This window comes from Lissotriton helveticus, chromosome 4_1, assembly GCF_964261635.1.
Source record: "Lissotriton helveticus chromosome 4_1, aLisHel1.1, whole genome shotgun sequence".
Taxonomy (NCBI): domain Eukaryota; kingdom Metazoa; phylum Chordata; class Amphibia; order Caudata; family Salamandridae; genus Lissotriton; species Lissotriton helveticus.
Window position 1 is genome coordinate 471,053,004 of NC_136063.1, and position 72,089 is coordinate 471,125,092.

The following is a 72,089-nucleotide window of genomic DNA, read 5'->3' on the forward strand; positions in this document are numbered from 1 at the left end:
GCCCGGCTGGGCTTTTTTGAGGCTGTTACCCTCTTCCAAGTCCTGATGAAGACCCGCATTGACCTTCTTACAGTGCAGATCCAGGGTTGAAATGTCGACATTACAATATTTGGACCAGCTTTAGGCCTCTGCGATGAGACTCATTCATTTAGTCCGCAGAAGTACCTGAAATATCCTGTATCTTTAGCCAATTCTCTCCCCCCTTCCTCTCTCCTCAATCACTGTTGTATATATTACACCTTCACAATATCACTGAGCACTAAATGTCACCTTCTTCACATATCATGTGTCACTATGTGCCTTTAACAGCCTTACAAATATTGAAACAAGGGTATTTATAAATGATGCAATTTATAAAAGTTTCTGAAATAACCCATATGATTTGGATTTGGATTTCTTTTGATTAACTCGTTTAATTGTGAATAGTTCATTGAATAGTCAGAGAAATTTGAAGAAATAGTACGCAGCAGACAGAACCAATTGTGTATTTTTTCATTACTGCCCAGGTTCTGATGGATACCGGGTTACCCCATTGTAACTAAACTTCATTTTTCAAGTCTGCCTTGCGCTGCCTGCATTTTTCAAGTTTTAGCTCGAGCATTCCGCTCGAGTGCAATGCCTTGCCAAGCGTACCTGTTGCTATGGTTGCCTCCCTGCATTCACATTAAGCTCTTGGCTTACGTGCATCTTCATGGTTTTTGATTTTCTTCGCATTGGCTAGAACTGAGTTTCCAGTATTTCCTCTTACACCTCAGCCGATTTCCTCTCGCATCAGTCTTCTGGTTTCAACAAAGGATCTGACTGTGTGCAAGACTGTCGTCCGGCTATCCTCAAGTCTTTCAACAGCGCCTCTTTTGGTGTTCCAGTGTACAACACCAATTCAGCACTGACATTGAATCTTCTACTCGTGTTAACAGCAATTAACACGCTTCTTCTGGATGCCTATTCATTTGTGTTAACACCGATTAACACGCTTTACTTCAACATTAAATTAAAAATTGTATTATGGAATAATATTTATTTATACTCTCAAAATATATCAATTTTTCTTCACAACATTTTGTTTGTCTTCTCCAATTCATTTTTTTTACTTCATTCCCTCCTTTCTTACAGGGACCTGGAGAACCTGGAGAACCACCCATTAAGTGGCGCCTCTGGTACAGGTCTTTTGATGTTTATTTCGGAGCAATTAATGGTCTCAAGTATAAACCTGATAGAAAACGTAGCCTTTTGTATTATTATCTAGATGCTGAAGGACAAAATGTTTTTGACCGTTTGCCTGCCTATTTAGAAGTTGACAGATGCGATCTCGCCGAATTTCAGTTAGCTGTCAAAAAATTATCTATTTATTTTGAAGGAAATGTTAATATTCTTGTTCACAGGCATACGTTTTTTACACGTGTTCAAGGTCTATTGACACATATGTTACTGCTTTAAAAGTTCTTGCTGGTTATTGTGATTTTGAAAACTTCACGTCACAGCTAATCAGGAACCAAATAGTTTGTAGATGTTATTCCAAAAAGATCCAACATAAATTGTTGTCCTGCAAAAATCCATCCCTTGATGAAGCTATCGACATAGCCAAATCCTCAACCACTAGTGTTATAAAATCTTCAAACAAAGATGTGCAAACCTCTGATTCACTTTCCAAGAAATCCAAACCTCTCTCTAATACCAGCATCAGGGATGGGAGAGGTACTGTTTCTTCGCCCAAAATGTACATGCTACAGATGAGGCTCAACTTCTCATATTTCCAGCTTTAAGAACTGCCCTGCTGCAATGCAGGTATGCTGGAAGTGCAAGAAAATTGGTCACTTTGGCAATGTCTATAGAGTAGGTAAATGTACCCCTGCATGTTACGTGCAAGGCCATTCTGTACACAATGAACATGAGGTGGTTGAAAAGAAACTTGAGGAACTACTTTTAGCTGTTGACTCTGTGAACATCAATAATATTCAATTTGACAATAACATTAGCAATCACTTAGTTCAGATTAAAATTGATGATGTCAACATTCCCCTTCTAATAGATTCAGGAGCAAGAATTACTATAATTTATATTGATAAATGCAAATTACCATGGGCACACAAAGTTCAATCTCCTCCTGGTGTCATCACCACTGATTTTGAAGGTATTAAAATTGATTTTGCGGGGTACTTCACTGGCAACATTACCTTTGAACCAAAAACTATCTTTGGGAAAATGTATGTTGCCCACAAAGGCATCAATATTTTAGGATGGTGGCACTAAGTAGAATTTAGCATAATTATTAAATCAGGTCACAAGCATCCAGTTTCTTTAACCAACTCCATTTCTGATCATTCATTATGGAAAGAAAAATTCAAAGATGTTTTTACTCAAAAAGTCTAGGTAGATGCGTCACTTTGTAAACCCCTGCGCCATATTATACCTACGCCAGGTATAATGTATGCAGGGTGGGCATTCTGGCGCAAGTAAGCCTCGCAGAAGTGATTTCACTGCGCCACTTCTAGGACTCATATGCGTCAATATCTTACGCCTGCCTCACAGCAGGCGTAAGACTGAAATAGGTACATTTAACATGGACTTGCCCATCTGTAATGACCCATTGCTGGAGTTGCGTCACTTTCGTGACACACTCCAGCAATGCGTAATTTTTGCACCTACAGATATGTCAGAAATACTGATGTATCTGTAACTCCTTGCGACATGATGCGTCATACAGTAAATATGATGCATTCAGCATGTCGTATGGAGGGCGATGCGTCACTTTTCATAAATGAGGCCCTTGGAGTAAAATTTTTCTGTGCAACATATTGCCGAAGGCAAAAATATCAAAGCTGATTTTTTGTCCAAAATTCCAGCTCAAGTATTAATGATGAGGAAGACATTGAAGAGTGTATCATCGCCACTGTTGATGATACCGTCATTTGTGCCAATATGGAGGAGTGACACAAAGCTGTAGAAAATGACTCCACTCTTGTACAAGTTATGAATTTTGTCATAAAAGGTTGGCCCAAAGAAAGGTCCATTGATCCTAATCTTCAACCTTTCTGCAAAGTTGCCAATGAGCTTTTCATTGAAAATAGTTTATTGGTTAGAGAGGGAAAGTTTGTTCCTCCTTCCTGTTTTCGGTTATTAATTTTAGAAACAGCTCATTCTGGTCATCTAGGCATGACTGCCACCAAGCGCAGGATTCAAACTGATTTTTGGTGGCCAGTGTGAGGTTGAAGCACTTGTGAACAATTGTACTCAATGTTCCTACAGTGACACACATTTAACCACTTGTTCGTCCACTTCTAAACCTGTTTTGTGCCCCAGCAAGGTTTGGCAAACAGTAGCACTAGATTTTGTAGGACCATTTCACATTCTGCCCAATTGTATGAGATACTTTATTATTCTCATCGATGATCTCTCCAGATGGGTAGAAGATAGAGGTGTTTCTGAACCCAACACCAAGTTGGTCATTTGTTTTCTTCAAGATGGGTTCAGTAGGGAAGGAATTCCTGAAGAATTATTGACCGACAATGGTGTTCAGTTTACCTCTGCCACTGAAGTACTAAAATTATATACCATAGAGCTATACTTACCAATAGCCCATATACCTTATTTACCAAGAATAAGTCAGTCGTCAATGGAGAAGGTTCAATCGTTTATTTTGCAAAGTACCCTATATAAGGGAGCCTCTCTCTCGTCTTCACCCTCAAAGGTGCGCAGAGGAGACTGCTGGATTACATTCAAAGCAGTGCATATATACTTTCAGCATACCTCATGAAAACCCCGTAAATGGAAAAGTACCACTTCTCGTGAAGCCAACAGGAAAACCCATGTAAGGCACAATTGATTGATTTGAAACTCAGCTCAAACTATTTCGGGGGTAGGTCAGTAAAGGTGCCTCCCTTTCGTTCTCGGGCACGGGAGTACAGGCAAGAATGTGCTCATCCCACAAGAAAGGCAGATGCGACCTTGAGTTTCCTAAGTTAGAATCAATGGTCCGTTCATAGCCCAGGCCGACCTCTCAGGCTCTCTACACAGTAGCAGGTCACATGTTTTCCTAGCAAGAGCAAGAGGTACAGGGAAATGGAACCAACATGGAGTTTGTTCAGTCGAGGCCCGATTCTTAATGTATGCATGGTTCGAGTATATTCAAGAGAGGGGGTTTCCTAAGGCGGTATGCTAATATTTGGATACACTAGGCCAACATTATACAATATCGATTTATATTTCTTCACCACCATGCAGAATTTTTTAACCAAAGTAGGAATTATACACTTACGCACTCCACTATATTTTCCTCAAGCCAATGGAAAAGTTGAAAGATTCAACGTTTTAACTGCTTTTCAAAATTGTGGTTCAGAGGTTATCAAGCGTAGCATATTAGGGAGAGAATTCTATAGCCTGGACACCCCGAACATAAAAGATCTGCCACCCATCGGGCTTTCCTGACTCGTGGGGTACAAAGTCGGTTCTAAAAATTAGACCTCAGTAGGTGAGTCTGCTTGTACGCACCTAGCCGTTGTCTCAAGTAGCTGGGGCAGGTACTATGAATTGACCGTTGTGCTAGAGTTTAGGCCTTGGATTTAATTCTTTTAGCAAGTGGTAGCCAGTGTAGTTCTTATAATGCGGAGATATATGATGTCGAAAAGGGACCTTTCTGATGAATCTCGTAGCCATATTTTGAACCATTTGCAACTTTATGACAAGGTAGGCCGGAAGGGCAAGATACAGGCCATTTGCGTAGTCCTGCCGGGATGTCACTGTGGCATGGACTATGACCTGACGACAATTCACAGTTAGTAAATGTATACATTTCTGAAGGTTTTTCAACCTGCCAAAACATGCCCCTGTTACCAGCTGAATTTGGGCCGAGAAGGATAGGTCAGTGTCCCATTTAACTCCCAAATTTTGGGCAGATCCAACAGGAATAGGTGGAGGTCCCATCTCCAATGGCCACTAGAGGTTAGCATCTCGAAGTTGGTTAGTGCCAAAAAAACAGCACCTCTGTTTCATCAGCATTGAGCCTAAGTTTATTGTTGTTCATCCAGTTGGTGATGTCTTTTAGACATCCCTTGAGGCTCCTAAAAGAATCTTCTGACTGATCATGGAAAGGGAAAACCAATTGGGTGTCGTCGGCGTAGGAAATCGCCTTCACACCCCAGTTTGCCATCAGTGAGAATAAAGGAGCCAAATATATGTTGAACAGCAATGCGTTCAAGGCCAGCCCTGCGGCACTCCACACCATAAGTGTTTACGGCTGGACCCATAAGGTTGTAAGGCCACCCGCTGAGTGCGTATATGTAGGAAGGATTTCAGCCAGGCCAAAGCAGTCGCCTCTATGCCGACATCCAGAAGACGTTGAACCAGTGGTGAATGATCAACTGTATGAAACGCGGCAGAAAGATCCAGGAGCACCAGCACTGCTGATGCCCCTGAATCCAGGGCCATCCTAACAGAGTCCGCCACCTCTAGCAGCACCGTCTCAGTTATAAAACCAGCACGAAAGCCAGATTGGGTATGGTGCAGAAGCCTATGATTATCCATAAAGCTAGCCAGTTGATGCTTTTTTTAAGGGTAAGGAGAGTGGCGTGCTTCCAAGCATCAGAAAAAATACCTGAAGAGAAGGAGGTATTCCATAATTTGGATAGCACATGAACAAGAAGCTGTGCTAATTCATGCCACAATTAACTGGGGCAGGAATCCTCTGGAGAGCCAGATTTACAGTCCTGTATCGCAGCTAATGCCTCCGTCTGAGAGACAGGAGCAAATGCCTAGATGGAATGCCCCTGTGCCTCCCATTTCAGCACATCTGTCTTGATAGTTTCCACTGTAGGAGAGAAGGAATTATAAATCTGCCGAATTTTATGGTAAAAAAAATCCGAAATCCGATCACACAGCCCCTCAGAGGGCTGGGCATCAATCACTAGTTCTCGGGGATTAAGAAACGAATTAACCGTCTTAAAAATTACTTTAGCAGGTTGCTCCGCATCACCAATACACTTAGCTATAAAGTCCCTCCTCGCCTCCTTCACCAATTTATGCATTGCTTTCAGGGCATTCCTGTAAATCATTTTAGCCGCAATATCGTAATCCGCCCTCCACTGCCATGCCAAGCATTTACACCTGCTTTTCATGGACCTAAGTGACTCTGTAAACCAAGGAGCTGATGGTGATTTCCTCATAGGTTTAGTAACTGTTGCCTGGGCAATAGACTCTACTGCAGCAGCAATCCAGTTATTTAAGGTCAGGGCATCACTGTTGGGGTCCGAAATCAGTACCGGTTGGCTAGCCAGCAACTGCGGATCTAAAAACTCTGCTGTAAGCATCTTGCGGTTTCTTTTTAGGAAGTAGCGGGAGCTTTCTGGCTGGCTGTATTTTGCCAAACTAAAAGTAAATGGTACAAGATAGTGATCAGACCAAACCAGCTGGTTTGGCTCATCCATCTTAAATAGTGGAACATTAGAGAACACCAAGTCTAAGGTGTGCCATGCTTTTGAATGCATACAGAGTGCTATCAAATCTAGAGTGGATTGTAAGACTGCTATTAGAGATGTTGTCTGGGCATACAGAACTACTCCTCATTCTGTGTGTGGGTCAGTTCTTTTCGAATTGATGAGAAGAAGAAAGGTTGTTTCCACTCTCAATCCCTTTTGGAAGGTAGAAGCTTTGAAAGAAAAATGCACAGTACTAGAAGAAGCTTCTAAAACTAAATCTCTGAGTGATAAAGCAAGTCTTCACAGGTATGATAAGTCCAGAGTATCTGACACAAAAAGGGTGATCAAGTTTGCCATTGGGGATTATGTTTGCGTCAAAGAACCTTTATTATTGCAAAAAGGTAAATCTAAATTTAGAGAGCCTGCACGCATTGTTGCCATCAGAGGTCAGGCTATGAAATTGGACAATGACCAATGGTGGAATATTTCACGTCTGGCTAAGGTCAGAAACACTGAAAATTTCTCTAATGTGCATAGGAGAAGTCATGTCATGTCATGTCATGTCATGTCATGTCACAGGTTTTCATATAGCGCAACTTATCACCGCAAGGTCTCAAGGCGCTTGCAGCATAAAAAGCTGAAGGAAAAAAAGAGCGACAGTATCAAGAAAAGGGCTGATAACGGCTAAACAAGAGAGGAACAGTTACTTGGGAAAGAGCCAGGTTTTCAAGGCTTTACGAAATTGCTCATGTTCAACAATGGAAAGAAGGTGAGAAGGCAGTTTGTTTCAGAGACACTGAGTGAGATAAGAAAAAGCGCGCTGACCGTACCTAGAGGTAAGCACGCGAGTTTGGGTCAGTAGAGACTTATTACTAGACCTTAAAGACCTCTTAGGGGCATACCATTTGAGTTTTTTTCTGAAGATATTGAGGCCTCTTATTGTACAAAGAGTTGTGTGTTAAACACAAGATCTTGAAATTACTTCTTTGATGAATGGGGAGCCAGTGAAGCTTTTTCAAACAAGGGGATGACGCAGTTCTGGGGGGGCAGATCCAAAACCAATCTGGCCGCCGCGTTCTGCAGGGTTTGCAGCTTTACTAGTAAGTCCTCATTCAGGCCATAGTACATGGCATTACCATAGTCAAGATGGCTAATGATGAGGCCCTGGACCAGAGGCTTTCTGGCTTCAATAGGAAGCCATCTGAATATCTTCCTGAGACTGCGCATTATGCCGTAGCAGGTACCAGTCACCCTGGCGACATGATTTTTCATTGACAGGGTACTGTCTATAATAATTCCCAAGTTACGGACCGCCGACTTGGGAGCAGGGCATACTCCCAATTCTGTGGGCCACCAATCTTGTGTCCAACACCTTTCTGCCTTACCAAACTAAATAATTTCTGTTTTGCCCGCATTCAATTGGAGTTTATTGTTCCTCATCCAGCTGCTGATCTCGACCATACAGTTTTTAAAGCATGAGCGGGTGCTGCGGAGTCAACGCCGCACGTGATCAGCAGCTGGGTGTCATCGGCGTATGATACCGTTTCAAAACCATAGGAATTAATGATTTTGGCCAAGGGGGTCAGGTACAGTTTGAAGAGCAACGGGCTCAGGATTGACCCTTGAGGTACCCCCACAGTTACAGGACGGCTGCTGGAGACCAGAGTGTCAACTCGAACGGTGGTGAGGTGGCCAGTAAGATAGTCTTCAATCCACCCCAGGGCCCCTCCTCTGACACCTATCCCCCACAGACGATGTTTCAGAATACAGTGGGAGATGGTGTCCAATGCAGCGGAGAGGTCCAAGAGTATGAGAATGGCTGATTCGCCTCTATCCACCGCGAGTCTGATGTTATCTAGAATCTCAACAACAGCCGTCTCTGTACTGTGTGCGGCCCGGAAGCCAGATTAGGAAGGGTCAAGGACTCCGCGTGCATCTGTATAAGCCGTCAACCGGTTATTTACAAGATGTTCCAGCACTTTCCCAAAAAAAGGTAACAAAGATATAGGCCGATAGTGGGACGGCAGAATGGGGTCGTCCGATGGTTTCTTCAGAATTGACTTCACTTGGGCGTGCTTCCACTTGGAGGGAACAATAGCTTGCTCGAGTGAAGCATTAAATATGGCCGTTAGCGGGTCAGCTATTAAAGGCATAATTACAGTGCAATGGCGTGGGGGAAATGGGTCCATAGGGGATCCAGATTTTATTTTGCTTAAGCCTTCCAGGGTCTCCGTGACAGTAATCGGGGCAAATTCCATCAAGTAGGGGGGTTCGCAACAGTCCCCCAATGGTGGCGAGATCCTCAAACTACTTTCTGGAAGGGGCTGATCAGGGTCTGTATTAGGGAAGGCAGAATAGATAGATTTAACTTTGCTTTTAAAGAACTCAGACATTGTTTCAACCCATTTTTGACAGGGACTAAACAGAGACTGTTCAGCACGGGGAGACGTGAATTCCTACAATATTTTATATATTTCCTTACTGGAACTAGCAGAAGTGTTTATACGCTAAGTCAGATATACCTTTTTTGCCATTTTAATATTCTTTACATAGCTTGAATGTAGAGTTTTATACTTGGCTCTGTCCTCCTTCGTTTTTGTTTTGCGCCAGTTCCGCTCTGTTACTCTGCTGGCTTGTTTGTCTTTTTTTAGGTCAGTCGTGAACCAAGGAGAGGCCATTGATTTAGCTTTGATGGTGTTTTCTGGGATAACTCGGTCTAGAGTTTGTAAGATAGAAAACTCCAGATTGGTTACCCTTTGTTCCAAGGGAAGATCCGGGCTATTTACAGGTTTAAAGCGGGCCAAAAAAGCTTCCAATGTAAGTTAATGCCACGGATGAATCAGCACACTTTTACCGCTCATAGGTTTAATGGAGGTCTGACTAAGGAGACTGAACTTTAAAAGGTGATGGTCAGTACAAATCATAGGAAGAGGGTCTTCTGTGCTAAGTTTAGGGGAGCTCGTAAAAATTAAATCAAGGGTGTGGCCAGCACGATGGGTCGGGTCCATTACTCTTTGAGTTAGACCTAGACTTTCCATAGTTCTAATTAAAAGGCATGTATCCGGATCTGAAGAGAGCTCAGCATGATAGTTAAAATCACCAAGTAAAATAAAATTCTCAGTCGCTAGTGCATGAGTGACTATTATTTCTAGCAGTTGATTAGCAAAGCCTGATTTGAGGCCCAGAGGCCTGTAGACTAATGCTCCTCGCCAGTTATCCGAACAGGAGATTTGAATATTTACTATCATAACTTCAGCCGTAGGACTGGATAGGGATTCCAGCAACTTGATCTCAATGGGGGCTTTAGCTGCAATTGCTATGCCTCCACCCCTCCGCGTCTTCCTGTCCACCCTCGTTAAGAGGTATTCCGGGGGAAAAGCGGACGCTATATCGGATCACGCCTGATTATGGACCCAAGTTTCCGTAAAGAAGCAGATGTCAGGTTTCTCCGCTTCGAGCAGGCTCATACCCCAATGGCATGCTTGGGTATTGATCGTGCGTTCAGGTATAATGCAGTGATGTACTTGACTTTTACTGGGCTATTTATAACTGGTATGGTTGTCGTGCTTGATAACAGGGTCGACTTAGCTCTGCACTTAGTCGTGGCTGCAGGGGAGTATTCAGATGTCTCACTCTGGGGGGTCACAAAAGGAAATGCTCGCGGCTGAGTCCACTGGAAAAATAATCTTGGGTCTAAAGTTCTACCAGGGTCCAAAAGTTTTAATTCAGCGCTAGTATATGATAACATCATTCACACAGCTTACCCGCCAGTCCGTTACTGTAGACAGAAACAAAAAGAAAACGGGCAGGGGTCCGGGCAACAGGCGACGGTCGTGCGCGGACGGGCGCAGACGGGCTTGCCTTTGGCGCGCCGCTGTGCGCGTCTGTGCTGAAAGAGTCTTTAAATGGGGAGGGGGGCGTGTCCGTGATAAAACACTGGCCATGACTCTCCTGTTGTCAGGAGAAGTTCAAGAATTAGAAATGTACTTAGTGAATTTCGTGATTGAACTTGTGTTTATTTATCTTCATTTTTGTAAAAAGGGGGAGATATGTGGTGTTCATGCTTTTCTCTCTTGTGTTATGTATTTCTATGTTGTTTTTAATTACCTTTTTTTACAGGACACGTGGAATATTCATATTCTCTTGAGCCTGCACTATATGCATTCTTATTGTTGGAATGTATGAGGCAAGCATTGGAACTTCTTGGTGTCAGTTGCATTTGTCTCCTTTAGCCCTTTATACCTTCATGCTATATATTCCTTTACTTGATAATACATCTGTTATGGAAAATTACAAGACTCTGGAAGATCTCTTCAACATCTTGATGTAAAAGATTGGTTTCCTTGCTGAAACACCTTATGAAAATGTGAGTCTATGTAAAGATGTTTTTATTCACAAGGAGAGAGCAAGATAAAAGTGGTCCTAGTTGTTATCTCCCAAATACAATCACAAAGTGCTGCTAGAATTAACTAGCCAAAAAAGACAGTCGGGTGGGCAGGGTAATCAAAGATTTTGGAGTAGACGCCACACCCATTTAATAGTGGCATGTTTGATCATCGGCGCCTCTCCATACCCTGGTATAACTAGGCCGGATCAACCAAAAAACAAGCATTTGTAATGCAATAGGTCTTGCATTTTCGAGATTTTGAGCTATTGGCATTGAAAAATGACAATGCCTTTTATTTACATGTTGGCTTTGAAAACATAAATAAAAGGCATTGTGATTTACAATGCGAATAGCTTAAACTCTCGTAAATGCAAGACGTATTGCATTGCAAATTATTGTTTCATTACAGTCTACTGTGACATATTTTTTCCTGCAATAACATGTTACGGTTGACTTTCAAGTCATTACGGTGTTATCACAATGTCTACAGACAGAGCCATCAGGCAGTGGGAAAGGTAAGTCATTGAGCAGAATTCCAACTGCTACTACCAAGTTTCCAGCTCTTCTAAGCTGTTTTCAAGAAATTAACAGTCATTAGCAGAGTGGAGCTATTTATGGCATCATATTTATTTTTGCCTGGTAGAGTTAATCAAAAGAAAGTGGGTATATCTCTGCCCATTCCCATAAGTGAGTAATAGCTATTTTTGAAAGGGGCCTATGTTGAATTGTATCTAGTGTATTTTTCAACAAATTACTAGCTGTTTAATGGTGTCTTTAATGTTGAACATGTATTTTATGTATTTACAACCATGTATATTCATATGGAGGAACAACAGACCAAGGATTTAAGCTTTTTGGAACAAGGAAATGAGAGACCCTGTTTGTACTTGGTGTGAGTTGCAGGAATTAGCGAGATAGCGAGATGGAAAGCAAGTTGTGATGTAGCAAGCAAGTGTAGCAGTGGGAGCGAGCAAGAGGGAGCAAGTAAGAGCTGCATTGTGCCTGTGCGGTCCAGTGCTCCAGGCTCCATGTTGCGAGTTTGGCGTTTTTGGCCTGGAGGTGCAGTGGAACAGAAGAGCAGGGGGTGCATGAGGATGGAGACTAGGGGCTCCTTATGCTTGACTTTATTGAGGCTAGTCAATGCACAAAACAGCAACACCAACTGCAACAGCAACAGGTAGCGGTGGTGGGATTAGAGCTGCAGCTCTTTTCCCGGTTGCGGTGAGACGGCCGGTGTTAGGCCGGTGCTGTTGGTGCAATGGGGGAAGTCCACCCCGCTCCTGCTTTTATTTGATTTTTCTGTTTTTGTTACTCTGGTGGCTAGAGCCAGTAGAGGCTTGTAGGCGCCTCTGCCCTTTGTCTTAACACCACGCACCCCGGCCACACACCCGCACCCCCAGCAATGCCTATTTTTCGCACCCTTCTCCCTCTTTTTTTCTTTATAGAGGGAAACTTTGCTTTCCTATAAGATTATTTATTGATTGTTTTTTGTCTCTTTGATAGCTTGCGCTTGCCTTGTTTTCAGCTGCTATTTCAGCTGCTTTTTGGTCTCATGATACAGTGCACAGTGGAAAGTGGAGAGTTGACACTTACATTCAGCATCGTATGTGCTAAGAGGCCTAGGCTGCATCCCATTTCCTAGGCAGTGCAGAAGCAGCCGGCATTCGGTGTGGCTTGTACCTCTTTGGAGGGTGTTGCTACCAGTTCCGATTTATATTTATGTTTTTTTCTCATTTTGAAGCTTCTTGCCCACGGCACCCTGCAACCCTCCGCTTTAGAGGAGGTGGAATTGATTGATTGAGAAGGACAGCTTCGCAGAGTGAAGGGCAGAGAGTACCAGTCGTATTGGTGATACCTGTGGACTAGTAATATAGTTGTTACTCTTGGTGAATCCACTTAGTTTTCAAAGTTGACAGATTCCCTCTAGGTGCTTCCGTTCTGGTCATTTAATGGCACCCTCAGAGTAAACACCAGGGGCAGCCTCAGGGTCAGCTGGACCTACACTCAGCTATCCCGGTACCCCTAAATTACTAAAAACCATCAGGTGGAAGAAGCCCCAAGCTCATCTGTCCCATTTTAAATCACACCCTTTCTGTGTTGTCTTTGTTCATGAAGGGTCTGAGGGGTACAGTGCTAAGAAATAAGGAACTGGGAATGGCTACAGGCGTGGCTAATGTAGATGAGTTGGGCACAGTAACAGTTCCCTCTCCGCTGACATTTCCGCATCAACGTGAGTTCATCACACAGAACGTGGTGGAACCAACTCCTCCTGCTCAGTTTACTGACCAATGTGCTTCAATTGTAGCGGTTGAAGAAATCGAAATGGATATGGAGGATGTTAAGGTGAAACCCGAAATAAATCATGTTGGTGCTAAGTTGTCGTCTGAACCTGTTGTCACGCTGGAGTTCATGAGCCCGGTGGTTGTGACTAGCCCCCTTAAATGTTGTGGAGTCATCATCAGGTCTTTCTCCTCTTAACTCCTCCCATGCTCGTGACGGAACCGTTCCTGCGCGGCGTGAATTCCGCGCCTGCGCTGACGTTCTAACGGGCGGGCGGGTCCGTGACGGAACCATTCCGTCACAAGCACAGCTCACCCGAGGGCCGTGACGGAGCGGTTCCGTCACGAGCACGGGACCGCGGCGCGGCCCCGCCTCCCCCTTAGCACTGCGGCGGAATAGCCGCCGCAGCGAAGGGGTTAAAGAGCTCCCTCGAGTGTCTAAGATTGAGCGACGTGAGGAAGATTGCAGTTTTGACCCTGGGGATTCAGAGGACATACCTATGGAATTTTTGGGGGATATATTTTATGCTAGAGAGGATTCTCTTAGCAATTTTAACCCTGCTTGACAAATGAATTGCTAACTCTGATCATGTGTTAGATGTACTGCCCCCGGAACTAATGGGGTTGCAGCACCTCACCTCTGCGGGTTCTGGTCTAGGAATGGCAAAAAATGATAATGATGTGAAATCTCAGACAACCCAGGCTAACCTAGGGGTGATGAAAATGGGAATCCAAGTGGGAACTTTGGTTGACCTGAGGGCCTTTTCAACTGGGTGGCCTGGATTAATCCCTATGTTAGATAGTATGTCTCAAACCACACCCAAAAAACAAATGTCGGGGGATCATCAACCCGCTGTTTTAGGGGAAATGCACTTAAGAATCCTCTGTCGATTTATTCTATTATGTCTTGCAATATAGTTCCATCAAATGACCCTCCCTTTGTTAAAGAATCTATGGTTGAATTAGATGCTGTTCTACCTGGGGAAAGTGCCTCTCATTCAGAAAGTAATGGGTTAAACGTACGGAAGAAGAAGAAGAATAGGATGTGGCGTATTACAAAACATAAACCAAAAAAATGCAGGTTTCATTTGGTATCTAAGGAAAATGATTTTACCACTTTGCCCCAAAAGGGAAAAGAGCCCAAATCTGAAGGGTCCCATGTCAGTCAGGTTTTGGGGTAACCGGATGTAAATCCTCTCCCTCCCTCTATTAGGATAAAAGACCGTGCATGGGAGGTGTCATGTCTTGCTTGCAATAAAGACAGACAAATATCTCAATTAACACGGAGCTTTTTTTTACATGTGCTCTCTGATCCCTGTCCTTACTCTCACTGACTTAGTTCCTGTCCCCGGCTCCTCCCGTTCCTGTTCCTCCCTTTAACTTCACCCCCCAGCCACTAGACTACATCACACAATCCTACATCTCCCCCTTTCTTAACAAAATGAACTTAATTTCCACAGTGTTCGCAATTCTTCAATCCTCCACACGGGTCCGCGGACAGCCTGTTCTTCAAGCATCAGTAGTGTCGAATCAGTGGTGGGCCTGGCTTTGGTCAATCTTTCCGTTGTCTTAACCAGGGCATCCTTGACTACGGGAGTGCACTTTTGAGAATGCAACCCATTGCGTGTGGGCTGCTTATTCTCCGGTTCCGCAGTTGTCATGGTTCTTTCTTGTTGTGTGACTGCTACTGGCTCAGCTCGGCAGTGGCAGTCTGTTTTCCTTGGTGACTCTTGTACTATTGACGATCGATCTCCTTCATGAGTGGACGATGTTCTGGTTCTCTTCCGAGCTCCCACCTGTAAGGTTACTTCTTTTTGTCTTGTCAGGTTGGGAGCAGCACTGTTCTTCTGTTCACCGTCAGGCATGCCAGACGTTAATGTACTATCTGAAGTGGGTGTCCTGGTTTGATTCTTGGACTTGTTTGCTGCCTCTGTTTGTCTCTCCCACTCCCACTCGTGTTTGAGACTGGTGAACCCCTTGACCATCCGGGCATGTACCTGTTTCTCTCTCATCCGGTGACAATCTATCTCTGTCACCACATTTGGTCCTCCTCGCAGGGTGACAGGATAGTCCTTTTCCCCCTGGTAGATGCTGTCCCATCTCTTTGTTTTCCTTCTGTCAGTCCTTTGAGTCAGCCTCGCTGACCCCATCAGGGGTGACGGTATATTACTCGTGTCTTGATATGGCGATGACTGACATGACATGTTGTCCTTTGGTTCTATTGTGCGTTCGGGTGATTGATGCCATGGACGTGGTCGGGACCATGATTTTGTTGACCCGAGTGATCGGACAGACATGCTTTCCGAATCGGAGGAGTCGTTCGCCGATTCCCTTTGAGGACGCCCCTTTGAGGGTATCTTGACTGATAAGTTTATTGAGTTGGTAGTCTGTGATGACATGCTCCTGGAGTCGGAACTATCTGCGGGACATTCCTTTGGGTACGTCTCTTTACGTGTCTTCTGTGTTGTTGCCTGTGGAGAGGTTGTTTGCTAACCACGCGTTTACTTCTTTAGTTTGATCCTGGAACATTTGTTCTCTGCCCCTCTCACGTGACATCAATTGTCTCTTCTCTGTTTTCTCATTGTCATGACTGTCTTGAGTGCACATGCCTCTCCCTTTTCGGTGTCTGAGTGACTTACCACTCCTCATGTGGTTAGTTTCTTCTTCTCGCTTGTTGGGTGTACTGACATCCGTGCCATTGGGGTCATGTGTCTCACTGCTTGATGCTTCCTCGGACTCATCTACAGACTTTGGTGAATAGTGGGAGGATGCCCGGGGGTGTTCGTGTGCCGATTTCCAGTGTTGACGGGATTGGTCCCGTCTTCTGTAGTTTGTCTTTCTTGCCCTCTTGTTAAGCAGGCTGCCATCTTGTCCATGGGTGTGATCTGTCCCACTTGACACTTCATCTGCTTCAGAACCGTTGTCACCATCGGTTGACTGACTCCTTGAGGTTGAGTAACTCCGTGAGGTTGTATAAGTACCACCATCTGTTGACTGACTCCTTGAGGTTGCATAACTCCGTGAGGTTGTATCAGTGCCGCTACCGCAATCCTGACTCATCCTGGTCTTTTGTGTTGTTGACTTGGAGTATTCCATGACGCTTTGTCTCTTGTTTCGTCTTGGCTCTGATCTGCCTTCACCCTCCCTCTTTTCGGTTTCCTGGGCCTTGCCCCCAGACATGAGGGATGTCTCTTTCCAGACATCCTTGTGTCTTGCATTCGAGTGCACGTCTTTTGATAAGTCTCTTGCTTTGACCCGCACTCCAACCTCGGCCCCTCTGATGATTCTCTTTAGCGACCACTGCCCCTGAGGAATCTTGCGCTTCGTGTCTGCGCTTGAACAGCCTTCGATTATCCGAAGCCGAACTGCTTCTTCATTTGTAAATGTATTGAAGTAGCAGCAGGGTACCAAACTTTGCAACCGGGTGATGAATTTTGGCAATGGTTCTCCTGGTTCCTGCCGTGCTGTGGTGAAAGCGATGCGAGCATGATCCACGTCTACCTGTGCATGGAAATGGGCACGTAGCTTCACTTGGAGTCTTTCATAGCTCTCTGTGTCCCTTTTGGGAAATGTTCTGATTAAGCGTCGGCCCTCATGACCGACCAGCTGGAGGAGTAGTATCAGACATTTTCTATCTCTACGCTCACCAATTGCCTCAAGAAAATCGTCCAGTGATTCCAGCCACCGACTCCATTTGAGACCTAAACTCTGACTGTCAGTCTGTTGCACTGGGGGTGGTACTTCAATGCAGGGATTGGACCGATGGGTTGCTTTTACCACAGCCATGAGGGAGGAAGATTTGGTCTGCTACTGTCACAGGACTGTTCACCTTGCTTCCCGTCCTATTTGCTGACCCTCTTCAGCCGAGGCCCTGTGTCTGGGCGCTTCCTTTGATTATGGGGAAGATTTGCCACTCCCTGGTGACTACTGTCCTTTGTCCGCCCTTAATACGACTGTCTTGGTAAGCTTTGATGAGTTAAACATGGACGTCCCGAGTTCGAAATGGCCACCACTCAGCTGCGCCATGCGTGACTCGTGGCTCATCGAATTCCCGCTTTCTTTTAGTGTCCATCCGAGCCGCAGGTGGTTTGGGGTTTGTCCGTGAGGAAGCATTGTCAAGCTGACATCTTGTTCTTGCGTTTCTTTCCGGACAGGTGCAGATTATCCAAACCCTTAGTTGATGGCAGAGGACTTTCTTTATTATTCATTTACTTTCTTAGCGTCTTCCACTGTTAATTATTTATCTTTATGTGGTGCTGAAGCATACTTTGGTACTTGTCTTTGCTTGTGTTTGTTGCTAAAGTCAATTCGATTCATTGCACCTTCGTTGCTTGTACCAGTGCTTAATTGTGCTCAAAGTCTTCTTTGTTTGTTATTTGTGTTTGCTCGTGCTTATTTTCCCCTTTACATTTGTTTGTGCTTATTTATTGTGCACCCTTGCACTTGCTTGTGCTTGTTGTATTGCTGTGGTCCTACCGTTGCCGTTACCCGTCTCTTGCATTTGCCAATGCTTGTTGGGTTGTTGCAACGGTGTACTTGTCAATGCTTGTTATTTTGCTGTCGAATTTGCACTTGTCAGTGTTTGTTTACTTGGCCTTGTCAGTGCTTATTTGTTTACATTTGTCAATGCTTGTTTGCTTATCTTCACCACTGCTTGTTGATTTGATCTTATCAGTGCTTGTCTGCTGGCTACTGCCAATGCTTGTCGATTTGTTCTTGTCAATGCTTGTTTATTCTTCCTCGCCAATGCTTGTTTAATTGCTTGTCAATGCTTCTTGATATTGCTGTATGCCTGACTTCAAAATGGCCGCTTCAAAATTGTGCAGGGATGTCCTTCCCAGTTGCCTGACTCAAAGATGGCCGCCCGGAAATCTCACTCTCCACGAGATTTGGGATACATTCAGTCTCCAGTTCACCGAGTCACACCAGACAATCACCGGGAGCTTCTTCCACGGCCAGCAGGTCTTTTCCAGCGCAGCCCACGATCTTTGGCCACTTTCCACCCTTCAGGTAGGCCACAAGACAAGTTTCGATTTCTTCGTCCGCCGCGTGCCGTTCCTCACGCATCGGGAGTGAGACCCGATGCCGGCAGAATCGGCGCTTTTCTTCTCGCGCTCCCGCAGGAGTCGCAGGCTTCTCCAGACGCTCCCCAGCTTTCAGGGCACTTCCGAAGGACTGGGGTGGGCTCCCAGTTCCTTCTTTATTGGCACATCTCCCTCTGGGCGCACTCACAATTTTCGGCGCGAAGGAGCGCTTCAGGGGCCGGAGACACAGCGCTTCACACACGCTGTCCTAAAATACTTCACACGATCGCCCGATCGTGAAAACAGCTCGGCTACCACGGGCTCGAGGCTGTAGGCGGCGGTATCTCGAGGCACAGACGGTGCGGCAGCAGCCACGTCTTATCTGGTGCCCAAGACAGGATACTCCTCTATGCAGCAGGGATGGCAGGTCACTTCATCCCACCCTCGTCGCCAGTTGTCATGTCTTGCTTGCAATAAATGGGGGAGTCAGGTCCAGGGACGTGGGGCTAGCTGGACCATTAATATAAATTCTAAGTACACAAATTGCCGGCCAAACACTTACTCAAATCCTCTATTTTTGAGGGAACAAACCATAAGAGACTTCCTGGTTCGTTCGGGTATATCACTCAAACCCTTTTATTATTTGTTTGTTTTTTGTCTTTTTTTAAAGTATTGATGTATGAAAGGGACACCTTATCGTTTTGTACACCTTATATATAATTATTTACAATTCGCGATTATTTACAACACAAAAACATACACATACACATAACTAGTTGTATTATACAAAGTGAATTGCTCTGAAATATATACACTCAAATATTCATACTATGAAGAAAAAATCATCCGTAATTCCATAAAGACCAGAGTCAAAAGTATAAACTTGATGACAATCATAAATCAATGAACTACAGTTGAATGTAGACAGTTCAAATAAAAAAAAATAGACTCCAAATTGATTCATTCAGTCCATTCAACCAATAAATGGCTAATCTTTTTACGCCAACGCGTTTCGAATCCGGTATGTCAACTCTACGGATTCTCATCAGGGCTCTGTCTTAATACGGGATATCTGCAAGTGTATAAAATAAGACTTGTTTTAGCTACATTTTTTACAGTTGTTTAGCTTCCGACTACATTTAACTCGGATTCCTCATATAACCTGTTGAACCAGCAGCCACCGGTCAAGGGTAAGGTATTAGTTCTGACTGAGTTTCTTTTCTTTTCGGGATCTAAAAACAAACGCAGGTATCATGACCTGTTCTTGCTCACTTTTTAAGACCAGAATGGGGCACATATGTTATTAACATACCTTACTGGATCATGCTCGTGATCCTACGTTTCCACCAAATGGGAGTTAATTTTCAGTCTTGTATTACAGCCTGAAAATAATGAGAATAACGTTTTACGCGCTTTTTATGCACAGAAGGAGAGAGTATGGCACTCGTTGCTCTACTCGGCATACCTGCTCTGAGGGATTCCTCGCTTGGGCTGTTCGTGTGCTAATCGGTTGCAGCGGTAAACGCTTTCTGACCATGTGGGCACCGCTTTCCTCAATCCTTATTATTTGCGCTCGCTTTCCCTAGAGGAAATGACAGCGTTTTATTAGGTATCAGGGGCTACTGCCATATTAGTGACAAATCGAACCCATGTTAGCTCTAGACTTACTTGAAAAAGCTGTGACTCGGCATCTAGCTCTCATTCACTTAGTTAGGCAGCCATGTTGTAACATGGCTTTAGACCTACTTATAGCTACTTTCTTGGCGGCCATCTTAGAGTGGGGTCGCTAAAGAAAGCTCTCATTCACTTAGTTTGGCAGCCATGTTGTAACGTGGTTTTTGACCGACTTAAAGCTACTTGCTTGGCGGACATTTTAGAGTGGGGTCGCTAGAGAAGGCTATCATTTAGATGTGAAAAAAAGTGAATTTAAACCACATATGAGAACATACGCACAATCACCATCGACCCTTTCTTTTAGATGCACTTTCCTAAGTAAAGCTCACACTCTAGATATTTCAGAAAGCGAGTTAAGCCCGCTGAGTGCGCTATTAAACTTAAGTATAAGGTAGGCCTCTTTTTTTAGTAGAAGTTTATCATGGTCGATGGATCTAGACTGTTGCAGAACATATAGAATTGACCACTTTAAGTCATTCTCAGTGTGTTTATTTTCAATGCAATGCTCCACCATAGGTGCTGTAAGCACTTTATTCTTGATTCTAGACTTATGTTGCGTGTACTCGCTTTCTGAAATATGTGGTTTAAATTCACTTATTTTCACATCTAAATGATAGCCTTCTCTAGCGACCCCACTCTAAAATGTCCGCCAAGCAATTAGCTTTAAGTCGGTCAAAAACCACGTTACAACATGGCTGCCAAACTAAGTGAATGAGAGCTTTCTTTAGCGACCCCACTCTAAGATGGCCGCCAAGTAAGTAGCTATAAGTAGGTCTAAAGCCATGTTACAACATGGCTGCCTAACTAAGTGAATGAGAGCTAGATGCCGAGTCACAGCTTTTTCAAGTAAGTCTAGAGCTAACATGGGTTCGATTTGTCACTAATATTGCAGTAGCCCCTGATACCTAATAAAACGCTGTCATTTCCTCTAGGGAAAGCGAGCGAAAATAATCAGGATTGAGGAAAGCGGTGCCCACATGGTCAGAAAGCTTTTACCGCTGCAACCGATTAGCACACGAACAGCCCAAGCGAGGAATCCCTAAGAGCAGGTATGCCGAGTAGAGCAACGAGTGCCATACTCTCTCCATCTGTGCATAAAAAGCGCGTAAAACGTTATTCTCATTATTTTCAGGCTGTAATACAAGACTGAAAATTAACTCCCATTTGGTGGAAACGTAGGATCACGAGCATGATCCAGTAAGGTATGTTAATAACATATGTGCCCCATTCTGGTCTTAAAAAGTGAGCAAGAACAGGTCATGATACCTGCGTTTGTTTTTAGATCCCGAAAAGAAAAGAAACTCAGTCAGAACTAATACCTTACCCTTGACCGGCGGCTGCTGGTTCAACAGGTAATATGAGGAATCCGAGTTAAATGTAGTCGGAAGCTAAACAACTGTCAAAAATGTAGCTAAAACAAGTCTTATTTTATACACTTGCAGATATCCCGTATTAAGACAGACCCCTGATGAGAATCCGTAGAGTTGACATACCGGATTCGAAACGCGTTGGCGTAAAAAGATTAGCCATTTATTGGTTGAATGGACTGAATGAATTAATTTGGAGTCTATTTTTCCTTATTTGAACTGTCTACATTCAACTGTAGTTCATTGATTTATGATTGTCATCAAGTTTATACTTTTGACTCTGGTCTTTATGGAATTACAGATGATTTTTTCTTCATAGTATGAATATTTGAGTGTATATATTTCAGAGCAATTCACTTTGTATAATACAACTAGTTATGTGTATGTGTATGTTTTTGTGTTGTAAATAATCGCGAATTGTAAATAATTGTATATAAGGTGTACAAAACGATAAGGTGTCCCTTTCATACATCAATACTTTAAAAAAAGACAAAAAACAAACAAATAATAAAAGGGTTTGAGTGATATACCCGAACGAACCAGGAAGTCTCTTATGGTTTGTTCCCTCAAAAATAGAGGATTTCAGTAAGTGTGTGGCCGGCAATTTGTGTACTTAGAATTTGCTTGCAATAAAGACAGACAAATATCTCAATTAACACGGAGCTTTATTTTACATGTGCTCTCTGATCCCTGTCCTTACTCTCACTGACTCAGTTCTTGTCCCCGGCTCCTCCCGTTCCTGCTCCTCCCTTCAACTCCACCCCCCAGCCACTAGACTACATCACACAATCCTACAGGAGGGATTAGGGTAAGAGGAAGGTCACAAGGCAATGGGGTAACTGGATATAACAGGGTGGGGGGATTGAACACTGAATGGGAGAACCATAAAAAAGGATTGACCTGGCTTTAGAGAACCATAAAACAAGGATAGACCTGGATTTAGAGAGTATAGCGGTAAAGGCAAATGATGTTCTGCTAGAGGTAGGGAAGACTTTAGTTTTCTCCCAAAGGTTTCTTGTAGGTTTGCTCTTCCTGTATGGATAGTTCCTAACCAAGGGAGGTTTCACAAAGGGGGGCCTGGTTTTAATTATCTTTTAGTACAAATGACGGAAGTGGGGGCTTATATAAAGCAGAGTCATAGGGTATGTGCAGGACTTGGGTCAAGACAAGCATTTAACACTCTGATCTTTGCTTCCCTGTTTGACAGAGAACTGGGCCCACTTAATAGAAGTTTCCTTTTGCAGTTATTATCTGAAATTGGGGACCTGAGGTTGGTAACAACTAGAGGTATTGAGCGAGTGATTGTAGACCCTCGAAGTGGACTTACCAATCCCAGAGTAATTTTTAGCTCTGGGATAATTGCAGTTGTTAGTTTGGCAAATGCTGATCATTTCAGGTAAAATGGGATTGATGTTTTCCCATTTGAGGAGCCAGTTTATGCTCAGATTGAATCCCACAGGAAAAGTAATCTGGACTTAGGTAGAATGTTACCCAATAGTAGGGGGGATGTAAATCTGAAAGATATTAAAATCTCGGTTGACAGATTTACTGGGAAAAGAGAAATTAACATTGCGGGATATGAGGACCAAGAGGTCACCTAACCCAGAGGGGAGGTGGAGATGGCCAAGTGGAGTTGGGCAGCTAGTTCAAAAAATGCTATCCAAAGAAAATAAAAAAAACGTCCTATGCTGCAGAGGTAGCCCCCTGGGGAAAATGTTGTCCTGGAACCAGGCAGGTGTAGGACTCCCCAGCAAGAAGCTAAGTTCCCTAATGTTATATGACCAGAGATAATTTGCCTTCAGGAAACATGGAACTGTGCAGACTTTAAGTTTGAGAATTTTTTGTCTTCTGTTGTGCAGCAAAACCTTCAATAATAGGTCATGCAAGTGGAGGCATAGCTATCTTACTCAGTTGTAGTTTGAATGGGATTCCTCTGGTTTTACTCCATCCATCAAATCTTTGTGTGGGCATTAAAGTCACTTTAGGTAACTGGACACAAGGTCCGTACCCAACCCATTTATTGGTAAATGAATATATTCCCCCCCGAGAGGTCATCTGCCTCTCTGGTTAAATCAATTTTTTCTCTTGTGCATAAAATTAGTATTTCAGAAGAGTGGACATTGATATTGGTGGTGGGAGATAATGCCAAAATGTCAAACTGTTCTTACACGGCCTTTTGTAATCAGGAGTTGGAAGATTTATGGACCATCCCTGAAACATCTTTGCCCTGCCATATTAGATCAAGAGTGTTTTTTTTGCATTGTTTGAGAACTAATGATCTTGTTATTCTAAATGGGAGATTCCTAGAGGACTCCCCAGCCTCTCTTACTTTTCATGCTCCTTAGGGGAAGTCACTAATTGATTATATGGTGTTATCCTAGCACCTCTTTGGCACATGTACTCAGTGTAAGGTACTGAGCATAAACTTGAGTGACCACAGTATTTTATCAGTGGTTGTCAACTTGGAACTCAAGACACTGGAGCTTGGGCATCCCAGAGACGTTAATATTGTGTATAATAAAACAAATGGGCGCACCTTTAATGATAATCTAACATGTTTAGGGCGGCTTGTTTAAAATGCGAGCACTGGTCCAATACAGGAAAATACCAACATTTGGTTCAAGAAGTATCTGGCTTTATGTTGATCATGTGTAAAGAAGAAAAGAAGAAATGAGCTGGTGGCATAAACCACATGGTGGCCATATCGTGGGAGGTATAGAAGTTAAACCGGGAGCCAAGAGCATACTTCTGAATTCTCCAGGAATGGGCTTTTGATAATGACCTTGTCCCTGTAGAGCAAGCGGGATTCTGTAAGAATAGCAGAATTTTAGATAATATAACTGCCCTTGAAACCTTGATAGAAAATATCCAGTAGCAAGGGAATGGCCCTGTACACTGCCTGTATAGATTTCTCCACGGCTTTCAACCAGGTTGACCGGGGGACACTGGTGGGGAAACTGGTTGCAATAGGGATTCCCGTGTATTGGCTCAGATTGATCTTTTTATTGTATTCCTCAACTGGAACTCAGGTCCTGATGGGAGGCAATCAGGGCCTGTGAAGTGAAGTGGAGACCTATACTGGGCTGAAGCAAGGGTGCTTATTATCCCCTCTCCTTTTCTCTCTTTATATTAATGACTTGCTGAGTAGTGTGTGACATTGTAGAGGGGACTCACCGAAAAAAAGAACAATGAAACTGAGCTATCTACTGAATGTGGATGACGCCATCCTGTTGGACTTAACTCTGATAGGTTTACAAAGGCATATGAGTTAGGCCATTACTCTGATGATCATTTCTTAAAAATAAATACCTCAGAAAGTAAAATCCTGGTTTTTAGGTCTCGGGATGCAGAGTTAGGAAAAATATGTACTGGTTTCTGGGGAAAGATAAACTTGATGTAGTGAAGTTGTACCCTTACATAGGAATAATTTTTACAAGCAAGTGTTTTAGCAACAATCACATTGACCTGTGCAGAAATAAGGCAATATCTCAGGCCTCCCCAACTGGTAGGCTATGTAAATGCTGCGAGCAAAGACATTTTGACCGTTTCAACCCTCAGAGGAACCCTCATCTACAGTACCCCCGGACCCTGGCCACAGTTCAGCGACTCCATCACAGACATCGTCAGCTCGCATGCCTTGGCCTCCACAGACTACTTCCTCCTCAAAGACCTGAACTTTCACCTAGAGAACGACAATGACAGCAACTCCACTACCCTGCTGGACAACCTCGCCAACTTCGGACTCGAACAGCTTGTCATGACTCCCACCAACTCCGCTGGACACACACTCGACCCCATCTTTTCCACTAGCAGCCAAGACACCTTCAACCACACCACTGAACTCCACTCAAACTCCACTCGACCGACCATCGCTTCATCCACTTCTCCTTCGAGAAAAAACCACAGACCATAACCCCCTATGTATGAAAATTAGATGGGGAACCATGGTAAAGTCATCTAACGCCCCGTTATTACTAACAAAAGAGGTAGTCCCATCTAACTGCAACCATAGTTGCAGTTAGATGGGACTAAGTGGCATAAGGTTACATGCCAGGAGGATTCACTAACTAGCATTAGAGAACTAGTAGAACAGAAGAGTAAAGAACTTGCATTGCTTAATACAGCCCAGGGGATAAAGCAGGTTTTCCATTTGCAAAGTGGGATTGGGAGGAACTACGTTGGCAGGAGCTTAAAACTGCAGCCCAGTTAAAAGACTCAACCTTATTTTGGGAATTGATCAACAAATCCAGTAGAAGGGGAGCCGTCCCCATTCAAAATCATATTACAGAACAGCAGTGGCATTCCCATTTTCTTAATTTGTATTGTTGCGAGGTAGAGCCAGTTATACCGCAAAGCGACTATATAGAATTAAGTTTAGGAAATCCCGTCCTAGCAGAAGTTTTTACAATCCAAGAGGTACAACGGGTCAGAATATAGCCCCGGGAAAAGCCAGAGGGCCGGATGGCTTGCCAGGTGATTTACTCTTACATGATCCTATGCTTTGGGCCAACTTCATTGCTCCCTTAGTGAATCTGATTGCACAGGGGCAAACCATCCTGGAGTCATGGAAGGGAGCTGAAGTGATAACAATATTTAAGAAAGGCGCTAGAGAAGACCCTGCCAACTACAGGCCGATTAGTTTAATCGACGTAGTGCAGAAAGTAGCTGGCAGGGTTCTTATCTCTAGAATAGGGTCATGGCTGGATGAGGGGAACATCCTCACGCATTTCCAGGCGGGTTTCAGGCAGAGGGTAGGTACGATGGACCAGGTTTTCAGAATTTTTGCGGTTTACTGGAAAACTGTGTCCATCGGGAAAGGCAGTTTATATTTGGCCTTTAGAGATCTAAAGACCGCCTTTGACCTGGTGCCCCGCGGAAAGCTCTGGCAGGTGTTACATGACCTGGACCTTCCATCTATCTCCTTGAGTTCACCAAGAGACTACACGAGGACAATTACCCCAAAATCAGATGGGGGAATCAGGGGCAGTTGACGAAGAAGGTGGCCATGAACAGGGGGGTCCGCCAGGGCTGTGGGATGGCCCCGACTTTGTTCTCTCTCTTTATTAATGGGGTAGTGGACCATTTGGGAGAGGACCCAGTCGATGCCCCAGTCCTGGCGGGGGAGAAAACACCCACCCTGCTCTTTGCCGATGATACCCTCCTGATGTCCAAAACCCCCCGTGGGTCTCCAGAAATTGCTGGACAGGTTTAGCCTGTTCTGCAAAGAAGGGGGTCTAACAATCAACACCTCTAAAACAAAACTAATGACTCCGTCCCGGTCAAAAAGAGCAGGGAAGATTAACATTACCCTTAATGGGTCCCCGTTAGAGATTGTGGAGGCATTTGACTACTTGGGAGTCAGGGTCAACAATAGGATGAAATGGAACTCCCATGTGGCCAAAATGCTCCTCAACCTCAAAAGAGTTTCAGGAGCAATCGTAGGAGAACAACAGGGATCAACCAGTAGACCCATAGCCCCGGCCCTTGTGGTATACGAGGGAAAGGCACTATCGTCAGCAGTGTATGGTTCTGAACTGTGGGGGTTTGAGAACACTGCTGATCTCGTTAGAGCAGAGAATAAGTTTCTGAGAGATTTGACTTCCCTCCCAGTCTCCACCCCATTAAAGCCCCTTCTCCATGACATGGGCAAACGCTCAATCAAAGATATAGTTCGCCTTCGCCCCCTATTATTCTGGGTGCGCCTGAGAAGAACACCTGAATTGGCCAACTACGCGGTAGTTCTTGATGAACTCATTAAACTGAACGGCTGCAATAAGATCGTGTGGCTGAATAAATTAAGACAATTGGCCATAAATTTAGGACTGGGTGAATCCTGGATAAGCCAATCTCCCCCACCTAAACCAATCGTCAAGAAAATATATTGGCAATGGTTACAGGCAGAGGAGCTACGCGGCTATAACTGGGGGCCCTTAACTGCACAGTTGTTGGAGCATAAACCTGCTAGGAAGCTGGAACCATTTTTAGAATTTATCCAAATCCCAAGAGACAGATCACTCTTTTTAAGGTTGAGGTATGGGACCCTCCCTTTAAATGAATTCACTGAGGGCTGGAAGAGGTCTGGGTAGTCTCAAGCTTCATGTCCAGGCTGCTCTGTCCCTAGAGAGTCTTTAGCGCACTTCTTGTTTGCTTGTAAAGCTTACAGGGAGGCTAGAAGAAGATGGCTGAAACCACTATGTAAAGAAATGGGTTTTAGACACCAAAGTACGGCCCAACGCATCCTCACAACAGATACTACATCTTTGACCATCGTATGTGGGGTTGCAAAGTATTTGGGAAATGCCTGGCAAACACGCTTAAAGCTGTTAAAGAACAATATGACATGAAGACTGTAGGCTATACAGATTATTGCACATGATTTATCTCTGTAGCACTTTAGGCCTCTGATTTTTTCTTTTATTGTAAATATGTATTTTTATCGTATTTATTGTCTCCAAATTGGGCAAATGAATTTTACGGATGGTTTTTATGATTGGAAAATGTATTGACTTTTATGATAAATTTTATCGAATAAAGTTTATTACTACTACTACTACCACAGACATCCACCCACAACTAATCCCCCACCACAGCTAAAACAAGGTCACCGATGACCAGCTAATCTCCACCCTTGCCCGAGACCCAACAACCGACCACACCAACACAGCTGCCCGCAACCTCAGGCAATGGATCGATGACTACGTCCCAATCAAGAAACCCTCAAACAGACGCACCGACAGAAGGGTCATCTGGTTCACCACCAACCTCCATACATCCAAGCAGACCCGCCGAAGACTCGAGAAGAAGTGGCACCACGAACAGACACCGGAAAACCACGAAGCCCTCAAGAACGCCAGCCGCAAGCACCACCAACTCATTCAAACCCCCAAAAGACCTCCTTTAAGGAACGCATTGACAACAATGCACACAACAGCAAAGAGCTCTTCAACATCGTGAAGGAACTCGCCAACCCCAGCTCCAATGACATCCCACCATCACAAGACCTCTGCAACTCTCTAGCCACCTTCTTCCACCTCAAGATCATTGACATCTACAACAGCATGAACACTCAGACCCCCCCCCGACAGCCACCGACACATCAGACTCACCGCCCCCCAGTCACACCGGCCTCCTGCTCTCCTGGAACAATGTCAACAACGAAGAGATCATCAAAACCATGAACACCATCCACACCGGCTCACCATCAGACGCCTGCCCTCACCACATCTTCAACAAAGCGAGCTCCATCATCGCACCCCAACTCCGGAAGCTCCTTCGAGACCGCCACCTTTCTGGAGAGCTGGAAACACGCAGATACCAACGCCCTACTCAAGAAACCCAAGGCAGACCCAGGGAACCTCAAGAACTTCCGGCCCATGTCCCTGCTCCTGTTCCTGGCGAAAGCCATCGAGAAGATCGTCAACAAACAACTGACCTGCTTCCTCGAAGAGAACATCCTGGACTCGTCACAATCCTTATTTTGCAGCAATCACAGCACCAAAACCGCCCTCATCGCCACCACGGATGACATTAGGACCCTGCTGGACAATGGCGAAACCACTGCCCTCCTCCTCCTAGACCTCTCGGCCGCCTTCAAAACCATCTGCCACCACACCCTATGCACATGCCACCATGACACAGGGATCCACGACAAAGCCCTGGACTGGATCACCTCTTTCCTCACCGACAGAACCCAGAGAGACCGCCTCCCTCCATTTCAATCCGAAGCCTGACCCTCTTCAATGTCTACATGACACCGCTTGTCAACATTGCGCGATCACGCAACCTCAACATCACCTCATATGCTGACAACACGCAGCTGATCCTCTCCCGCATCGAGGACACCGCCACTGCTAAAACCAACTTCCACGAAGGAATGAAGGCCATCGCCAGATGGATAACACACTAATCTGTTGCTACTGCTTCTTTCTTTCTTCTTTTTTCCTACAGTGCGCAGAGATACTCTTGTAGAGTCGATTCTAGTGCGTTATAAATCCATAAATAAATAAATAAATGAAGAACAGTCACCTGAAACTGAACTCGGACGAGACGGAGGTACTCATCCTCAGCTCCACCCCCTCTGCCTGGGATGACTCCTGGTGGCCGGCCTCACTGGGCACTGCACCGACACCCACCGACCACGCATGCAACCTGAGGTTCATCCTGGACTCATCACTGTCAATGACCCAGCAAGTCAATGTTGTCTCCTTCTCCTGCATCAACACCCTCCACATGCTTCGCAATATCTACAGATGGATCCCCACCGGAACCAGAAGGATGGTCACCCATGCCCTCGTCACCAGCAGGCTGGACTACGGCAACGCCCTCTACGTGGGAACCGTGGCCAAAGTCCAGAAAAGACTTCAACGCATAGAGAACGCCTCTGCACGCCTCATCCTCGACATCCCCCGCCACAGCCACATCACTGTCCTCTTGAGAGACCTGCACTGGCTCTCTGTCAACAAGAGGATCACCTTCAAGCTCCTCACCCACGCTCACAAAGCATTCTTTTGTTAAGACCACTGTTTCTAAACTACAACATCACCATGGCAGAGGAGGCCCGGAATTGTCTTTAGCTTATACTGATGATGTGTTATTATTTAGGAGTGATCCTATCGCCTCAATCCCTTCCTTATTAGAAATCATTACAAAATATTCCACAGTTTCTGGTTACAAACGTAATATTAATAAAACAGAATTTTTCCCCTTAAATGTTTTCTGCACTCCTGATATGTTGCCTATGAATGACATTATTTGGCAAAAAAATTAATTGAAATATCTTGGTATTTTGTTTTCGTCCTCCATCACAGCAACATTAACTTTGAATAGTAACTTTATCCTAAATTATTTTAAGGATAAAACATCTAAATGGTCCTCATATCATCTCTCTTGGTGGGGTAGAATGGAATCCATTAAAATTAATATTGCTCCTAAAATCTTCTATTCCCTTGCTATGATTCCTACTCAGTTTCCATTAAAAATGTATAACGATGTTGATAAAATGTTATCCAAATTTCTCTGGAATAATAAATCACTTCGAATTGGTTATAAGAAACTAAAAATACCTAAATGTAATGCTGGTTTTGGCTTGCCTGACTTTTTTCTATATCATATAGCATTTATATTGAAACAAAGTTCTATATGGCTTATTTCTTCCTCTATAATTAACCCTCCTATTTGGTTCAATAAGGAGAAATCTATTGTTAACCCTTTTCCATTACCCACCTTGCTTACTATGCCTAATAAGTCTACAGTCCTACGCCATTCAGTTGTTATCAAGTCCTCGAAACTAATTTTTAATGATTTAGATTTAAATTTTCATTTGCTATAGGTCATACTGCAGATTTATCATTATGGCATAGTAATTTTATTGAATTGAATAGAAATGTGAATTTTTGGAATTCTTGGATTAATGTTCTTATCTTCTACTTTAAAGATTTATTTTGTGATAATGCCTTCATTCCCTTTGAAACTTTACAATCAAAATTTAAGTTACCTAAATCTGATTTTATTAAATATGAGTTTTTATGTAATTCAATTTTAGATTCCTTCCCTCATGGTATTTCATCTACTGTTGCAACAGATTTAGTCAATTATATTCAAGCCGTCTCTACGTCTTCACATGCAGTCTCTATTTTGTACAAAAAATTAGCTACTTCGATAGGTAATAATCTAAATATAATTTCGATATTTTGGAATAATACATTTTCCCTTTCTCTATCTAATGACAATTGGAAAATTATTTGGCTTAATAGTTTTTCTGGATGGCTACCTGTATTGCTCTACCAGACCAACGCTTACATCTTATTCATTTGTTTATGGACTCCATTACGCTTATTTCCTGCTAAATTGCTACAATCTGATACATGTTGGCATTGCAAATTGCACTCAGGGTCCTTACAGCATATGTTATTTGATTGCCCTTTAATTGCTAAATTTTGGTCTGATGTTTGGGATATTATACTAAAGATATTACCTATTCAAGATGTACTTTCTTATATATTATTAATTTGTAAATCGGTTCATCTTGTACATAACCTCCCTGATTCAGAAGAAAAACTGTTTAATTTGTTAATGTCGGCTGCTTTAAAATCCATTACTCTTTGTTGGAAAGATGTTTCATCCCTATCGGTTCATGGTTGGTGGTCCTGGGTCATTTTTACAAGAAGAGGTGCACAATTATCTCTGAATGGGATTAATCATAACTCTCATTTTATCAATCCTTTTGGTTACCTATAGATACATATTTGTTATCATGAATGTATTTATCTGCTTCCTATTTCGTCTAATATAATTTTACATTATTTGTATGTTCTCAGTAACTCTCATTTATAAAAGATGATATAGTATTTACCCATACTTTTCCCTCCCCTTCCCCTTACCTTTTGGGTATTCTCCTTTTTCCTCTTATTGATTATAGAAATTCAGATACCTATTACATTCTGCTGATGTTTTTATATTCATAATTTGATACGGTATTATTGATCATGTTAAAAAATGTTGTATTGTCTGTTTATGTTCATTATTCTAAAAAATTGTATAAAATTATTTCGAGCTCAAAAATAGCAGTCCTGGACTGCACCACTCCCAATCTGCTAGGAGGGGCAGACCTCCATATGGTCGGAGGTCCCCCAAAGCCCCTTTCTCTCAGCACTAATATGTATTTTCTTCATAGTTCAGAGATTTGACTTCTCTCTCTAGGAATTCAGGTTTGGAAATTCAAGTTTTATTCTTATCACCACTGGCCAGATTTCCTGAATAATTATTTTGGTGTCTCAAGCCATGTAAAGACAAAGCAGAACTCAACTGAAAACACAACGGAAGTAGTGACCAAAGTATAGCATCATCTGAATGAATACAGGTTAAAGAACAGAGCCCACACCAGGTGCGCGCTACTTAACAGTATTACTTGAATACAGAAATAGGTTAATTCTAGGTGGACATTTATATGGCTTCTAAGACGTGACTGGAATCATTTAAGAATGCTGGGTAAAGAGTAAATTACAGATACTTGCCTTTCCTTCACAGGCACCAGTACACTATGGCATCAGCAAAAGGGAATGGCGTGTTTGTAGTCACCCAGTATATTCCAGCTGTAAGCCCCGTCCCTGTCCAGCAGGGGTCAGTCGTGACTGTACTGCCAGAGTTTCTGCAGACATTCATAAAGGGGGAACCGAAGGCACTGGGGGTAAGTACTATTTTTTTACCATTTGCTTTCCAAAATTCACAGATAAATGAAAACTGGAGTAAGCCCATAATATTCCTTGCATTTTTGCGTTTTCACATAGATCAGGATTATATTAGTGTTAACAATTCAGTCAGTAGAATTAATATTTCTTATTAATAGAGTCTGATGGGTGTTGCATATGGTAATTACACAGTGCAATCCTTTCCCTCTATGGTCAATACTAGTATTGAAATCTAAACTCTGGTATGAATCACTGTGAAAATGCATGGATGGCATTGTCTGCGAATATTGAGTGAAGAGCAGGGCTGATTGGACCCCATGAAAATCGGCAGCCACAGGGTTTTATGTCTGCGAAACTTCAGCAAAACTTCTTTTTGCACTCAAATTACTATTTTTTATTTTTTTCTGCAAGCTCTGTTGTAGGTTACTTCATCCAGGATGTCAAATGTCAGTGAGTTAATTAAGGTTCCTTGCCCAAGTGGCATTCCTTCTTCCGGCTGCGGATTATCCATGCAGCATATATACAAATTTGGCTATACTGACAACGATCACCTCGCGTGTGTCAGTTTTCATTATTCTCAAGGCTGGATTGAGGGACTTAAGTTACATACCAGGATAATCTACTTTCTTCTTGGGGATTTATAGGCGTCACAGAAAAATATAAGGGGTCTTATTTATGAGCCCTTGCGTCACTTTTGCCCCGCTAGTGCGTCATTTTTTGTGATGAACCAGCAGGGTAAAAAATGCGCCATGTTGCGTCATATTTACAAAGTGACGCATCTAGGTAGATGCGTCACTTTGTAAACCCCTGCGCCACATTATACCTGCGCCAGGTATAATGTATGCAGGGTGGGCGTTTTGACGCAAGTAAGCCACGTAGAAATGACGTAGTGAACTCTATGAGATTTCACTGCATCACTTTCAGGATGCAAATGCGTCATTATCTTATGCCTGCCTCACAGCAGGGGTAAGACTGACGCAGGCACATTGAAATTGGACTTGCCCATGTTAAATGGCCCATTGCTAAAGTTGCGTCACTTTTGTGACACACTCCAGCAATGCACTGGCATAACGAAAAGTGAGGGGGCCTCCCTGCACGGTACTTAGGGGGGCCCCCTCCGGGCTCAATCAGGAGCTCTCCCGGCCAGAGTTCAGTGCCGAGGGGGCCCCTTGGAGCTAGGGCCCCCCCCGGACCGCGTGGGCTGCAGGGGCCTGTGTTACGCCCCTGCAGCAATGAGTCATTTTTCCGCCTACAGATACGTCAGAAAAACTGACGTATCTGTAACTCCTTGCGACATGTTGCGTCATATTGTAAATATGACGCATCCATTGTGGTGTTGGGTTCAAATCAGGCCTACATACTCTGCTAAACTCTCGAACGCCTTAGTATAGAAGTTGGCACGGACACTGGAAAAGGTAAAAGACAAGTTTATTAAGACCCCATGGGGTGGTGATACATTCCTACAGCACCCTTCGGCAATGTAAGAAGTAGCACACCGAACATTGGTGTGCGACCTCTTTTATACAGTTTAATAGCAATAAAAAGATAGGCGGTTACAAGTTACACATTTTAGGTACATATAAGGTCATTTTTGGAACACAGCCAGCACGTGGGAGGAGTTCAACGGCACTGGTCAGTTAGCGTGAACATTCCTAAAGAGTGACCAGTTGATGCATAGTGCGCATGTGCGCTTGACCAGTACTAAAAATAGCCTGTTGCCGAGCAGAATAGTGACCATGGGTATCGAGAAAGGACGAAAGGGCACACTGACCACGAGGCAGCGTTTTCATAGGGAACGGAAGTCAGAGGGATTCAAAATGGCCCCCGTTCGTTTTGGTCAAGTTAACAGAAAAGACCGTGTAGCTGTGCTAAACGCTAACTCAGGAGCTGCCAAAACACGACAGACGGCCCTTTTAGCGTTTAGCAAAAGCTACCTCATAGTGGACGTAGTCAGAATGTTCATCCTCAATGTTAATAGCCATTATTTTCAATACTTCATCATTGATCAGTTTCTCTTGTTTATCAATAGCTCGTTTTTCGACGGAATACAGGCTGTGATACATACAGAACATAAGGTAGGGCCACATTGAATACATAGACAAAGGAAAAATAGTACTCCAATAAAAACACAGAGAATCGTTAATAATTTCCAACCCCAAGTACTAAGCAGGGTCCAGAACCAACCAGAAAAGGTCCATGTTCCATTTTCTGGGTGGATCTCAGCAGCTATCTTATGTAATTTTGTAATCGAATCATATACAGAAGGTGAGTTATCTGGTACGTACACGCAACAACTACTTCCGATGACGCGGCATGCTCCACCTCTATCAGCTAGTATCACATCTAGAACCATTCGATTCTGGAGCGCCACAATTCTGGTAATTTGCAATTCCTCAGTAATATTCCCTAAAGCGGAGGCAGTTTCGTTAGCGACTGCTTCCACCACACGCGTAAGCCGCCTTATCTTCCTGCTATTCAGTGCAGCTCCTACGAATGAGAATAACCCCAAATTGAAATCTACATATTGTTGTAAAGTGGTATCAGTCTGGTCTATTTCATCAAGATCTACTGTTCGTTTGACCCTGTTTAGTATGAAATCATGGTACAGAACGTAATCATTGTGGTACATGGGAGGAGCAATAAATACAGGTGGTAATACAAAAGCTATATAACACGTTCCCAACCATCCCAATGGTAGACAATGGTATCCCTTATTTCCACAAATGAAATATGTGTTATGTGAAGCTACAAATGCAATTCCAATTGGTGTATCAAAGGTAAGTGTAATATTACATTCACTGCGGCCTACAGGGATTGTACCTTTATTTCTAATACACAAATCTGCTTTTGTATCAATGACTGTTATCATATGCGAGCTCGTCACATTTATAAGTCTTTGATTCGTATATACACGAGGTGTAGAAACATTGTCCGGACGGTACTCTTCCCATTCAAACTTAGTTCCTTCAGCGTGTGGATAGCCGTCTTTGTCGTTATAGCATATTTTATTCAACCGAAAAAGTAGTCCACCTTTCGTTGGCCATCGCAGAGTAAAAAGAAGAGTGTACCAAGCATGACAAGAACCATTATGAGATAACGGGAGAGGAATGAGTGGTGTTCCTCCCTTCTTCTGATGTCCGGGCAACATTCCACATACCCAACAATTGGACGTGTTGGTCATGTTATGAGTATGATGCAAAATCTTAATAAAGCTGTTATTCAAATAAGTCTGCCTATGTCTTTCTTCGTGAAAAGGCAGAGTGAAATGAAAATGTTCAGATGGACTTGGAGTGGTGGGCAGCAAATGTTCTCGTACAGGAAACAACAGTTCTATAGTCCAAGCTAATACTGCGATCCCCACTACGGTCAAGACAAACAAAACAACACCAAGAATTCTCCCTCTTCGTGTCGAAGGAGATGCCATAGTTCACAAAACAATACTCTTCAAGAAAACAACACTAAGCGGGAAAAATAAAAACGATGGTTCTGAACCGAGGCTGCCGTTGATTTGTTCTCCGGGATTCAAGACGGGTGTCGCTACACTGGGCAGAACTGACCCCCCCCCCTTGATATTCCCGGCTTCCGTTTCACAAACCTCAGAGCGGTTACCAACCAGTTTCAAAAACACAAAAGGAATCTTATTTCCTGGGGCGTAGATTGTACTTCACTTTATCAGAAACAACGTGGTCCGGGAAGGCTCCCTCCAATTCATCAGGCGTGACAGCTGGGCTCTTTTCTGTATCCAAAATCTTTCTGTAGTCGGATAGCACCACAGGGCTCACCAGATCCGGAGAGACACGTCGGCAGTGCGTTGAATGTATCCACCGTTTCTTGTTAGTGACTCTCACAGCAGTTCGCGTAGCCAGCAGCACTTGCTCAGGGCCATGCCATCTCGGTTCCAAACTGCTGGATCGTTCAAATACTTTGACCATCACGTGGTCCCCAGGGCGGAGATCGTGAGCCTCACCAGTGGAGTTATCAGGGAGCGCCTCTCGAACCTGTTGATGGATAGAAAGCAAATAATTTGTTAATCGTGCCAGATAATCGTTCATCATTATACAAGGCATATCATGTATCAAACGAGGTTTTGGAACTCCCCAAATATTCATAGGCCTTCCAAACACCACTTCGTAGGGTGTGAGGCCAGATCGAGAATGTGGCACTGACCGAATGGACAGCAATGCCAGAGGCAAAGCGTCCGGCCATTTCAGAGAAGTCGATGCCACTATCTTTGCTAGCTTCAGCTTCAGAGTTGCATTATATCTCTCTACTAAACCTGCTGATTGCGGATGAAAGACAGCATGGAATCTTTGCTTGATTCCCAATCCTTTCAGGACGTATTCCACTACTTTTCCAATGAAATGAGGGCCATTATCACTCCACATAAGTTTACAAACACCGTAGCGCGGGAAGTACTCCTTGAGTAACACCTTAGCTGTTGTCAATGCTGTATTGTCTTTCGTAGGGTAAGCCTCAATCCATTTGCTGAAGGCACACACCACTACTAGGACATACTTGAGATTATTACAGCGTTCCAGCTGGATGTAATCCATTTGTAGTACTTCGAATGGTGCAGTAGGTGGAACAAACCCTCCTTTAGGAGTATGAGTCCCTTGTCCAGGATTGTGCTGCAAACATATCAGACAGGTCTGCACTACTCTCTTAGCCGTGCTAGCAATGTCAGCATTTTCCCAAACTCGTGTAAGCAATTTAGTAATTGCGAGAGCTCCAATGTGTGCCAGCCCGTGTGTCATTTGCACCATTGTTTGTAAATAGGCCATGGGTAGTTTCCATCTCTCCATATCTTTACTATGCCAGCAACCCTCATCATCCAATACTCCTTCAGTGGCCCATTTCATACGTTCTGCCTCAGATGCTGACTTCTGTATATCTAGTATTTCTTCTCTAGCATCATGCCACCGCTCAGCTTGTGACTTCACCACATACATGGGGAAATTATTTTGCAGCATAGCGGTCTCTCTCGCAATGCGGTCTGCAAAAGCATTGCCTTGCCCTATTTTGTCCGTCACCTTTTTGTGTGCACTACACTTGACTATTGCAACTTTCTTTGGGCATAACAGTGCATTCAGGAGATCGCGTACCAACTCTCCATGCATGATGTGTACTCCGTGTGAAGTCAGGAATCCTCGTTCCTTCCAAAGTAGGCCAAAATCATGCACTACTCCAAAAGCGTAACGACTATCCGTGTAAATGTTCACACATAGCTCAGCACTTAACTCACATGCTTTCGTTAAGGCTATCAATTCAGCTGCTTGAGCCGATTTCTGGGGTATTCGTGCTGCTTCTACCACGGTCTTAAGTGTCGTGATCGCACAAGCTGCGGAAGTCGTACCATCTGGTAACCTCACACACGATCCATCAACCCACAGTTCCCCATCTACATCTGGAAATGGCGTATCCTGTAAATCGATACGACCCTTTGTCTGTTCCTCAGTCAGAAAAACACAATCATGTTGTTCTTCCTTCTGGGTCTCAGCAACAGGATCCGGCAGTAAAGTAGCAGGATTTAGTGTCGCACATCGCTTTAGTGTGATGTGCGGCGCCAACAATGTTAGCTCATATCCTGTCAAACGGGCACTGGTTAGATGCTGCGTTTTTGTTTGATTCAGTAACGCATCTACCGCATGGGGAACTAGCACCAACAATTTGTGTGACAAAACTATTCCCTCACCTTGTCGTATCGCAACTGCTGTTGCTGCAACTGCTCGAAAACATCCAGGCAATCCTCGAGCCACAGGGTCGAGTACCGCCGAGAAGTATGCACAAGGCCTCTGTTTGTCTCCGTGTGTCTGCACTAACATTGACAATGCGCACCCATCCTTCTCGTGTACATATAATGTAAAGATCTTCGTGTAATCAGGTGTACCCAACACTGGTGCAGAACAAAGAGCTTGTCTCAATTGCTCAAAAGCATTCTGACATTCATCCGTCCATTCAATGGGAATCGGTGTATCTTTAGACAACAATGCCAACAATGGTTTAACGATATGTGAAAAACCCAATATCCATTGCCTACAAAAAGACGTCAAACCTATAAAGGCGCGAACATCCTTCTGAGTGCGAGGGACTGGAGTATCTAGGATTGCTTGAATTCGATCTGGTGTCAATGCACGGCCCTCCTTAGACAAAAGATGACCGAGGTAGGTCACCTTTGGTCTACAATATTGTAGCTTTTTCTTCGAAACTTTATGATTATGTTTGGCCAGGAAGGAAAGCAAAGAAAAGGTACTCTTCTCACATTGTTCTGGCGTGTCTGCAGCAAGTAAGATATCGTCTACATATTGAATGAGAACCACTCCCTCTTGTAAGTCAAAGGAATCAAGTTGTCTTTTTAATGCCTGACTATAAATGCTAGGACTTTCAGTATAGCCTTGAGGAATTCGACAGAATCTGTACGATTTATTATTTAATGTAAAGCCGAATAGATATCGACTGTCAGGATGTACAGGGATCGAAAAGAAGGCATTCTTCAAATCGATGACTGTAAAAGTAGTTGCCGTCGATGGAACCAACGTAAGCAACGTGGTGATGTCAGACACCACCGGGTACTGAGGCACTACTATCTTGTTTATTTCCCTCAAATCAATAATGAAACGGTAAACCTTAGCATCCGTATCTTTTTTAAGAATCGGTAAAATTGGGCTATTGCAAACATTGTAGGGGACTTCCTCAACTACTCCTGCCAAAATCAAATCGTTCACAATGTGCATCAAAGCAAGTTCTCCTTCTCTGGAAATCTTATATTGTGGGACACGTGGTAGAGATACTCCCTCCTTTACAGTAATACGTACTGGAGGGATTAACATCTGCCCCACATCCGTGTCAGAAGTGGCCCACAACGTGTTTGGTAAGGAGGCCAATACTTCAGATTCATGGAGAAAACACACTCGCTCAAAGTCTGGGTAATTCTCATTCAACACAACTCGCACTCCTTCTGGGGCACAGCGAATAGTAGCTCGAAAGTGTTTTAACATATCGAGTCCAATAATATTATCTGGTGTATTTGGAGACAACAAAAAGGGACATGGGGCAGCAAATTTATCAACATGAAATGCAACTGGTTGAGACAATGGGCTAGAAGTAGGTGTTCCATCGAACCCTATTGCTGTAATTACCTCGCCAGACAGGGGAGCCCTTGGAACCAAGTATTTGGACAAAGCGCTACGAGTAGCTCCTGTATCGACCAGAAATTGATCAGTGGAACCCAGAACATGTGCTTCTATGTATGGACCCCTTTGATCAACTGGTACCTCAACCGATTCCACACCCCATCCTACGCAATCCTATGCATAATGCTCATCCCGTGGTTCAGCAGGACCACCCTCATTTATCTGATATTGATTGCGGTTATCAAACGTATTATAATCAGACTGACCACGACCCCTTGCTCCATATCCTCCACGATCATTCGTACCATAACCTCCTCGATCATTCGTGCCATAACCTCCTCTTGACCCTCCATAATAATTCCTAGACCTTCCACTTCCTCGTCCCCTCAAATTACGCTGCTCTCGAAACACCGGACAGTCTGCAATCCAATGCCCAAACTGTTTGCAGTATGCACATTGATTCACAGAAATGTCAGAACGAGGGGGAGGAGCATTACTGTATGATCCTCGCCCTCCTCTGTTATTTCCTCTCATAGCCTGAACCTGGGCTAACATTACCTTCGTCTTCAAATCCTTTGCTTTCTTTTCACTACTTTCTTTTGCCTCTAATTCCTGTCTTTCATAATATTGAGCCATAGTCAATAAAGAAGCAGGGGTTGCTGTGGTCCATGAACTTTCACTCGCTTTCAATCGTTTCGCAATCTCCGGTAGGAGATTAGCCACATACTTATCAACGAATAAATGCCTGCCAGTATCTTCTGTCAATAATTGACCACTGTAATCATGGAACGCTTCCTCGAAGCGAGAGAAAAAATCGGAAACTGATTCATCCGCTTTCTGCTTACAAGAGGCTAATATAGTCCAATCAATCTTTTTAGCGGGAGCAAGAGTCTTTAGTTTTGTTAGTATGGCCCCTGGAAGGTCTAATATTAATTGACACGGCTTACATGCTGGTTCTCTATCTAAATCAGCCTGAACAAGATCTTTCCAAGTGGCCCCGAGAGTCGTGAGGTCATCAAACCTACGAATCCCTCTCCACATATCAGGGGGCAATATCAACCCGAAAAATAGATCAATATCAACTAACGTCATGATACATGAAGAAATTGCACTTTCAACATTTTCATAAAAAGCCGCAGGGTTTTTACGGGGATCAGGTAAAGCATTCTTAAGCGCCATGACATCTGCTCTATTCCAAGGCGTATAAACCCAATTATATACAAAATACCCTTTTGCGTCTTTGGATCTTTTATCATCATCTGTGCCATCCCCTTTATGAGGGACATATAAAGGCGCAGCTTCTCGCATAGGTCTAACATTAATCGCAGCGATCTTATCTGTTTCAAAGATAGGGCATTCTTTGGATATCCCCGTCGCTCCGGACGTAGACGAATTCTTCGACTTTTCCAACTCCCGTAGTCGTGTCGCCTCATTACGCAGTTCAATCAAACGCTTGAAGAAGTCGTCCGCATCTGAAAGAACAAAAAGACTTTTACGAAAATTCTCACGACCCTTGGATATCTCCTTTGGTTCTAACTCGAGAGAATATTTTCTATACCGCTCAACAACTTCATCTCCAAAATGATCTAAAAAATACAGTCGTTCCTTATCAGGCCACTGTTCCATTTGTTCAGTAACGTCAGAAACAGTAACAGTATTAATATTTAGTTTTCGTGCAAATGAACGTAATTCCGCAGCTCGTTCCGTATGTAACCTGGTACGCTGTGTTCGATCACTATCCTCGTCCGAGTCCTCGTTCGGAGCCGTAGGTGCGACGTACGGAGGCGGACAACGATCTAGTAATGAAAAATCATCTGTTTCATTAGTAAGGACTGGATAAAGAGGACGCCTGATAGGGAATTGACCATTAACCTGTAAATTGCGTTCTCGTCTCTCCCTCACTTTCTTTTCCTGTAATTCCTTCTCCTGTAGCTGTAAAGCTTTGTCATGTGCAGCCTTCCGCTGCACTTTCTCCGCCAAGGCTTCCTCACGCTTCGCTCGTTCACGCACCTCTTTCTCCCACATACGCACACAATCAAACATATCTTGTCTAGACCTTCGCTGAAACAAACACTGCTCTACATACTGTACCTTTCGAAGGTCAAACGACCCATATAGCGGCCACTGTAACTCACGATCAGTCTTAGTATACTTATGCCATAATGTACTATACATTATAGGTGGAATACCGAATTTGACATACATTTCACGATTTGGAGTCCCCTCTGGGGGAGCCGGCTGCTTTTCACTTAATCGATAATTGGTACCATTTTCAGAACAGCACATCCTACGGAGTGTGCTAAAAACAGGCATGTTCCAAAAATTACCACGACAATGTGATACTACAAAAATGTCACCTAACGCGGTGTACCGTTCAAATCAAATAAATCAGAGAAATATCCCTACATGCCTGCCTATGTGAGGTGCACTTCACATATTCAAATTCAAATTCAAATATTCAAAACGTCAGCTAACAAATTTCAAATTCAAATTCAAAGTTTCAAAAAGCCACAGTAAGTGTCAGTAGACTACCTCACCGCTCAAAAGCTTACCAAATATTTTCAAACGTCCAAAGTCCAACTGCCAAGTTCTGTGGTCAAATCAGCCAAAACGGCACATCACGACAATCCAAGATCAGAATCTCAGTCGAGGACCGGCGCCACCTGGAAGGTCAGATCGGAAGGAAGGGAAAACACACCGTGGGTGCCAAGACTTGGGTCACTCAGTGGCAGCGTACGCGTCCATGGCGAGTTTCCTGACCTTCGTCACGACCTCTCCTTCGGGCATCCGAGTCGCCGATGAGTCCCTTCGTGGTCGCCAATTGTGATGTTGGGTTCAAATCAGGCCTACATACTCTGCTAAACTCTCGAACGCCTTAGTATAGAAGTTGGCACGGACACTGGAAAAGGTAAAAGACAAGTTTATTAAGACCCCATGGGGTGGTGATACATTCCTACAGCACCCTTCGGCAATGTAAGAAGTAGCACACCGAACATTGGTGTGCGACCTCTTTTATACAGTTTAATAGCAATAAAAAGATAGGCGGTTACAAGTTACACATTTTAGGTACATATAAGGTCATTTTTGGAACACAGCCAGCACGTGGGAGGAGTTCAACGGCACTGGTCAGTTAGCGTGAACATTCCTAAAGAGTGACCAGTTGATGCATAGTGCGCATGTGCGCTTGACCAGTACTAAAAATAGCCTGTTGCCGAGCAGAATAGTGACCATGGGTATCGAGAAAGGACGAAAGGGCACACTGACCACGAGGCAGCGTGTTCATAGGGAACGGAAGTCAGAGGGATTCAAAATGGCCCCCGTTCGTTTTGGTCAAGTTAACAGAAAAGACCGTGTAGCTGTGCTAAACGCTAACTCAGGAGCTGCCAAAACACGACACCAGCATGTCGCAAGGAGGGCGCAATGAAAAGTGACGCATCGCTGTTTTCAAGCAGCGATGCGTCACTTTTCATAAATGAGGCCCAAGGTGTTCTAGGGAATCAGGAGCATTATTGCATGTGGCGAAGATGGTGTTGGGAATCTATTTTTGCCCATCTGGCTGTAAACTCAAGTGCAAGCAAGGTCCTGTATCTAAACTTCAAATACAACTGTCTGGAAAGAGAACCCTGGATGACATCTAGCGTAGGTTCATAAAGTGGGACAGTCTTGTGGTCAAGGAATTGATCTGTTAGAATCCCATATTTACAGTCTTTAACTGTTGCACCTCAGAAATATTCGATGCATCACTCTTTTATCAAGTGCCTTTGAATCGAATCCGGGTTATCTGGCTGGTCCCAAAGGTTTTCAAGATTTAGGAGCTGGAGAATATATTTCTCGCTTCTGACAGCCAAGGAATTCTGAGGTGTTCTGGTGTTTTTAGGATCTCTCTAAAGGGTGCTCTATAGGGTTCAAGCACTGGTGTTAACTAAATCATGTGCCAGAATAGTACTGGTATCAGCTGGATAGTAAATGCAATGTAGTATAGGCCCATATCCTGTATTGGGGAGAGTTTGAGAACTGTATGGGAGGTTCGCTAGAGACTTAAGGAATTTGTTCTCTACAACTCGTTGATAGTTGTATGGCCCAAGAGTTTGGCCCCACACGCTTGTTGATTTTAGCTTCCTTGCCATACTTAGAATAGCTCCATTCTCCTGTTCTAGCTTTAGTGCATTCTTGTTAATTTCCACTTTCCAGCTAAGATTGTGCGATATAGGTGAAATTTTTAACCTGCTCTAGCTGTATATTATGCCATTATTCTTGGTCTGATGAGTTTATAGGGGTTGACCACCATATACTTAGTCTTATTTGTATTCAGCTCTACGCCCCGGTAAATACAGAACAACAAGAAATGATTCCAAATTTCTTGGATATCTCTTCCAGTTTTTGAGATCAGCAGAGTGTCGTCTGAGAATAGTAGCATTTAGTATTTTACAGCACCAACCCTTGGAGCTTCATTGTTTTAAAAATCCAAGACTTCTGCCAGGTCATTATATACAAGGAGAAGAGGGTTGGGGCTGAAAAACAACTTTGCCTAACTCCCTTCTCTATATTAAAAGTTTCATTTTGCTCCTCATTCTTCCCATATCGCTCCTGCTCTTGATTGTTCTCAGAGATCTTTTTAAAAATATCTAGGACGTTGGTTGGTACTCCCGTGTTGCTATGAACTTCCCACTGTTTTACTCTTGGGACTAAGGTGAAGATAGACTTGACGTAAAAAAAAATAATTTATAGATGACCTTTTTTCTAGTAAGATAGTTTTCCAATGGATCAAATTGAACCTAAACATGTGGTCTAGAGTACTTACTATGGATGAAGGCGTGCTTGTAGGATAGTAAATATATTGTTTGTCAATGCCCAATATGCCAGTTTTTCCAAATTCTGGTGACAATAGATCTTTTGGAGCTCATCTAAAAGATTGATTGACCTGTAGCTCCTGGGTTCATCCCTTTGACCTTTCATATAAATCGGGACGATTTCGGCACTGTGCCAGGACACATATTTCACTGCTCATAAGGATTCTGCAAGAGAGTTTTCGAGAATATCCATATGCCCCTGGATGATGATAAGAGAGGTTTCGCTTATCTTGTCTTGATCATTAGTAGCCTGAATTGTAGCTCTGGGTAGTGGTGAACCCATTTGCATGGCTCAATATGGAAAGTTACTGGGATAACTGCACTGCAGTTATCATGTGTCCGAGTGGCCCAAAATGCTTTATAGTCCCCTAACATTGCTGCACAAGTTAAATGTGCCGAAAGATTTGCTTCTCAGACATTACGGGCATTTTTTTAAAGTCAGCCTTGTAGATTTTGCAAGCCTCTGGAATATGACTTGGTTCACCTGCTTTTATACTCTCCAAGTGATGGGTTTTTGTTGTCCTGCTCTAGGTATTGTACCATGTGTGCTGTTTGGGACTAGTCTTCAACGAATTCTTATGTTCCTTAGAGAACAGGTCTCTCATCTGTGCAAACCAGCTTTCACTGACTTCTACAATTTGGTTTGGGGCTGTACACCCTCAAGCAATTTACAGATTGTCTTCATGGTAGTGCCAGTATATACCTGTTCAGGACGAACCAGGACATGCTCCCAGCTTAGAGCATTTTTATTGTTGGATAGAACTGTATCCCCCAAGGCATTGGGATTTGCTGTTTTTAGACAAGTTTTGGACAGCCCAGTGAGTTCCAGTTTCAGGGCATTATGATCACTGTCTCCCCTTTCTACTACCGTCATGTCACCCATATCAACCCATAATTGCCGAGAGAGAAATATATAATCAATTCTGCTAGAGCTGTTCTCACGCTTATAGGTCATAGCTCCCTTTTGATCGGACGGGGATCTACATAACAGCCCTGATCTTAGAGTAATACCCATCAATTGTAGAGCTAGGACTGAGCATTTCCCTACTTGTGGGATGCCTAGTTTTGGGATATTTCATAGGGCGTCCTCATCGATTATAGTTAAGTCATAGCTATCCAATGGTTCTATTGCGACATTAAAATCTCCTGCCACTATTATACGAGCTTTGTGCAGCAGTGAGCTTAATTGGTTGTCTAGAAATGTTAAGATTGAAGATTCCTCGCTTTTGCACATGGACCTACAGTAAACAATAAAGAGATAGAAGCAAATATTGTCTCTATGTATTGGGAGGCAAAGGAGGTCCGGGGTGGATCTATTGAGTGAGATAATTCAGCAATTTAATGTGTTTTTGACCCAAACTGATATTCCCCCCACAGGACGGCCTCTCTGCTGGCTAACAGTGGGGCATTCAAAACTAGAACAGCCACATCTATAACATGATTCAGGGAACCAGGTTTCCTGAAAAACAAAGATGTCATGTCGTCAATGTAAGTCCCCCAATCAGGATCCATTTGTTTTTGCTTAAGGCCAGCTAGGTTCCAAGAAAGGATCTTCCATGCGGCATTGTTGGCGTCGTAGGGGTCAGGGAGGCACAACTCCTTATGAGCACATGATGGACTAGTGGAAGTAGTCCCATCCCATCCGGAACAAAAAAATGCGGGGAAGGTGCCAGGAAAGCAGGCAGCTGGAGCTGAAAAGAACTGCATTTGATTGCCACATGTTTGTTTGTTTTTTATTCACATAATCAGTTTCTCTTTCGCTTAGTATGTAATAACACCCTCAGTGCCCAGCACCTTTACTGTTTGGGTACTTTGCTCCCCTAGTTGCTAATCACAAGTAATGTATTCTGTAACATCAGCAGATATTGTTCTCTGTAGAACATCCTTAAAAATATGACTGACAACTGAGCGTTACATCGGCATACCCACAGTTCATTCTACTTTAGCTGCAACCCTGAACCCTCAAATGTATTTTTCAATAATAAGGCTAAGTTTCACTTCCAATGTGCCTTGGTGCATTTTTTATTTATGTTAAAAATGTCTCTATGAGGGCGTGGCTTCGGAACTGAACATGGCGGACGCCTATTTGTAGAGCTCGATTTCCCGCGCCTTCTCGGAGCCCTAATCCTGCTGTTATCCTGACCCCAGACACTGCTGTTGCAGAACACCTCTTGTGGAGCACACCGAGACCCCTGAGGTGAAGTTTGGTGCCGGTGGTGTCCAGCTCCAATATCGACGCGGCTGAGGCTGAGAGCAGAGGCCGAGCGGGGATGCACTGTGTGGGTTGGGCCACAGCCGTCGATCGCTGTGGACCGATTGCACAGTCCTCACTGCAGCGGCTGAACCACCCCATGGGGCCACAGGCTGGTGTTGGAGAAGACCTGGGTTTGGGGGCCTGCCGCCGTGGGACCTTGTTCGGCTGCCTGAGTCATTGCTGCGGCACCCTTGTTACAGGCCCATCCCATGCCCCCTGGGTGGCGATGAGTGGGGCATGGAGACCCCGGTGACTGACGCAGTTCCTGGCGAGGCCCTGACTTTGAGGAGCCCGCTTCGGATTGACCTGCAGCACTGCAGGGGTCTGGCCGCCCTACTCCCGATATCGACACCTCTGTGAATGGGGCCACTTGGGGGACGTGCTGGGTGGCCCCTGCTGCGGCGGCGGTGAGCAGCAGACTGCCAGCAGGACCTCGCCCATCTTCTTTGGGGCCTAAAGTGGTGTAGGTGGTGACCTGTGGCTGGTGGACTTGCAGGTACACGTATTCTGCTGGAATCCTGATCTTTCTGCCTGGTGCCTTTGCTGTTGACACCTTTGCCAGGCTTCCAGAGGGGTGCGACGAGGAGACCCCGGGGGCTTATGGTTCTTCCGCCAGCTGCATGTGGACCTAGTCCCTCATGTGACTGCCATGTCGGTGGCCGAGATCACCAGCGGGGACCCTGGACTTCGTGGCTGCCCATGCATAGTGACCCTTGCTCACTTTGCCACTGGATTCAAGCAAGCCAGGCTGAAGACGGCTGGAATGCCAGAAACCGGTCCTCGGAAGCTTGTTTCCGGTCTAGGGAAGGCATGGCTTGGCAGTTCGGGCTGGACTGTTCCCATGAGGCACAGGGTCAGACTGATTTGCATATAGCCATGTCTGAACTGGGGTGGCAGAGTGGGCTAAAGAACGGTGATGGATCAAACCCAGATCTTTTGACTGGGTGTGAGTGTTTGATTGGTTCTGATGCTCCGTCCATCACCACCCCCTTTTGTACCGCTTTTGGCCGCCATAGTGTGGCAGGGTATGCTCAGACGTGAGTCCCTTGCTCACTTTGCCACTGGATTCAAGCAAGCCAGGCTGAAGACGGCTGGAATGCCAGAAACCGGTCCTCGGAAGCTTGTTTCCGGTCCTGGGAAGGCATGGCTTGGCAGTTCGGCTGGACTGTTCCCATGAGGCACAGGGTCAGACTGATTTGCATATAGCCATGTCTGAACTAGGGTGGCAGAGTGGGCTAAAGAACGGTGATGGATCAAACCCAGATCTTTTGACTGGGTGTGAGTGTTTGATTGGTTCTGATGCTCCGTTCATCACCACCCCCTTTTGTACCGCATGCATAGTGAAGGCAACAGGTACGCTGGAGGGGACGGGCTGGGGCATCAGGGGACGATTGTGGGATTGCAGAGGCCGGTGCTACGTTGGTTGAGGTTGCCCGCTCATCCACACGGGAACCCGTCTGTGACGGTCGCTGATGCCCTGGAGGCTGCCCCTCCCTGAATTGCCTGTCACTCCTGGGGAACACAACCAGTGCTCCTGTCTTGGATCAGCAATTTTCCTGGTGATCCCTGAAGCCAGTGGATGGCGGTGTCCTGAGTGTTGCGTTGTGGGGACTGGGTGCCTGGTCTGGTTCCAGCCCGGACTGAACTGAGTCTATCTGGGGGCTGAGAGTGCCCTCCAGAGCTGGACCTGGTGCTGTGTGGCTTCGCACCACTTGCAAAACCTCGTCATCATCGCATGGATGCCCACTCTTCCACACTTACCTGTGGCGGCTGCTGGCCTTGGGTGGGGCCCTCGGTTTGCTCTTCCGTTCCACGATGGGCAAGGATAAACATGGCATGGAGGCCCATGGAGCACTATACCACCGCTCCTACTGGGAAGGAGGTGACTGAGGGCCTGTCTACTGACACTGCAACACTGCTCACGGCGATCAATCAATCACGGCTGCACTCAAGACCCGGTCGGGGCTGTTGGCTCTGAGGTGTCATTTGTCCGTCAAGACCGGCAGAAGGTGGTAGACCGGATCACTGAGGCAGAGACCAGGGTCTCCACAGTGGAGGATACCGTATCCGCCCTCCAGAAGCAGGTGGACAAACTTACCACGGTATCGAAGGAGCTGGAGTCGCGAGTCGATGATGCGGAGGGGAGGGCTTGGCACAACAATATCTCTCTGGTGGGCTTCCCGGAGGGTTGCAAGGGTGACTCCATGGACAGTTTCTTTTCTGGCTGGTTTAGGCGTTACTGCCACCCAAGGCCATGTATCCCTGTTTTGGGGTCGAGAAGGCCCACCGTGCGTTGACCAAGAAGCAGCCTCCTGAGGAGCGCCCGAGGCCTGTGATCGCCCGGCTCCTCAACTACGCTGACAGTGATGCAATCCTCCGCTTTTCCAGGCTCCACAAGGACAAAATGTCTTTTGAATCCCATCCCATCATGGTCTTCCTGGACTATACCAGGCTGGTGCAGCAGCAACATCAGTCATATGTGGCGGCCAAACAACGTCTTCGGGAGCTGAACTTATCCTACGCGCTGCTGTTCCGCGCCAGGATAAAGGAGATATATAAAGCCAAGACTCTCTTCTTTGACTCCCCTGAGGAGGTCTTCACTTGGACTGATGGGAAACGTACTCTTAAGCCACACTTGCCGCCGCTGGACTCGGACTCTTTGCAGGCATCCTATCGGGGCAGCCGGCTGGACAGAGACACTGCGGCTGGGCACCACTGATCCCACTCTAAATGGCATTCCCAGGGTCAATCAGGGAATGCAGACTGAGTCCGCCCTGGCTGGGGGCATATTCTAGCCTTCATCTTCTATAGAGTACTGTACTGAAGCTGTGGTTCCTTGCTGGGTAGCTTCAGATCCTGGGTGCTGGGGTCATCTTCACCTGCTCTGAGAGGGCTGGTCGATGACAGCCCAGACATTTTGGGTAATTTTGGGTGATTTTGGGTGGGGAGATTCATTGGGGGACTTGCATGGGTCATCCTGTTTGGAGCATGGGACATAATTCCACCGCAACAGATAAGTATGGGGGTGTGGGGAGTGCGGGGGTCATGTTGGGTTTCAGGTTGTTTGTTTTCTGTTCTGCGCACAAGTCACACAACTCCAAGCTAGGTCATTAATGCACCATCGGGGGTAGGGATGACTCAGGCACAGGTAAATATCCATTTGGGGAACTCAATATTCTTGCATGGAATGTACGGGGACTGTTGCACAAGATCAAACGGGGGCTGTGCTTTACTTAGCAAAGCGTTACTTGGCTGACCTAACATTGCAGGAGACTCACCTTTTGGGAAATAAAGCCCCCTGTCTTTCCTGATACGGATTTGCCACAGTGTACCACTCCAGCTTTACGAGGAGAGCATGCGGGACGGTGATACTCATTCACTGCCGAGTACCGCTTCAGGTTACACAGCACTGGCTAGATCCCGGGGGGCACTTAACGATTTTCTCTGGCACTATAGCCGGCGAACAGATCACACTTGTGAGTATATTTGCCCCTCCACCGTTAGGTCAGACATTCGTAAATAAACTTTCACAGCTTTGGGGGGACTTTCCCTGTGGCTTGATGATTCTGGGTCGGGATTGGAATGACACCATGGCTCCCCTTGACAGATGGCAGGCTCATCCGCTGGATACACCCCCCAGGTCCAAACTGAATGTATTGGCACATACACTGGGCTGGACAGACTCTTGGTGGGCGCTTAACCCCTCTGAGGCAGGGTTCACATACACATCGTTGGTCCATCCCACACTCTCATGCCTAGACTATATATTCCTCCCACATAGCTACATACACAGAGTGGCACACACATCTATCATGTCCAGGGATCTCTCCGATCAATCATCAATTCAACTCCAGCTCCGCCTGCAAACTAATCGAGCCCCTTATCAGTGGCGCATGTCCCCATGGCTTCTTCGTGACGCTGACTATCAAGAGAGGCTGCATCTCGCTATCGCGGAATATCTCTGCCTCAACGTGGGTACTTCCTCTTCCATAGTCCCTCTCTAGGAGGCCTTTAAGCCTACAATTAGGGGTCCGGACATCAGTTATCCTTCTGGGGAAAAACGGCAATGTTTGGCGCAGGTTCGGGAGCTGGAGGACCGTCAGGTTCACCTGTAGTCCCAACTGGTGAAGGGCGCAGATTCCGGTATCCGTCAGAATCTCTTACACGTCCAGCAGCCGCTCCATCCATTGCATACTGACAGTGCTAAAGAGGCGTGGTTGGCAGCCCAATACAGGATCTGTCAATGGGGCGACAAGTCCAGTTAAATGCTCCATAGGTTATGTCCGGTTCAGACATCCCCGACGCAAGTTCCCCTCCTGAAGTCCCTAGGCGTTAAGTGTACCTCTGCCGGGGCTGTGGTCCAAGCGTTTGCCAGCTTCTACGCAGCCCTATATGAGGAGCATGAGGCAATAGCCGCATCACTCATTGACGACTTTTTCTCTGATATGCCTCCCCGACGATGTACGAGATGAACTGGATAAGCCAATCACTCTGGACGAGTTGCAGGCGGCGTTATCCAATACACACTCGGGCCGTGCTCCAGGCCTGAACACGTTTCCCTGTGAGTTTATGCGCTGCATATGGCGACCCTGGGGCCTCACCTCCTTTGGGCGTTACACAAAGCCTTGGAGCAGCGTATTCTGCCTCCGGACTAGCGGTACGCCGAAATTGTGTTTTTTCTTAAACCTGGTCGCCCTTCAGAAGATCCGGGCTTGTATCGCCCCATCTCTTTGCTAAATTTTTAGCCCAAACTGCTGGGGAAGGTCCTAGCCCACTGCCTCCGCAAACAGCATTCAAGACCTGGTGCATCCGGATCAGTCAGGCTCTATGCCACAGCGTTCCACAAGGCATAATATCAGGCGGGTTCACAACGCCATCATGGAGGCCCCTCGCTTGGGCCGCCCCGCGGCGATCTTGTTGGCAGACATCGACAAGGTGCTTGACTCTCTGAGTTGGACCTACCTTTTTTAACTCCTAGAAGCCGTTAACCTGGAACCCAGCTTCCTGGCATATGTGAAACTACTGTGTATACATATCTCACTGCCTCGGATTGCGCATCCGGTTGCTGCTCGGCCCCCTTTTCCATTCCCAGGGGCACGAGGCAGGGATGCCCCCTAGCCCCTCTCTTATGTGCCTTAGCGATTGAGCCCTTAGCTGTGTGGGTGCGCCAGGACTCTGTCCTTAGGGGATAAGACTACATGGCAGAGTACTCTAACAAGATCGCCCTTTACGCTGACGACATCCTGTTCTTCATGTCGGACCCTTAGGCCTCCAGGCCTTGTGTCCTCCAAATTCTTCGGGTCTTCGGGGAGACCTGCACCAATCCATTCAAATCAACACTGTTCCCTATCTATGGCAAACAGCGAAGTCAGGCCTGGGCGTTGCAATTGATTATTGCGGAGCGAGGGCCTTAAGTACCTAGGGGTCTACATAACACGGTCTCCCGGCGACACCTGGACATGCAATATAGGACCACTGCTCCCCGCCGTCCGGGATGAAACGACGATCTGGTCTCAACTGCCTCTATCGTTATACGGCAGGTCCACAATTTTAAAGATGTGATTTTGCCGCACCTGTTATACAGGCTCCAAAACTACCTTTTCACTAGCCCCTGTCGTGGTTTTGCCAACTTAACGCACTCCTAAATAGTTTCCTCTGGCAAGGGGGCACGATTCATGTGGCACTCACAACATGCACTCAGCCCACATACTGTGGTGGTATTGCGGCGGCAGATGTCGCGCATACTATTGGGCTTCACATCTCCTGGTAATCAATGAGTGGTGGTATGGCTCTCAGACGGACCCAGCCTACGCCGTGGAGCGGTCGGCCATGGCGGGTACCCTGTTGCTCCGTCTCTTATACAGTAGCTCCCCCCTGGAGGTGCTTTCCCTGGTTTGCCGGATATTTATTCAGACATGAAGATAGGTGGTTAGGTTCACGAGTTGGTGGGGTACATTGACATGTGCCACTCCCCTCTGGCAGGGCACGTATCTTTGGCCCATCTCGTGACTGGTGGAGTATCGTGGATGGTATGATATCGGTATATCCACACTCGGAGACATAATGCAGCGGACCATTGGCAAATCCTTTCAAAGGCTGCAGGTGGGTTTTGACCTTCATAAATCACAGTTCCACTTCTATCTGCAGCTCCGTCACGCACTGACCCCCCCTGAATCGGTGACTAGAGTCGCTACCAGAGTTTCACCTGCTTAAAGGTCGCTTACTGTTTGGAGATTTGGGGTCCCACAAAATCTGACAAATTTATCAAACCCTCAATACACACTCCAAGACAACTATTCACCGTACCTGGATGGCTTGGGAGGCTGACCTGCCAGTTCTGATGGACGACGATGAGGCTGAGCCGCTGTCTCTAACAGATACAGACTAATCAAATTTAAATACCTCCACAGGGTATATTACACGCATCTCTGACTTTGGAAAATGGGGGCAATTCCGTCCCCTATCCGTCTCCGATGTGGCGCAGACAAGAGTTTGTTCCTACACACAGTGTGGAGCTGCGGGGCATACAGCTCTTTTGATCTGGTGTGTTGTCTTGCATGGGACAGGTACTAGCGTGGAATTTCCCAACAGACCCTAGATTGGTGCTCCTATACAGTACAGAAGACATCGGGGGAACAGGTATAAAAGACACCTTTTATTTATGGTGCTCACATTGGCTAAGTGGGACATAGGACAGAACTGAAATGATACATCCCGCCCTGTGTAATCAATTGGAAAAAGGCCCTGGATAGGTGCATGTCAGCGGAGATTGCTGTGTTCCAGGCGAGGGGGTGTCCCCAAAAGCATGGGAAGATCGGGTCTCGATGGGGCAAGTATAGGGGTATAGATTTGTCCTTAACGTCACCGACAGTCACCAGGGACCCTATTGAACGACTTGTGGTGAATGATATACCTGTTTAAAGTGTTAGTGCTAAAAAGATGTAGATGGGAATTCCTTTGGTTTGTGCATAGAATGCTGTCGTATGTATGGTATGCTCACGGGGGTGTGGGGGAAGGGTGTTTCTCGTGGTCTGATGTTCTGCAGACTGTTGTAGTGGGAGTTATACAGTACCCGGGGACTCTCCATTCTGCATTCCGATTGTACTTTGCTCGCTGGGTACCGCCTTTGTGGTATGTTGAAAAAGCAAAAAAATATGTTGTTATGAAAAAAAATGTCTCTATGACTTTCCTAGGTATAGTTTCTGTGCAGCAAAAGTATCTAATTTCTAAAATGATTGTTACAGCTAGGGAGCACCCCAAAACTTCAATTAGCTGAGAATATCATGAATGGTGGCTGCCAATGCTAATTCTCATTTAAAAAAGGTGTGAAATATTAATTGATAGCCTTGAGTTTTTCACAGCTTCATGGGTACCATGACAGCTCCATGTCAAGCAGTTGTTCAGGACATGGATTCTTCTACTGTACCCTGCTTGTGTGAGAGCACAATAGACACAGAAAATTGATTAATGGGCATGTCATGGCATTGAGGACGGAGGTCATCTTGGAACAGAGCTTAATATTACTTATTCGGCCAAGACATACTTGATAATTACTAACTAATAATGAACCTTCTTTGGTTGTGGCGTGGCCATGCCAGCAACCAAGATGGCCACCTGGCAGTGAAGCTCTGGTTACAATGGCCCTCTGATCTTCAGGTTTTTCCAAACCCACACTATCCGACCACAACCAGATGGTAGGATTAGGTTGTCGTGAGGAGGGTAACACCTTTTATTGGCATTGATGATGCCTTATTGGACCCGCTTACAATGTACTGTCTTCCTAGCCTGTGTATAATAGTACTTTCAGGTATGCTGCATCAAATGGTCCCCACAGGCCATAGTGCATACCACAACACAGATAGTTGGGGTTTTATTGTTTTGTTTATGATTGGGATTCGCTGGATGTCTCATCATCTAGTATGGTTGATGGGTGGGGAATGTTTTTTTATTGCTGACCATATGTTATGTACTGTCTTATGCACACATTTACACATCCATTCATACACCTGCCTTTTGGATGACTCTGAGGTGTAGGACAGGTGATCACCTTCCTGACATGGAACATTTGGGGTCTCAACAAACCTAACACAGGCAAATATGCTCTTTCCTATTTAATGAGACATGGTATAAAAATAGCCTTTCTATGGGAGAATTATTTTCCACACTATGAAACACACATTTGCACCTTCCTGAAGGGCTCATCGCTATTCTCTTGCTATATCTCATTTTCACAAGGCGTGTGCACACTAATCCATAAAACTGTTACAGTAGCCAGTACTTTGGCTACTCGCAACGTTCTACTTGTGAATATTTACGCTCCAAATATAGATGTTCCCAGTTTTTATCAAGACCTCTCTGCCCTGATGGGGAGGGTAGAGCCTGATCTGGTCATTTTAGAGGGATACCTAAACATGGTCCAAGACCCTCTAATATACTCCACAAGCTAGCAATCAAGCAGCAAACCAGTTTCTGCAGGCAATGTATGACATCATAGATATGTATTGTTTGTGTTGCAGTAACCCCCCACTTTTTTGCCTGGCTTTTGATGCAACTTTGATTACCGGGTCTCTGCTGATCAGGTTCCAAGTACCAGTATTCTTTCCCCTAAAATGTACCATGATTGGCACAGCTTCTGCTCTCTGTATCAGTACCTAGTAAATGGCACCCCCAGCACCTTGGGCATTGGGAGGGGAGAAGGTCCCCTAGGAACCACTCACTTAGACAAGACAGTACTGCTATCGCAAACTGCATGTCCAGGAGCAAACCAAAAAGTCAACATGGCACACAGCCTGTGCGCCATGCCTCTGAAACACTGCTTGAGGTGTAGGTTAGTCACCCTTCTAGAAGGCCTTAATAGCCCTAGGGCAGGGTGAAATATATCTCAGGTGTGGACAAGCCCACATGAGCAGGGGTACCCCTAAAATGTCCTATCCATTCTGGGATGTTGTAAGTGCACAGGGAAACAATAAAGAGTACATGGGCTGAATACCCTTCCACACGAGTTTCCTAGCTTCATGATAGCTTCACTGTAGAAATAATGTTTTTGTCTAAATAAATCCTAGCTGATGCCAGTGATGGATTTATCAATGATTTCACACAAGAGATCCTTCTAGAGGATCCCCTGAAACCTACCGACCACTGGTGTGGTTCCTGTCTAGTTGTAGCCAGCCTGCCATCACCAGACAAGTTTCTGGAAGTCTAGGTAGAGTCAGAGCTCTCTGGATACAGAACCAATGCCTCCTCTGGTTGGAGGTGGTCCTACCTTACCCTTGCAGTACCTGCCTTGGCAGTAGCAGGAGCTTCAAAGGCCCTAGTACCTTTGAACCCTACCTTAGCCTCCGCTGTTAGAAACATATGGCGACACCCCAATCCTGCTCCTCTTTTTGCTGTAGGAGTGTCAGGAAAATTGGGTAAATTAGGAGGTGTGTCTACCTCATCCCTGTATCACCACTCAGGTGGAGCAGGAGATGTAGATCCCACTTTTCACAATCCGCCATGTTGATGATGGGTATAGTAGGCTATTCAGAGTCAGGGTATGCCCACACACCTCATGTGGGGTGCGCATGAAGAAGGTGTAAGCACCCTACAGGTAAGAATCCCATTGGCTACTACCCGGCCTCCCCTAAAACACCCTTAAATTTAGTATTTAGGTGACTCCCTGAGAACCTGACTTCAGATTCAAAGGATAAAAATTAAGAACACAGAACAAGACCTCCGATGGGCAAGGAACTGAACTTGCAGAAGAAACCAGCAAGACCCCAGCCAACTGCAAAATTCTTGACAACTGGACCTGCTGTCCTTCCTGAGAACTGCAAGGCCTCCAAGAAACCCCAGAGAGATTATAGCCTCCTCAAAATGCCCCGAACATCACTTTGGGGTAGAGGCTCGAGTGTCATGCCTGCCGTATGCGTGGGGAAATAGGCTAAGCGCACTTGGCGAGCAATGGCTATAGAACAGCGAGAACAATGGTTGGCAGTGGTTGGCAAATGAAGCTACATAGGTTGGTGCACATGCGCAGTGTGCACGCATGCGCACAAGGTAGAGAAACGAAATATAACCCGCCCCGTGGACATAGGAAGTGCTTCGCGTTAGCTAGGCTGTTCCTGTTTTCGTTCCGGGTCTGTATTTGAGATTGGCGTCCGAGGAGGTAGGGTGCCGGCGTTTTTGTTTCTGTGATTCCCGAATTCGGGTGGTTAGTACTTGTTTATTTTTCCTGGCGATTCGAGACGGTTTGTCTCTGTATCGTAATTGCAGTTAAGAGTTTGAAACGCTTCCTGATTTTTATTTGAGTGAGGTCTGCCACAGTAGAGGTCCATACTGTGGAGATTTATGAGTTTTTCATTTCGAAAGGGGAAACTGATTATTTGGAGTCCGGTGTTTTACTAGTGACTCGTGGTTCAAATTAGAGCAGCAGTTCAGAACGACACGTGGTGAGTGGATTGTATCATATGTTGTGTTCTTTATGCAGGCATTTTTGAAGCAGTGCCTTATTCGCCTATTTTATATTCAGAAGTTGTGTGTGCTGAAACACTCAAGACATTCACAGGAGGTTCGCCTGGGTAGATTTGAATATTGGTTCGAGTGGTGATACACAATACTAAAGGTACCCTTAGTTTGTATTTCCATACCAACATAGCACGACGCAGAAGATACATAAAGGGGAGGGGGGTTGGTTTTCACGTTTCCCATTTTTTGTCTTCTTATAGATCCAGGTGCTGCAGACACATACTGTCCTACACAGACCACAGACGAGAGAGGAAGCGTGTTTCTTTTCCCTTACTACCCTTGTTTTGTTCCCCTGTGTTCCCCCTAGTTACAACTTGGGATTCAGTGTACAATCCTGTGTTCCGAGGGGTGACAGGGGGAATCAGGGTTTTAGCGGCGAAGATCCAGGACACCTCCGAGACAAAGGTGCGTGCATTACAGAACGCGAAGCCCTTATCAAATTGTCTCCCAGGTGCCATGGATCTCACCCTTCAAGACGTAGCTAGCATGGTAGGCAATTTACAACGGGAAACGCAATCCATAGCAGACAGATTAGATAATTTGAGTCTGAATAGAATAGATGGAGCAGGAGCTAGTAGTCAAAACCCTGTAGTGCAAGTCGTTACACCACACACCATCCCTCTTGCTCCTCCTGAGAGATTTTATGGAGATCCCTCGAAATGCGCAGCTTTCCTAACCCAATGCCAATTGCACTTCTTATGTAAAGCCCCCTGTTTCCCGAATGATCAGGCTAAGGTTGCATTCCTATTATCATATTTAGGTGGGTCAGCAGCCAATTGGACGATTCCTTTAATAGAGAAGGATGATCCTTTACTACTAGATTATGATGCCTTTCGACGAGAATTAAGAAAAATGTTTGACAAACATTCTTTCACCCATGCTGCAGACACAGAACTGCTATATTTAAAACAAGGATCAAAAGACTTAATCACCTATATATCTACCTTTAATAGATTAGTTGTTGAAGCAGATTGGCCAGCGGAAAAGCGTAGTGCTTTATTTTATAAAGGCTTAAGAGATGAACTAAAAGATGCATTGGCTCATGTGGTGGATCCTCCTGCTACCTGTCCCGAATTAATAGATTTGGTAGTGAAACTTGATCACAGGTTAGGTGAGAGAAGAAAAGAAAACATGTACTTAAGGGAATACCTCGATACCATGTTAGACCTCGGCTATATTAGACCTTTTAGGTCACCTGCCTCTTCATCGCTCTTTTTTATCCCTAAACGGGAGGGGGGCTTACGCTGTTGCATTGATTACAGAGCCCTGAATGCCATTACAGTGAAAAACAAATATCCTTTACCGCTCATCTCCTCTCTTTTAGACCAAATTAAGGGGGCACAATGGTTCACGAAATTAGATCTACGGGGAGCCTACCACCTAGTCCGCGTCAAAGAGGGAGATGAGTGGAAGACAGCGTTTTGCACTAAGTTTGGCCTGTATGAATATATGGTGATGCCCTTTGGGCTTTGCAATGCTCCTTCAGCATTTCAATACTTCATCAATGAGGTGTTGAAGGAGCTTCTTGAAAGGTCGGTCATTGCCTACATTGATGACTTATTGATCTACTCGAAGACACTTGATGAACATATAGGTCATGTCCAGGAGGTCTTGCAGTGTCTACATGACAATTCCCTTTTTTGTAAACTGGATAAGTGTTTCTTTCATAGACATCGGGTTTCTTTTTTGGGATTCATCGTGTCAGCAACCGGATTGAGTATGGATCCACAGAAGGTCAGTGCTGTCTTAGATTGGCCACCCCCGAAAACTGTCAAGGAAATCCAACAATTTATCGGATTCGCAAACTTCTATAGGAGGTTCATTCATCAGTTCTCTGACTTAGTGGCCCCCATTACACACCTGCTAAAAAAGGGGGTTTCCTTTCAGTGGACTGAGGAAGCCCACAAAGCTTTCCACACATTGAAAGAGGCTTTCACTAGAGCTCCTATCTTGAAACATCCTGATCCTTCTAGTCCATATGTGGTGGAAGTGGATGCTTCCCAGGTGGCAGTTGGGGGAGTACTCTCACAGGCGATTCTAAGACGGGGGAATTCCATCCGGTAGCCTACTATTCGCATAAACTAACTCCTGCCGAAGTAAACTACACTGTGGGGGAAAGAGAACTACTGGCAATTAAAAAGGTGTTAGAGGAATGGAGACAATATCTTCTGGGCACGAATCATACCGTCACAGTATTGACGGATCATCGAAATCTTCAATATCTCAAATCTGCTAAAGCTTTGTCAATGAGACAATTGAGATGGACACAGTTTTTTAATGAATATGATTTCCGTATACATTATCGTGCAGGCAGACAAAACGGTAAAGCGGATGCTTCATCCAGGTTGGGCTTTGCTCCTTTGATTACGGAAGAGACACCTCCTAGCATCATTGCTCCTCAAAGTATCATAGGGGGACTCACTACTGAAACTGATTTTCTTATACAGGTGAAGAGAGCTCAACAGGAACCTGTTGCTATGGAGGTTTTGTCCCATCAACAGTCCACTGTCAAGGCAGATTTGCAGTACGTTCAAGATAGACTGTACATACCCTCAGTACCCCTCCAGAATCAAGCGATGGAATGGTGTCATTCACATAGTGTGGCAGGCCATCCAGGATACAAAAGAACCCTTGAATTACTCAGGCGATATTGTTGGTGGCCACATATAGCTAGCGATGTACGACAATATGTCCAAACGTGTCCTGTATGTGCTCAGGGGAAGACTTCACATCAAGGCTATGTAGGTTTATTACTTCCTATGCCCACTCCTGAGGCCCCCTGGCAGTCTGTGTCTATGGATTTCATAGTGGATTTACCCCGTACATTGAAGGGAAATAGCACTCTCCTTGTAGTTGTGGACATGTTCACCAAGGCTTCCCACTTCATCCCATTACAGAGATTACCAACCTCCTCTGCGCTGGCAGAGATTTTTCTACAGAATATAGTCAGACTCCATGGTCTTCCAAACGTTCTAGTCACAGATCGTGGCTCTCAGTTCATCTCTAAGTTTTGGAAACAATTATGCAAGATACTGGGGATAGAGGTCCATCTCTCTTCGAGTCATCACCCGCAGACAGACGGTCAGACCGAGAGGGTAAATCAGAGTCTTGAACAATTCCTGAGATGCCAATTGTTGCATGAACAAAGAGAATGGGATGAATTGATTTGGTTGGCTGAACTGTCGTATAATAACAGTCATCATTTCTCGACCTTATTCACCCCCTTTTATGCCACCTATGGGTTCCATCCTAAGATATTACCCTTTTCTCCTTTGTGGCCTTGTGCAATCCCTGCTGTAACGGATTTAGTCGCCCACCTGCAAAGGGTGCATTCCACCATCCACGATAATTTGGATAGAGCCAAAACTGAGTACAAAAAGGCAGCAGACACACATAGACATACAGCACCGGAGTATAAGAAAGACGACAAAGTTTGGCTTTCAACCAAACATCTCTCTCTCAAAGGGGCCTGCAAGTTCCAACCTAAATACATTGGTCCTTTTTCTGTTTTGAAGGTCATAAACCCTGTAGCCATGAAATTGACCCTTCCTCCTACAATGAAAGTCCACCCAGTGTTCCATGTCTCGTTACTGTAGCCTGTTGGGCCTGGTACACGCCTTCAGCCAGTCCTGTTACCTACGATGGTTGATGAGGTCGACGAATATGAGGTCGGTGCTATCATTGATTCACGCAGAGTGCGAGGTAGACTCCAATATCTTGTTCACTGGAAAGGTTATGGTATTGAGGAGAGATCTTGGGAACCAGCTGGGCAGGTCCATGCACCTCGGTTATTGAGGGCTTTCCACAGAAGGTACCCCCATAAACCAAAACCTGTGGGGGGCTCTGTGGGAGGGGTGTTCTGTCATGCCTGCCGTATGCGTGGGGAAATAGGCTAAGCGCACTTGGCGAGCAATGGCTATAGAACAGCGAGAACAATGGTTGGCAGTGGTTGGCAAATGAAGCTACATGGGTTGGTGCACATGCGCAGTGTGCACGCATGCGCACAAGGTAGAGAAACAAAATATAACCCGCCCCGTGGACATAGGAAGTGCTTCGCGTTAGCTAGGCTGCTCCTGTTTTCGTTCCGGGTCTGTATTTGAGATTGGCGTCCGAGGAGGTAGGGTGCCGGCGTTTTTGTTTCTGTGATTCCCGAATTCGGGTGGTTAGTACTTGTTTATTTTTCCTGGCGATTCGAGACGGTTTGTCTCTGTATCGTAATTGCAGTTAAGAGTTTGAAACGCTTCCTGATTTTTATTTGAGTGAGGTCTGCCACAGTAGAGGTCCATACTGTGGAGATTTATGAGTTTTTCATTTCGAAAGGGTAAACTGATTATTTGGAGTCCGGTGTTTTACTAGTGACTCGTGGTTCAAATTAGAGCAGCAGTTCAGAACGACACGTGGTGAGTGGATTGTATCATATGTTGTGTTCTTTATGCAGGCATTTTTGAAGCAGTGCCTTATTCGCCTATTTTATATTCAGAAGTTGTGTGTGCTGAAACACTCAAGACATTCACAGGAGGTTCGCCTGGGTAGATTTGAATATTGGTTCGAGTGGTGATACACAATACTAAAGGTACCCTTAGTTTGTATTTCCATACCAACATAGCACGACGCAGAAGATACATAAAGGGGGGGGGTTGGTTTTCACGTTTCCCATTTTTTGTCTTCTTATAGATCCAGGTGCTGCAGACACATACTGTCCTACACAGACCACAGACGAGAGAGGAAGCGTGTTTCTTTTCCCTTACTACCCTTGTTTTGTTCCCCTGTGTTCGCCCTAGTTACAACTTGGGATTCAGTGTACAATCCTGTGTTCCGAGGGGTGACAGGGGGAATCAGGGTTTTAGCGGCGAAGATCCAGGACACCTCCGAGACAAAGGTGCGTGCATTACATCGAGTCCCCGGAGTCCATCAGTAAAAGAAACTGCGGTGGTTGAGGGACGACACTTGTGTAAACACGACTCACCACTGTAATGAAATAATAAAGCCACCGGGTCTCTACCAACTCGAGGAATCCTCTCAGCATGATGACAGAGTCTGGTCCCAGCCCCATCCCTGAGAGCCTGTACCCCTCTGCCAGTGGCCCCGATGGCCTAGGACTAAAATGTCAGCACAACTGGCTCTCCTCCATGATAGTCTGTCCCGCAAAGCCACCGGTGGCCTGACCGCTGCAACTGAACTCCAATATCCAGCTCCCACGACTACACGACTACAGTACCCCTTCTCCAGGTGTATCTCGACTGCCTGTGGTATCTGAGTCCTGGGCCCCAAATCATTTTCATCCAGCAGGTGTAAAAGACCTCCAACCTTTCCAGTTAGCGGAGTCCTCCTTCCAGCGACTGCAAGGGCATCTGAGAAGGTGGTTCTCCACCAAACAAGCCTGCATCATCGTCACAACAACCACGACCGGGTTGGTGGTGCCTCCGTAGAACTCCAGTGCCCTGCTACCAGTGACCGCGACGGTAAATGTGTTGAGGCTTAACTGAACTCCATTAAAAAGACCAGTCTCCATTTCTTTCTGCACCAAACTGGATGGTAAATATTTGTCAGTATCAATCATTGTATGCATAAATACTAAAATTTCTGCATTCTCGAACTGCATTGTACTGTATTCCGAAGTCTACAGTCCCTAAAGTATATATAGAAGTATTTTAAGCTGTATGAAGTCTATTGTTTAGTATGATGCCGGGAACAACCTAATTGCTCGCCCACACTACCACAAAATAGAGCATTAGTACTATCTATTTTACCTTTAAATAACTTCATGGGGATTCTTGGACTCTCTACATGGTGTACTTCATATTAGTGCACGATACAGAGAGCCAGCCTTCTACACATATGTCTTGCACGACGTCTAGCGCATGCGACACCCCGTCACCTCTGAATATACATTTTATTCTGCACCCCATGGTGTATGGACTTGACTATTGGTTTACCTCCTTGAATGTGAACCAGTGGACGACTGGCATAGTCTACCCCCCAAGCACATTATCAGACAACTCTCTGATCTACCTAGTCATTAAAATACCCTAAGGAGGGGGCTAGAGCAAAGCTTCTGCTTTACGTGCAACGCTTTGCACGATAAGGTCTTTCACTCTGAACTTCGTTATTCCATCATAGAATTTTTTACACTTAATACTGGCTCGGGCCTCACTCAGGCTGCAATCTAGGAAGCTTTTAAGGCCTATGTCAAAGGGGCTTGTTTTTCCATATATGGTGGATTTTCATGAGCTACTCCTACCCATTTTACCCTAGAGGACTCAATTCCACTCTGCAAGCCCCAACTGCACTGCCACTCTGTTTAGTTGAGTGAGTCCCAATACCTGACTGACAGGAAAATGGTGTCCCCGAGAACAAACGCTTAGGGCAAACGCTGTGGGAAGAGAGAACACCCCGGTCTCATCTTGGCGTGGATCCTACGTTACAACAGACTGAGTGGATATATCCCTAAGTTACAAACAGCCTCGGGCGGGCAGATGGCCAACAGTGAAGGTATCAGGAATGAACTCCTGCATTATAATGAACACCTCTATTACTCCAGCACGTGAGGTGATTCTGCAGTGATTGCACACTACCTTACCGGGGTCGAAGTGGTACTGTTCATGGTAGGCCAGAGGCAATTCTTGAGTGAACCCATCTCCTGCGAGAAAATAGTGCAGGCAAAAGATGCTCTCTAAGGTTTCGAGGCCTTGGCCTTTTAGAGCTCTCGGGCACATTCTATGAAGCATAAAAACACAATCGAGATGGGTGTTTTTCCACCCACTACAAGAAGCTGTAATCATGCTATAATTAAAACCAGGTAAAGTACTTCACTTTTGCACTTCTTACTGCTCACCTTCATTACTCAACCTCAATAATAAAATCCGCATACAGAGAGTACAGACTCAGCCCGGTGTTTCCAGAAATGAACCGGAAACCATTCTTTCATAAAGGAAATGACAATAAGGAAGTGGTAGGCAGGAAATACATCATAGAAAGTTGCTGGCAGCCATTTTCTGTTCATTCCGAGTCATCCTCTGTAACAGATGAGATACTCTGCCATTCTGATGCTCAGTACAACCAAAATACCTTCAACATGGCTGAGGGATATGAGGTGAAAGAACCCCCTTTCACTGAAAGGGAATTGGTTACCCTAGCTGAGGGGGTGCTGAAGAAGTTCCCTCAGCTGTATGAGGGGCCTGACGACCAGTTGAGCAATGCAGCATGCACCAGACTATGGTCCACCATTGGGGAGCAGTGCAGTGCAGTGCAGTGGGCATCTATACCAGGCTGGGCAGGGCTTGCGGTAAACACTTGTAGGACCTAAAACGCTAGGCCAGAATCAAGGCCCAGATAATCTTGTGTTAGTCCTCTTAGCACCTTTTGCACCGGCCTCACCTATCACCACTGTACAGGAGGGTCCTAAGGGCAGCCTGTCCGACCCTCCGTGCTCAGCTAGAGGAACATGAGCAGGTGAGAGCTGGTAAGCACATTAACTGCAATACGTATCTGAAAGTATGATGTGAGGGATGTCAGAGCTGTACTCTTATGTGTCCCATGCCTCCCTTTACCTATTCTGTTCAAATGCAGCAGTCATTATAAGGCCAAAGGCTCGCAGTAGCACATAGAATCACTGGGCAGAGTGCATTCTCGGAGTGGAAGTTTTTGTATGTATGTAGAGCCACGCAAGTGCATTTATACATAAAATTGCATTGCCACCACCATCACCAATAAACCAAGGGCATTATAACTGATGTGTACATTGGGTGAGGAATGGTACAGACACTGTCCAGTGTGTGGATGAGAGGCATATGGGTGTTGAATGCTGTGACTTGCATTGCCTTTCATGAGATTGGGTTCTGATTAACTTAGATCATCATGTGCCATGGAGTTAAGACAGACTTTGAGATTCTTGCCTCACTCTTAAGTGATATCAACTTCTCTCAGTGGGTCCACATAAACACGTCTTTCCAACAGTGGCTTGTATGTCATTTGTCCAGTAAATGTAGTGGTAACAACTAGCCACAACTGTTCACCAGGGTACAGCACTATCTGAGCAGTCTTCAAAGGCAAAATGTGACACTAGACTGCCTGCTGTTGTGAGGGAATATCAAAATGTAAGACTCCCCACTTAGCAAAGCTAATATCCCAGCCCCTATTTGGATATGTACACACAAGGCTGCATTTGTGTTGTCTTATACAATGCTACACAGCAGATGGCATTTGTTCGAAAGTGTAAAAGTGCAGAGACTCCTTATCACAGGACCATCCGGAATGTCTCCAATCTCCTTTTGTAGACTGGTATTTGACAGGAAACACATATTACAAGAATGCAGAAGGTGAGGGTTGGTCAGTACAGAAGTGTAAACCATCACATTTCAAGTAAGATGTCTATGTGCAAGTCAAATCAGGACATCACAGTGAACATACACATACTTTAGGCTCAAAGTCACTTAAATTTGTATAGTGTGATCAGAGGAGAACAAATCTGCCCTTGCTTCATGTAGTTATGTGTGTCGCTCTGACGTGTACAATCACTACATTCTGATTTGTCTTCCATTTCATTGGGCTCAGCTTGCCAAGAGGACCAGGACCCAGGTTAGAGCAGGACATCGTTGGGGCACCGTCAGCAACGTCCTCTCTCCTTGACTGAAGTGGAAGAGGAGGATGGATCTTCTACATCAGAAGGCAGGGGTATTGCACCCACTTGGACTGAGCAAGAGCACACATCAAGAGCTATGAACTGGGTGGAGGCTGTGGACATTGTAGATGGGGGATGAAGAACTAGACATCTCTGGCCAGGGGGGAGGAGATCGACCCTCCCCCTGACTATTCACAACTTTATTTTGAAGAGGTGCTCCCAGGGCAGGCCACAACACAACCTGGTGCTGCCATCAGCCACTCCCTGACTCTAAAGGGCCCCCATTCCATTGGTGTCTCCAGCTGCATCCCATGCCACTAGTCCCCCTCCAAGTGGCTGCCAGGAAGACCACCACCTAGGCTCTGACCCCAAGACACCACACCTCTAATATTCAAGCCAAACCTCTCCCTGCATTGAAACTCCTGTGGCTAAACCCCAGGAAGTGATGGGGCAAGTAAGGGTCAGCCTGACATGTCCGCTCGCATCATGCTGCAGATCTGTAAGAGGTGCATATGGTGCAAGAGGAACTTGCAAGATCTATGGACACCCTCATTGCCAGTGTCACATTCCTTCACAATACTTTCAATATTATACTTTTCATAGCATACATGCATGTATCAATTGAGTACCTTCAGGAAAATCAGGACATTTTTCTCCAGGGAGGATAGCATAGCGATTTTGCTTGCCCTAACAATGTCCTGGTTGGATTATGCCAAATCCATTTATCTAGGACTCCCTGATAACCAAACTCATAGGTTACAGCTTATCCAAAATCAAGCGGCCAGGCTGGTCTATCAGCAACCGAGACACTGCCACACTAAAGCGCTGATGAAGCAGCTTCATTGGTTCTTGTGATACAGCGGTCTATGTTCAAGACCGGTTGCATTGTCTTTAACGCACTATGTGAAACAGGCCCCAAGTTCATATCCACTAAGATCTCAAGATACTTGCCTAAATGAAATCTTAGATCAGCCACAATGAACATGTTGACTACTCCAAGATTTCAACGAAAGAGAACGGGTGGCTCGCGCTTCTTAGAACTAGGCCCCACACTTTGGTATTCCCTACCAATCGAAATCAGATTAACATCAGAATATACCAGTTTTAGGAAAAAACTAAAAACATGGTTATTCACCCAAGCTTATTGTTAGAGCCCTGGAGGACAGCTCTCCTCTCCCCATAGCGCCATGAGACCTTTGGTATATGTACGCTTTATGAATTCCATAAACATAAACATCAACATAGTTATTTAAATCTCTCTTCTCAATAAATCTCTAACTTTTGGAATACAATATTTCAGAAATCCCTAATCACTCATGAAAATCACATTTAAATAATTACATAAAAGACAAACAAATATCAATATACAATACTGTTTGCCATAACATATCACTCAGATTATCATTCTGAATGATTCATGCCCAATGCATTTTGGGACAATGAAGTCCCTTCTTCAGGGGAAATCCTAAAACGAAAACAAAACACACATTCCTTTGAAAAAACAATGTTTTAGAGTACAAGGGTGGTTCAAAATCTCATTTTCCAATATTTTTACAACACTTAAGGTTATTATCCGCTTATATTACTCATGGATCAGTGGAATGTATGAAAGAAAAACTGCTTCGCAAAATTAGGAATCGCAAAATTTGCGATTCCCTATTTTGCACTTTCATTTAAGGAATCGCAAATTGGTATTCCTTAAATCCGATGTAAGAAGCACCGAAAAAGTGCAATTTGGCCCTAAGGAATCGCAAATTACCACCAACTTCAAGTTGGTGGTAATTTGCGATTTCTCTGAAAAATGCACTTTTTTGCATTTTTCAAAGTGCCATGTGGCGCACATTCATGCCCTTAGGGCATGTATGTGCGCCACATGTGCACACATGCACATTTCAGGGGTGCAACACGGTGTCCTATTGACACCCTGGCACCCTTGAAATTGCATTCTCAATTTGCAATTCTGTAATTGAGAATCGCAAATTGACCTCTAGGCCCATAGGAATGAATGGGGAGGTATTCCTTAATTGCGAATCCCAATTTGCAGTTCGCGATTAAGTAATATGTAGAATTCGCAAAATTATTAGCAAATCCTACATACATAGCGTTTTGCGATTCTGAAATAGCGATTCACAAAAAATTGCAATTTGAGAATCACAAAATCAAAGTTTGATACATATGGCCCATAGTGTGAGGGGTTCTGAGCGCCACTAGAAGGTAACTGTGGCTTAGACACACAACAGCATCAGGACACCACTGGGTGAAGTCATATTTCATCGACTTTTCATGACTTTATTAACATAGATTTTAGCAAGACAATAAGCAACTCACCTCACCAATATTGACTGGACTTAATTTATTCTATTTTAAAGAATTTACAGCATGGACTCGAGATGACGGCTACTGAACACGAGTCAAGCAGCATGTTCACAAATGGATGTGGTCATATAAGAAGATAATGACCTTAGGTGTTGTAAGAATTTTGGAAAATTAGATTTTTAACCACCCTTGTACTCTAAAATATTGTTTTTTCAAAGGAATGTTTTTTTTGTTGTTTTAGGATTTCCCCTGAAGAAGGGACTTCATTGTCCCAAAATGCACTGGGCATGAATCATTCAGGATGCTAATCTAAGTGATGTGATATGGCAAACAATATTGTATATTGATATTTCTTTGGATTTTGTGTCATTATTTAAATGTGATTTTCATGAGTGATAATGAATTTCTGAAATATTGTATTCCAAAACTTATAGAGATTAATTGAGAAAAGAGATTTAAATCACTATTAAAAGTATAATATTGATAGTATTGTGATTCATAAGATTATAGTGAACATTGCACACAGCAGTAAGGCTGAATTGCTTTATACATTATTTTGGAGATTGAGGACCAGAAGAACAGTAGACTTATTGGACTTTGACTTTGTTTTGTACATTTATTTCTTTTGCCGCTTGTATTTAGACTAGTTCCCCTGACGTTTCCTGACGTGTTTTATTTATGTCACCCTCCTCCTCCAAGTCCCCTAGACCTTTCTGTTTGAAGAACATTATCTGCTTTCCTTTCTCCTTCCAAACGGACTAAATATCTTTTTTTTCTAAAAACCATTTGATTTACATAGACTTAATTTGTAGATCAAACTTTCTCTATCTTCATTCTAAATGTCATGTTCAAAGTATGGACATATACCTTTTGAGTAGTTATTTGCTCTGCACATGATAGCTTATTACACTGATGGGGTTAAACTTTTACATGTGTCACTCACACACATTCATTCTTACATCTCTAGGCCATCACAAGGGTAAACATTTGGACATCAGTACATAATGCGCAACTTAGTCTTGACTTGTGAGGACATTCTTCTTTTATTTACACATGTTTCACGTTATATTTCTTCCTGTGAGCAGGAGGGATCGTGTTGCGACTTCACAAAGTTGGTGCTGAGGATCGCTGTGAGTAAGTGTGTTTGTGTTGTGACTGAGGTGCAGGTTGGTCTGCTGCATCTGCCTGTACAGGAGGAAATTGTGGACAGGGTCTGATGGTGTCTGTACAGTTGATGGGAGTGGCTTGAAAGGGGGGTGGTGGTGGATGTGCAGGTGGGGGGATTGCCTGGACAGGGGGTGGTGGATTTGTAATCTTGCTGCAAGCCTGTGCTGTTTGTGGTATAGGTGTGTGGGTGTGATGTGCTGCAGATAGATGTGATGGCTTCCCTCTCTGCGTTGACCTTGAGGGACACTTTGAATAAGTTTCAGCATGCCCTCCATCATCTTCATGGCCAAGGCATGATGTCTTATACTCTCTTCACTTTGGACATGTCTTGCTAAGATCTATCGATCTTTTCCGACATCTGGGTCAGTCTGTCCACCACATGAGGGATTTACAGCATGTCACGCAGTGCCTCGAACATGTCTGACAAGATAGCCCCTATGGCACGAATGTCCTGCCTCAAATCAGCCTGCTGTTGGAAGAAGTCCTCCTCCCACTGGCTACAATGGCCATCTGCTAGCCCCCTCCGCATGGGTCAGCCATGGCTAAGACCTCCAGGTCCACCAGTGGGGGAGGGTGACAGTCTATTGACAAGAGATTGGTGCACAGGGGTTATCTGAACCAGACCAGGGGTGGTACCTCCCTTCGATAAAGGAACAAATGCCTGGAATGCATTGTACAGGGAGGAGTGTGTAGGGGAACAACCACGTCTGTCCTGGATGTGAGGGCTGTGAGGGAGTGATGTCTGTGTTGGGATGTGTGAAAGCTGGTGCTGGTTAGTGCTAAGCTGAGGACAGGCAATCATGGCTTTTTGACGTTGAGGCACTTTGCTAGGTGGAGGAAGGGGTGATCTTGCACATCTTTTATTTTGTCCTCATACATGCCACCAGAAGATATCTGCTCTAGATGGGATCTCTCTGAGCCTTTCGCACACACAAACTTAGATTCCGCCCCTGGAGTATGGGTGCAGCCTACAGAATTCACCCAAAGGTAGGCTGTCTCCTCGTCCAACTCCCAATTACCTCGTTACCAGGGAGGACCGGACCACAAACCTCTGGCACAATCATTGGACTTAGGTTATTTTTCTGACCAATCTTTTAACGCAGACCAAACCTTGATGGCACTCTCTCCATCACACGCCCTATCTGACTGGCTGATCATCATGATGTTCTTTAAGCAGTCAACAAATCTTGGGGGGCCTTCGACTTCCACTCTCTGCATATTTCTCTCCTAGCGAGAACAATCACATAGAACAGAAACTGTGAGGCGCAATTATTCAACGAGTACCCCTGTGGTAGACCAAAAAAAATCAATCTGGAGCAACAGGTAATTGATGTTAATAAAACCTCCTCCAAAAAACCACACACCTGCCTCCAGTAGCTGGTAATTTCTGGGCAATCCATAAACATATGTAGATCGTCAGCTGCCGGAAGGTTACATCTCGGACAGTTATAGCTTCCGGCTGATATCCTGGAGTCCAATATACCCAGTATGCTGTGAATAGGTGATTTCTTCTGAGGTTGGCTGGTTTGATTATCTTTTGTGACATAGTGAATGCATCAGACAAGACTTTCTGTATCTCCTCTGAGCTCTCGGTTAAAGCATTGCCCCAGAGAGACATTATTTCCAAATCCAGACTATCCCTCTACCGATGAAATCTAGAATCTGGGTCTCCTCTTCCTTTCCCCAACACTGTCTTCCCCACCATGATGACAATTGGTAATACTTGAATCTTGTGAGGGTCCCCCCAGTTAGATTTGCTAAAGATTCCCAGTCAAAGAGCCGAGTGGTAACACAAAGATCTCCCCACTTTTCCAAGTCTGCTTCTTTCAATGGATGTGCCAGCTGATCTAACAAACAAGCCGGAGTGACTGAGGAATCCCATATTGGGGCTTGTAGGTTGTAGTAGGGGATCCCCAGAACCTTCCGGATGTACTGCCAGATTTTAAGTGCCGCCTGTAAAGTCTTCAAGCGTACCTTTTTGTAGAATTGTTGATCCCCGAATTTATAGAGGAAAAATTCAAAACCTTGTGGCTGGTCCGATAACATTGCCTGGAAAAGACGGCCATGCGAGGTGGAGTCTAGCTTATTGGCCAGAATTCTAAAATTCTTGAACTGGAAGGCATAACAATAAAAAAGCAGGTCAGGTAAAGCCAAGCCTCCCAACTTCAACCCCCTTCTTAGTTTCCTCCAAGCTATCCTGGGAGATTTTGTGGTCAAAATAAATGATCCGGTCTTCCCTTGGAGGCTAGCAATATCCTTGGGATTAAATGATAGGGGTATGTTGTTAAACAAAAAAGTTATTTTGGGGAGGATCGTCATTTTAACTAAATTCACTCTTCCATAAATATTCAAAGGTAGACCCCCCCACCTAGATAATAACTTACTTACTTCCTTCACCACTGTCAGCCAGCTGGTTTTAGAAGTATCTGCTAATTTCTATGTAAGGTATATTCCCAAATATCTAATTTTTTGTTTGGCCCCCTGTACCGGGGCTACGCTATTCCAGCTCATTATATCTGTTTTCTCTTTGTTGATTTTGTATCCAGATACCCTACCAAAGTCTTCGGCTAATTTAAATAATCTGGGAATAGCCTCAGCAGGGTTAGCAGTGTAGAGGAGGAGATCATCTGCATATAATGCTGTTTTTAGTTCCAACTCCCCAATTTTGAAAGTTGAAATAACGGAGTCCGATCTCATGGAGCATACAAAAGGCTCGATGTATACATCGAACAAGAGAGGGGACAGGGGACAGCCCTGCCTCGTACCTCTGGAGATGTTAAATCAGGCTGTCAGACCACCATTAATCAGGACTTTAGGCCAGGGGCTCCTGTATAAGGACTTAACTCCCTCAATAAAGATAGAAGGAAACCCAAACCTTGTCATAGTCTCCCAGAGGAACACCCAATTAACCTGATCAAA